The sequence below is a fragment of the Amblyomma maculatum genome, unplaced genomic scaffold, assembly GCF_055883805.1.
Source record: "Amblyomma maculatum isolate TAMU_Amacu unplaced genomic scaffold, ASM5588380v1 scaffold_13, whole genome shotgun sequence".
Classification (NCBI taxonomy): Eukaryota; Metazoa; Arthropoda; class Arachnida; order Ixodida; family Ixodidae; genus Amblyomma; species Amblyomma maculatum.
The window spans coordinates 8,806,394-8,878,482 of NW_028146738.1; the positions used below are offsets into that span (position 1 = coordinate 8,806,394).

Sequence of the window (72,089 nt, forward strand, 5' to 3'; positions counted from 1 at the left end):
TAGCGTTCATCTTTCCTAAAAGACTTCATGTACATCCTGTGCCGGCTACGGAGATGTGTGTTCTGAACAGTAATATTGTGGACAGTTGCAGGCTGTCCCGGGGCAACAGTTAGCAATCAGTTTGTTTTAGTATGTTTAGCGCAATTTTCATGAGCGCAAGAACTAAAGCCACGTAAATTTCTACCCGACTAAACATGGTAACAACTGTTATACAAATCATCTATAATAGTAATTTAGGGCAACATCTAATACAAATAGAGGTTGAACACAATGATTACGCAATTGCACGCACGCCTTCTAGCCCCATTACTTCCTATGTGGGACCTACAGTGGTTTTGTGTGAGCAGCTCCAATTGGGCTGGATGTTGGTTTTGAACCAAAAGCCAATTTGCTGTTGCACGTGCCTTCAAATTCTCCACAAGGAACCGATTTTTGTATCATGCGGGCCCTTCCGCCTTCCAGCCCCATTACGGCCCATGTGGGATATAAAGCAGTTTTATGTGGGCAGTCCCAATTCGGCTGGGTGTTGTTTTTGAAGGCCTAGAGCCCAACTGCTGTTGCACGTGCCTTCAAAGTCCCCACAAGGAACCGATTTTAGTACTATGCGGGCACGCCTGCCTTCCAGCCCCATTACCGCTTATGTGGGACCTAAAACGGTTTAGCTAAGGCTGCCTCATTTGTGCTTCACGAGGGCATGCCCAAATTGAGCTCTAATTCATATTTCACCTCCCCTCAAGTAACCTACAAGGGGCCGATTGGGGCAGCATGTGGGTATGTCCGTTTTCTTGCCCCACTACGACCCATGTTGGTCCCACAAACATTTAATGGGGGCGGCCTCATTTCGGATTTATGAGGGCTTTTCCATAAAAAGCCCACATTTAGGTTGGATTGCCCTCAAATATCCGACAAGGAATCTTTTGGTCTGGATACAGAAATGTGCTCTGCATTAGCCCGAGCAATGCCCCTATTGGACCCATGCAGGTGGAACAGGGGAAGGCCAAATGGGGCTTGCGCACTTTTCCCCCATCGGGGACAAATGCAGGTTTTATGATGGTTGCCTCAGCCCCACTTGCCTACATCGGACCTACTGGGGCCCCACATTCTGTATTATCTGGGCTAGCGTAGAACACAAGCATGAAAGCAAGTCAAGGGTGCACTTTACTGTAACCTCTGCAGAGGGCATCTGCTAAAGCAGATGTTTGCGGGTTTTGTGCGACACCACGGACACCGAGCACCCACGCCTAGCCGTGCGTGGCATCGCCGTGTCTAGGAAAAAGGGGATCCTGGTGGTGAGCCAATGACGAGTGTTTGGACCTTTTAGGCCCCTCGGCGGAGGCAACACACCACTTTGGCCATGCTTCCCTATAGACGGCACCTCCGGCCTGACCCGACCAGGGGAAATCGGCAGTCGCCTTTTCCTATCCTCCCCTCCATCTTTTGTTTTCTTGTCTTCTTTCTTACAACTGTCCTGTCTCCTCCTCTTTTCTTGGATTTTTCCTTTTCCAGGCGGCAAGGGTTAACCTTGTGTGGCTAACCACCCTGTGTTATGCAATATTTGGTTATAGTCAGGGTGTAAGGCTGGCGTGGGCTCGACTTTCTTGAAAGCTCCTGTCCCGTCCCCTTGTTGGGCTCGGTGGTGGGTGGCCGCCACCCTGGCCGAACAACAACACTATTTTTATGGCTTCTTTAGTCTCACATGATCTAACCCGAAAAATGGGTCGCACCGACGAAACTTTCAAATTCTGCCTGAAAAACCCAAACTGGTTCCCACGATTTCATGTAGTGCACAGTGACAACGCTCAGAAAACGGCTAGACAAATCTCACCTTTAATACTGACCAAGACACTTATAGAAGTAATAGGTCCGGGTTACAACGTGAAGAAACTTTCAAACGGAGACCTTCTATTGGTAATCTTCTATAATCATCACCACGAAAAAGTGTCCACATTGAAGTCTTTTGGAGAAATCCCAGTGGCCATAAGTCCATACCGTTCTCTGAACACTGTCCGCGGAGCTATCTTTGACGACGACCTAAGAAATATGACTGAAGAGGAACTGCTTGAGGACCTCAAAGAACAAAATGTAACAGATGTGTAGAGGATAAAAATGAGGCATGATGACAAAGAGAATTCAACCAAGCACCTAGTCCTGACATTTGCACAAAGCATCCTCCCCAAATCAGCCAAAATAGGCTATGTGAAACTTCAACTCAGGAAATATATGCCAAATCCTTGCCGCTGCTTCAAATGCTAACGCTGTGGTCACGGCGCTTAGACCTGCTGCGGCCAGCAGAGATTTGCAATATGTGCTTCCCGTGAACACAATTGCCAGAAATGTGCGGTTCAGCCGCATTTGTGTGCCAACTGTGAGGGTAATCATCCTGCCTATTCACGCACATGTCCAATGTGGAAACAAGAAAAGGAAATCATTGCCATCAAGGTTAAAGAGAACAGAACTTTTCGGAAAGCACGAAATTGTGTTCTGTAAAACAAACTTGCCTATTCTGTTGTGGCGCAACAGGGCAATGAGCCACAACAGATCCTGGCACCTGCCCAGGTTTCACACAGTAAACCCGGAGCAGGGCCGTCCATGCCCTTGGTGGCTGCGGCCAGCGCTGTGCCACCACCAGAAAAACAGGCTGCGCAGGTCCCCAGGTCAACCAGCCCCAAGGCCTCTCACCACGCGGTGAGGGGAAACACAAACGTACCTGTGCGGTCTGCACGGGCGTCCAGCATGTCAGAAGACGCGATGGACACAAACCAAGGCAGTCCTGTGCTGTCGAAGTCGGACGGCCGGCGTAGCTCCTTGGATCGACAAAATAGAGATCAGCCCCGAATCAGAGGGCCCGAAAACAAAACTTAGCCTTCTCTATTCATTTAAGACAAAATGGCTTTTATACGATGGAACAGCAGAGGACCTTTAACTAATATGAATGACATAAAATACTTGTTGGCCATCACTCACCACAAGCCTTGTGTTTGCAAGAACCAAATTTAGGTCCCAAACATAAGAACATACTCAAAAACTATACAATCTTCCGTCGCGACCGAGAGCAGGCTCTCAGGCTCTCAAGTGGCATTGCCATCACAGTAAACAATGGAATAGCAGTTCGAGAACAAGGACTTAAAACTAAGTTTGAAGCTATAGCGGTGACCTTACAGGCTTTTAAAACAATAACTGTGTGCTGCATATACTTAGAGCCAAACCTTAAATTTAGTATTCATGAATTAGAAGATCTTTTAAAGCAGCTTCCAGAGCCATTTTTTATAGTAGGAGATTTATTGCACGTTCCGTCCTTTGGGGCAGCAGAAAAACAGATACGAGAGGCGAAGTCATAGAGGATATTATACTGTGTAATAATATCTGTTTCCTGAACACCGGGAAACCAACCCGTTCAGGGAAAAGGAGCTGTATTGATTTATCTCTCAGCTCACCCTCTATTTTACAGATCTTAAATTGGACGTTTTAGATAATCCATACGGAAGTGATCACTTACCTGTACTAATCAGCTTAACATCTTCACCACAAATCATCCCATCCAAGCCGCGCCGCTGGAAGCTGCATTTAACCGATTGGGCACTGTTCCGAGAGAAGGCCAGAATAGAAAAAAATTACTTCAGATAAATATAACATAGACGAATTAAATTATGCTTACACAAATTGCCTCCTTACTGCAGCACACAATCAATTCCTCAGTCCTCTGGAGTGGTGAAACAAAATCACAAAGTCTGGTATTTAAAAGAATGTAAAGAAGCAAAAAAGGACCAAACCATGGCATGGGGAATTTTTCCCAGGTACCCAACGCAAGGCAATTTCTTAAAGTTTAAAAAAGGAAGAGCCAAAGCCCGATACATCCGCCGCCGCGCCAAAAAAACCTCCTGGCAGACTTATGTAACATCAATAAACAGCTCAAGAAAATCAAAACAAATGTGGGAACAGGTTCGAAAGCTAAATGGCAGCTACTGTCCATTCACCATTCCCCTTCTAACAGCTTCTGGAGTACAGACACTATACAAGAAGAGGCCGACATTTTAGGTGAATATTTTTCTCCAGTTTCCAGTTCATCACACCACACTCAAATATTCCTAAAATACAAAAACGGCAGAGAAACAAAAACTCCCAACAAGTGGTGGTACAAAAGAATCATATAATAGCTTAATTACACTACAAGAAATAAAAAATATCCTAGCGCCCGGTAAACAGACTGCACCTGCTCCTGACCACTATTCCAACGAAATACTCGCCCACCTACCACAACCTGCTATAGAGGCACTATTAAAATTTTTCAACAAAATCTGGGTCATAGGAAAATTGCCAGAGGCGGGAAAAAAGCTGTTGTCATACCATTTTTGAAACCTGGCAAGGGGCCGACATCTCCTGGTAGTTATAAGCCCATTGCGCTCACCAGCGTCTTAGCAAAATCATTTGAAAGTATTTTAAACATCAGACTGACTTTTGTTTTAGAATCTCACGAACTTTTAAATATTCCCCAGTGTGGTTTTAAAAAAGGATGTTCAGCAGCTGACCATCTCGTTCGTCTCGAAAACGCTATCAGAGAGGCTTTTATGTACCGACAGCATTGTCTTGCCATTTTCTTTGACCTTGAGAAGGCATATGACACAACTTGGAGGTTTGGGATATTGCGCGACCTGGCAGAGTTAGGCATACGTGGCAAAATGCTAAAGGTTTTAGGAGTCTTTCTGTCACATCGTTCCAAGTACACATTGGGACCACTTTGTCAACAACTTTTCTGCAGGAGAATGGTGTACATCAAGGGTGCATTTTAAGCACAACACTTTTCGTTGTAAAAATGAACACGATTAGCAAAGTAATGCCAACTTCCATAACGTATTCACTCTATGTGGACGACCCGCAAATAGCCTACACATCGTACAACATGTCCACATGTGACAGACAAGTCGAAATAACAATAAATAAGCTAACGAAATGGGCCAGTGATAATGCGTTTAAATTTTCTCCGCAGAAGACAGTGGCAGTTATGTTCTCGCTCAAACAAGGCAATCCAGCCCACCCCTACCTTACACCTAAACGAAATCGAATTACCCATAAACAATAACCACAAATTCTTAGGGCATTACTTTTACCAAAAAAAATCACTTTTCTCCACCCCATACAAGCACTAAAGTAGAAATCCCCCAAATTTCTAAACATCGTGAAGGCCCTTCCAAGTAAACATTGGGGATCTGATAGGGTATGCCTTTTGCATATATATCGCTCTGTTGTGCGCTCCTGCTTGGGCTATGGAAGCATATTTTATGGATCAGCTAGGGAATCATATTTAAAGAAATTAGACCCAGTGCTTGACTCGGGCCTTCGCCTTGCTTGTGGTGCGTACAGAACGTCTCCTGTGGATAGCCTCTGCGTGGAAACTAACCAGCCTTCACTAAAAGATAGACGAGCTTTACTGACATGCGCATATGTCCTCAAAATAAAGTCACAAAAAAAAAACACCTGTGCTATTCAATAGTCACAACTTTCTCCTACAGAGTCATTTTCACAAATAGACCTCCGTCAACGAGGCCGTTGATAATGCGGTTCGAAGTGATATGTTGCAAACTCATATTCTGGACACATTAACGGATATCGCTCAAAACAGCAGCCCTCTACCGCCATGGTACAATTTTCCCATAATATGTGACCTCACTCTCACACAGTTTCCAAGCACTAAAACCCCACAAGAGCACAATATTCAGCAATTCCTTAAACTTCAGGAAGAATACAGAAGCTTCCCAGAGCTGTATACCGATGGATTGAACACAGCTGTGGACACGGGAAGTGCAGTTGTGCGAGGAGACTCCGAGAAAATAATAAGACTTCCACACTTTGCATCTATATTCACCGCAGAATCCCATGTCATATTTGTTGCCGTAGAGAAAAGAATAAAGAAAATGTTACAAATAGCAATATTTACACAAACTCCCTAGCCGTCCTCACAGCTCTAAATCGAAGAAATACAGCCGCTCCTTTTCTCGGAGACATAATACACAGTATAACAACAGCTATTGCTCGAGGATATAACAAACTTCTGCTGGATCCCGAGCCACGTGGGCATTAGAGGCAACGAGAGAGCAGACACATGTGCTGCTAAAGCCCGTGAAAAGCCAAGCCAATCAAGCGTATTACCATACCCTACAAAGAATGTATGAAACTTGTTCATCGCTAACTAAAACAAAAATGGCAGACTTCTGGCAAAGTGGATAACAAACTACACTTAGTAAAGCCCATTTTGAAAGAATGAATGTCGTACCGGCATCAGGAACGTTTCATAGAAGTAATACTATGCCGCCTCCGCATTTGAAAAGCACACGACTCATAATTTTCTTCTTACAAAAAAATACAAACCTCAATGCGAAAAATGTTGAAAACAACTATTAACCACGTATTATTATCATGCGTAGGTCTCAAAACACCAAGAAAAAATATTTTAGCCCATTTTATAAAAAACACATTCATATAAACCCAAAACTGATTTTAGGCGAAGATGGACTTGTCGATTTGTCGTGTTTTCAGTTTTCTAAGGGAAGCAAATCTCTTACACAAACTGTAGAATAAATCAAGTATGCATCAGTAAACAAATTAAAACCTCATGTTTTCCGCATCATTGCGTTAACAGCTTAAAGCCCATAAAAGCCAACAAAACCCGTTTCCTAAAAGAAGACTTTCTAAACAAACTGTAGTTTAAACACACCCAGTTTCCCAAATTTCACAAAATAAATTAACCTTGCTCTTGGCGCATGATAGCCTTAGTTGCTATGCGCCACAAAAACCCCACTCAACACAACACACAACTCTTTACTGTAAACCTTAATCCAGCAGCCGTGTTTTCAGCTAAGATACCTCCTCCAGTTGGTATTGTATGTTCTTCTTATTCATTGAGAAATTCTAGGAACTGCTTCGAAAATTCTGCATTCGCATTACCAAGCTTTAGCCCTTGCTTAATTGTCCTAGAAGTCATTATGCGAATTAGGTTGTTGAATTTCCTAATGAAATTATGGGCTAAAAATTCTTGCATATAGCCACTTCTTGCTCCCTGTAAAGAAACAGCCCTTTTACTACGTCATCACCAAAAATCTGAAACTTGAGGTCCACTCAATTTTTTGAAGGAAATTGGTTTCTTGTGTGCACTCGTAACTTTATGCATTGCTTTAAGTGTGACATTCTCAAGGTCGATATCTCAAGCAGCTTCGACAACCCGAGAATGTACATGCCCAGAGGGAGTTAGGAAACCTTATGAGATAAATCCATTCCTCACATTTTCATCAAGTGGGGAAAATCACACACAAAAGACAGTTGCCTCCTGTTTCTTACATTACAGGAAGAACCTAACGAAAACAAGAAAGCATTGGAAGAATTAGATTCACATGTTTATTCAGAAATGATTACAAGTTCATGTTTGTTTCCTTCTCAGAAATACAATTCACTTAAAAGACAAAAAGCTTACCGTGTATTTCAAAATGTCGCCCCATGCTCCGGTTCCAACTTGCACCATCACAGTTATTATGTCCACAAATAAGCCGGCTTGTTCGGCAAGAACGACAGTCTCCACAACAATTTTGGACAATAAGGTATCTCCCTTGACATTGCCTTATAAAACAAATACTTCCATTTCCCAGAAAAAGGCAAGTATTGTGCAGCGAATATGTATAGTTTGAATATTAAACCTGCATATTGTCACATGGTCGTGACAAGGCCGATGGCAGAAATGAAAAGTCTTGGAGTGCAGGGAAGAAACTCTTTATCGGGCTGACTTGCACCCGCAAAACAACTAAGCAACTCGGCGGCGGCGATAGCAACAAACGTGCTTGTCGATCGTCAAAATAAGAATGTCCGTCGCACTCGTCAACGCTCAATATAAAGGCTGCTCAGAACAATCTAGATAACCTTGCAAGCTGCTTCTAGCACAACCTGGACCAATGTAGAAACATATGCGAGTGATCGGAATCTTCGAGACAGATCTCGGCGCATCGTTCGCGACATAGAAAATGATAACGCGTCGTATCGCGACAACGAGCATGAACAAACACGGAATACAAAATTGATAGGCACGCCAGAATCACAATAATAAGGCCGTATGCCAGCGGCTGTAGAACAAGAACAAATACAGATTTAAACAGTTCACGGTAATATATTGGCAGAGAGCAGCATACCGGTGCATTGTTGAAAGAGAATAACAATTCCATGGTCTGCTGCACGCCTTTCTGCTCATCAGATGTGTGACTACAGAGGTCGACAAAGACTTCAGTGCCTCTTGAAGGAAAAAACAATATGGCAGACACTTAAATCTTTACTAAAATTCTGACACTAGTCAAGGACTAACAAGTCTATATAAGGAATTATTACCACAGTATTTTCTAGTTTATTACTTGGAAGAATAATTTTAGCAGAAATGTTTTTGGAATCTACGAGACAGTGCCGTATAACAAATCGTAATTTCCCAGATACAGTACTGCAACTCACCCGCTGATTTTTCATTACGGTGTTACGACAATTTGATCTCATCTAGAAGCAGTCCTCCGTGGCAGGTGTATTTATCCATGGTTTTCGTCTTCTCTTGCAAAGTAGCGAATACCTTTGGATTCAGCCCAAAACTGCCTTTGAACATTTGCAGGCACTTCTACAAACAGATTCTTCCATGTAGAGCCATAATGTTTTGTCTCCTGAGATACTGATACAACTTCGGGCTTCGCTTGCGCATCAGAATTCATTTAGCAACCCATTCATCTTCATAAGTTATACCTTTCACTGAGTTTCTTCTGGCAGCAAGAAAACAGCTTCTTACTGTCAGTTGTTGTTTTTTGGGAAGAGACTTAATCGTTTCGTCTAAGGCTGCTCAGTGAGAGGACGATTAGCTTCTTTCATTTCAGCGACTTGCGCCTGTGTATTGGCAAACTTTGGTTTCTTTGGTTTCTTACTTGTTGTGGTCTTCTAGTCCCTAATTTTTTTTTTGTTTTGTGGCAGCCTCCTTGGCAGATGCACTTAACGCAGGACTGCTTTCCTATCTGTTACCAAAGAAGATTTTTCTGCGAAAAACATTTCTCTGTAAGACCTGTAGTTTCTTGCAGCGGGCTTCTTCCCTACAAGTTCTCAGTTTCAACAATCAACAGCTCTGCCTACCTTCGAGTTTTAAGTACTCGTTTGTATCTCTCGTTTCCCTGTGCATATACGGCCGCTACGACGGAGCCCCGCTCAGGAATGGTTTTCCAAACCTTGCCATTTTTTCAACGAAAAGTTCGGCAAAGTTATTTGCTTCCCTTCCAGAGAAACCGAAGGTCAGATCGTCAACTGATAACGCGGGCACTTTCATCCATATGTCGCCGGAATGATGATACCCTCAAATGGATGCCAATATTCGCAGTTAGAAGCAGCAGCGTCTGGAGGCTTGAAAAATGATGTGTGCTGATCCTCCAGTCCAGAACATGCTCTATCTGCAGTATGAATAGGAAATTGCGTATCCACCTGGTTTTCACATCCGCCGTCGTCGATCGCGCTCTCGATGCTCGCATACCAACTTTTTTCTCCTTTTCGTTGCTCTGGGAAGCACAAGGTTCTTCGAGCAGTCATCAAATATTTTAGGCACCGTGTCATGCTTCAGGCGAGGTCTCTCGCGGGGAATCTCGTTAAGGACGCCATTCATGGTTACATGGAATGTGCGCTCAATGCAGCTACTTTCGAAATCTTTTTCGTAGACTACCGCCTTCAATGACCGCTTTCTATCTGTTCTCTTGATGCTTGTGCAGGATTCGCCGGCGCCGAGAACAGAGACATGTTTTCGTTGCTTGAGCGATATCCACAGCCAGACATCGGCACAAAGCATGTTCGTTCTTTAGAAGGCCGCTCTACCGTGGAGATTCTTACTCTTCAACATTGCCATGAAGAACGACCATTTCGATATGCACGCATCAAAGAACACGCACCAAAAAGTTACTCACACCCAATCAGACGGTAACGGCGGCTGCGCTTAGCGCGGTCATCTGCAAAGTCAAATCGTCTGCTAGCGTGTGCTGGATGATGATGATGTGTGTGCTTACGCACACCTACTTTGCGAGCGCCCCTAAGTGGCGACTGGCGGCAGACATTGCAAACGGCGTTATCCTTTCCTAGGAAAACTGCCGGAGCACGGCACACGTTCCACGCACTGTACCACTACCTCGATCAGCTTCAACACATTCCCATCCTTGCACATTGCACATTGCAAGGCCCATTTAACGAACTACGAATCTATTTTTCAACCTTGGGACCGAAATTTATCAACCATATATGTATTGAAAACATGAATCGTTCAGGAAATTCAAAAATAAACAAATACAGCTTCAATTCAACCACCAAATAAATATGGCCATCAGTTTTGTTTCGGTTTCGGTGAAAACCCTATGCGACAGATTGCTTCTCCCATCTGATGCGCTGAATCCTTGAAGCCCACATTCCGCACAGAAACGGTGTTTGGCCGGCAGTATTTTTAATACCAAATTTTTTTTAAGTACTTGCCTGAATCGATCGGAAGAAGATAGATGTTTCTATCGTATGCGGCAGACGCGAAAAGACAAAAGGCTTGTGCCCGCTCGATGCACTGGTGGCGCCATCTTGTGCTGTTTGCAATGATCTTCCTCCAAAAAAAAGTTCGCATATCTTCTCCTGTGAAAGAGTGGTTGCAAACAGGACAAGATGACGCCACCAGTGCCACTGTTGTGTAGCGGCTCGTCTTGCTTCCCTGCCGCCGCATACGATAGAAACCAAACTCCGACCTCTTCTGATCGAATAACGCAAATATTCCAAACAAGTTAAGTATTAAAAATACTGCCAACCAAATACGATTTCTGTCAGAAATTACGGCACGCACGTAATTACACAACGTGGTGTATATAAAACGTTTCTTCGCCGAGGTTCATGCGTGTACTGCATTTGAAGTTGACATTGGCTCATGCGGATGAACAAAACGGTGAAGACAGCAAAACCCACCTTTTAAGACCACTTGGACTGTATTGTACCTTTGCAGTTCAGGGACTCTAATGCAATGCTCTAAATGAAGATGATCGGCTCTGAAGGTGAATCTGATTGCTATAATGTGAATGCAAGCTTCAGAATTTTGTAATTAATGTAAAATATCGGTGATTACTTTTTGACTGTGTCCTTTAGTGAAATAAGCACCTCTTATGCCTGCAAAAAGCTGTGTGCCATCTGATGCGTATTAGAACAGTACCAGATACTATGTTACTATGATACTATGTGCGTAAAATGCTTGTCATTGCTTTAGTGTACAGCATAGTGCACAGAGAATTTGCCCGGTTCACTAGCAGGTGAGGATCAATGCCATTCTGCACTCATTTTAAAATGTAGATTATGATCTAGACCTAGGTTCCACTTCCAATATTTTCAAAGCACTTACATCACCAGATTTTGCTCAGCTTCTGAAGAAAACTGTCTTACTTAAACAATTTTGTAATTTTGGGAATAATAAATACCCTTTATCCGACACGGCTCATTGGACCTAAGCAACTGCATATTTAAACGGTCTGCAAGATATGGGTATCGCTCTATTTTTCTTTAACAAGTTAACACTATCATTCTTCGGGCTAAAACAAAATACACACTGAAAAAGATGTTGAAATACGCGATTTTGTACAATTTATAAGTTTCCCACATGTCTTGGCGACTCATGTGTTTTACAGCGATGCGAATGCGAGCAAATGCAATTTAAGCACAAGTTGACGTGTGATAAGTTAAAGAAGTTTTGATATGTTGGAAGATACGTTTTATGTTCCATTTATATGCACGTAATATGACTGCACATAAACTAAATAAGACTTGAGAGAGCATTGTTTGACAGGCTTTTGCTTGGCGGTTTAGCATAGAGAATGCAGCAAAGCGATGTCACCACACGTAAACGTCCGTATAGGTGGGGAAAATTACTATTCTATAGCCCTCTACTACAGTACCTCTTTCACTCCGACCTTTGCAGTAGAGTAAAACATTTATTTGAGGAAAATGATCTAAGGGCTAGTGGTGGGGTTGGTCAGGTCCTCAGCCTAGGATTCTATTGGCTAAAGCACTGTTCAAGCTCTCACAACCAAGGTCCTTTGTGCCGTTAAGTCGTAAGTGGACAGGGCCACCTCCGATCTACCCACGTTTTGTTTCCTTGGCAAGCCCATTATATGAAAGGTCTGCACTGCAAAATGTGCATTGAGCGTAGAAGGGATTCGGGCTAATAGCGTGCAGTCTACCTTCTTCCTTTCCCATATGGCGTGGCTAGCGAAATTGTGAAAGATACAGTGGCTTTCCCTTCCTATAAACCTCCAATTTATACAGGGTCTGCAAGGTGCCCACGAACTGGGCAGTTTGTGCACATTGAAGAACCCCAGGTAATTAAAATTTCCGCAACCCTCCATGAAAACAATGCTGCTATGCAACGAGGCTTGAAAAACGCATGCAGTGTCACTGCCAAGTACTGCACACATCTTTGCTTATGAGTGGGATAGTACTACGCTGTGGCAGATGATGGTAAACTGTTTCGGCACTGCTTCCTTGCGCAGCTTGACGCAGCTGAGGCAGTGTGCGCTCGTGACGAACGTGCCGTTTTTGGGTGTGCTGATAACTTTCACAAACCACATAAATTAGTGCGGGGCCGTATAGCTGGCTCAGAAACAGGACAAAATCGTTTAATGCGCCCTCTGTGCATCTGACGACACTGCATGCGAGGAGCTTCTATTGGTATCATGCCACACTGCAAGAAAGGCCGCAGAGGCTCTTGCCATTCTGGAACACTCGTATGGAGATTCCCAACAGAAATATAAAATATTGCTAGCACACAGAGTTCAAGTAACAAGTATTAGACTATTTCTCTGCTTTTCTCTAAATAAATTGACAGAGAGGTTTTGCAGTGTAGTTTAGGGGTTATTCAATAATTCGAACATTTTTCTGGCCCCTTGAATTCCGAATATTAGCGCAATTCAGCCCTACAACTAAAGAGGTTCCTACGGACAACTGAAAGCTCTAACTTGACCCATGGTGGTGACAGTTCTATAGGTGAAAAACAAGAACAGCATGGTACTGAAATGGATTCTTTATTGGACTGACTTGCACCCACAAATTGAACTCTGCAATAACCGCAACAAGCTCACACTGTGGTTACCAAACAAAATGGGCGTCGTTCTTAGCTATGAGCAACTTAAAGCAAACAAACTTTTGAAATTGGTACTGCAATCATCCTACACACTCTCTAGCAAACGTTTTCACATACCCATAAATATTCCACATAAACTCATAGTATATCCCACTCAAAAATAAAGTAATACAAGCATGACGGTACTAACCAATGAATGAACTACACCTTTGCAACAATATCCTATTCCCACACAGGAAGAGCCACTTTAAAATAATCAGACAGCGCAATGAAGTACCAAACATCTATTTCCTTGAAGTACATATTAACGACAACATGCCGTAAATCACCCATGGCTTTCTTCCAATGAGTTGGCAGCTTGACATGCATGATCACATATATCACAGATTGCACCCTCCACAGAATGGGGCTAAAACAGCACTTTGCTAAGTAGCCCCCCATCTCCGAATGCGAGGACACAGATTGTTTCATGACTCAGTGCAGCCAAAAAACTGAAGTTTCTGTATAGACGTCTGGGATATTTGACCTTCGTGCTAGTGTTTGACTCATTAAAGAGTAAACTTTCACTGTAAAATAACTGCACACCACCACTTCACCATAATGCATAAACGCAACGAAGTACTGCCGACACAAATCCTGCCTGTCAGGACAATCCAACATAACATGAACTAGATCACTGTGCCAATGCACACACGTTAGTGACAATACTGCCGCACATCAAACTTGTTCTTTAGGACCATCAAAAGCGGCACATACACTACGTACACCTCCGAGCTCATTCTGGAGGCGTAAGATTCTTTATTAGCGACAAACTGCCATGTCAACAAATCATATAGCAGTGTACAATCGTACTTCTGGAATGCCCATGTATGTGTGGGCACTACGTCATGTTTCCAAATAAAAACTCGAAAACCTTCGAAAAGTCCTCAACCCTAGCTCTCACGACGAAGCGAGGCCAGTGAGTCGTGAACTTAGACAGCTGTTGACATACATTTCACTTTACCGAAGAGCCTGTGCATTCCGTATGGTAAGGCCCTTGCCTTACTGTACGTTTTAAAGGGCCGCTGTCCAGGGTATGAGATTTTATGCAAAGGAGCCCAATGCTTCGATCAGGTACCGGAGATAGTCTGTGCAAAATTCTACGGCGATACGCGCAACGCAAAGCAGCAAAAATGCAAATTAAAGCTCTCTCAGCCTCCCCTTCAGGATACTAGCTTCCCCATCTCTATGCTGGCCCGCCGAGCCGCAAGGCTGATGTCAGAGTAGAGACGTTCATTGGTCCGTCTCGCTGACTGACGGGTGAAGGATGGGCGTACACCAGTAATTGTGTCCACAACTCGCTGCTGCACGCTTTTCCCTCGCCACGGCCGGACTGAACGCAATAAATGCAGTGGCGCGCACTCCCTCGCCCGTTTCGTTTTTGCACAAGCAGAGTGCTACGCCCTACCTCCCACCAAACACGGAAGTGGAATGGGATTTTGGCTTGCAGAGGCTAGATAACCGGGCAGGAGAGTGAAAAACCTTTGTGAAGGAACCGAAGGAGGGGAACACTACAGAATCGGGTGATTGCAGTGGCTGTAACTGCCTTATTAGTTACTCTTTCCAAAAACATTTTTTTCGGCATTGCGTTCTGGGGGCGAAGCCTCAAAGTCATGGGGAAGAAAATATTTTCGACCAGAGGGTGGACTCAAGGGGGAGAAACCCACCCCTCTGGGCCGCGATGTTGTGAAAACGAGCCGCCTTCGGGCGCCTGAACCGGTTTCCAGGGCGCCCCTCGGGGGTTAGGGATTTTTGTCGGTTGGCTTAAAACCACCCCTTGGAGGAGGGGAGTCCGCTGCCTTTTCTTCGGTCTCCTGGCAACTTCGCAGGCTGCACTACGTGGGAATTGCGCGTTGTAGTAGCTGGTTGTGTTGCGGTGGGGTATTCTTTTGCTGTGACAGACCTTATTGTGACGTACCAAGAAACATTATTTTCCGTTTTCACAGGCTGAGGAGTACACATTATGTCGATCGGTTCCAACAGATGTCAGTTTTGGTTTCGCGACAGTTCGATTTTGCAGTCGACAGAGTTATTAAGCAACTTTTGGAGCAGCCATGGCGCAGAAGTAGGCAAAAACATCGAATTTGTAGGAGCATGTAGCAGGATTTGATCTGGCCCAGTTTGGCGCGATTGGCGCAGCAGTTTCACCACTGGCTGTACAGCAAACGCAGCTGCCCTTGCCCAACACTGTCAAGTTAAGACCGACGAAATTTTATGATGAAAAATTTTATGATGAAAAGAAAGAAAAAAACTTAAGCAAACGAGAAAACAAAAAACAATTAAGGCTAGAACAGTAGAAAACACAATGGAAAAAATGTGGCATGGTTGCGAGCAGCTCAGAGGCCCGTGAAGGAGTAGTGGCACAAAGAGGTGGTGGCTCTTCTGGGGCTGTAGTCTCCATTGCCGACGTCCTGCATTCAGCGCTTTTCTGTAGTTAAGGGGAGGAGGGAAGAGACCAAAAAGATTATTTGAGAGTTCACTTCCCATCTCAGTTAAACGCATTTCGTCTGGGCACTTTCACATTTTGCATTACCAAACTGGATGATACCACGTGTGCGATATTTCTGTGCGCTACCTTTGTGTGGCAAATGACCAGTCGCCCCTGTCAATGCCCTATGCAACATTTGAAATGAACTGCAGTGGTCTGCAAGCATCAAAATCATCAAAGTACTAGTAAGCAACTGTGCAGGCTTTCCGTGCAACGCCAGTGTGTCTTTTTTTGGACTTCCCGATTTGGGGGGGTCGACTAACATTCGAGTCAACTTACAACCTTGTAAATCTGTAGATAGGTTTAAAATCAATTTTGAGAATTATTCTTCAAAACAGCATCCAGGTCTGTCAACCAATGGCCGCTGGCGTCACGACGAGATATCATCCGCATGTCATCTGCTATTCACGGTGTAGGCTGCACTCTTGCATGCACGCGGTGTTTTTTTTTTTTTTCTTCAGCAAAATATTTTATTCCATATTCTCTTTTTTTCTTGCAGAAGCCTTCACCATAATAAGTGACCTTAGTGATCTTCGGACTTGTTTTGGGTTTCGTCTAGAGATCGTCGAGGAGGCCGAAATTGATGCGCTCAGACTGTATTATTTGAGCATACAATCAGGAGTATATTTTTATGTTATGAGAGTTACCTTGTTTAGCAGCAATCGGCCCCGCTTATAAAAAGGTACATGTCCAAAGTTTCCTTCCGCCTTGTGCGCAACGAAAGGGGGATGGGTTGGCATTGTGCTGCTGATTTCCGAGCTATTACCCGTCGATCGTTTTGTACAAAAACTAACAGGAAACCCTAAACAAGCATATGTTTACGCGAGAGCACACCTTGCGACATCAGAGGAGCAGACAAAACTTTTGTATGAAGCGGTACCTCTGGACTTGCTATTATATCCGCGTGTCAGTCAAACTTAAATATTTTCAGCTGGTAAAGCATTGGTAGAGAACGCGCCGCTTTAGTCCCGTCATCGCAATACCCAACAGGATTTGAATGCGATTTACTGCCCGCAGCGGTGGCGTAGCGGTAGAACATCCGCCTCGCATGCAAGAGGACCGGGGTTGAAATCCCGGTGCCGCGCAATTCTCCACCGGATGAAAGAAAAAAAAAATCCGCGTGTCGATGGAATTGCATAAACAGGTTTGCGGTGCGACCTGATGCCGGTGAACACCTCCGGCAACGCACTCCCTCACCAGAACAGGTGTTGGCCACCCTGGTGCAGTAATTGGCCGCAACCTCCTATGATAAGCTCCATAAAACCCCGGCCCTCAGTCACCAGCGGCTGCGGAGCAACTGACCACGGCGGCGGTCAGACCTGTGACGCAGCAGGGGGTGCTAAGAAAGCCTGGCTCCGCTCGACAGGCCGCCATTGGAAACTGACCCTGGCAACGTTTAATGCTAGAACCCTAGCTAGTGAAGCTAGCTTAGCAGTGCTGTTAGAGGAACTAGAGGGCATGAAATGGGATGTCATAGGGCTTAGTGAGGTTAGGAGGCCGAATAAGGCACATACTGTACTGAAAGATGGGCATGTACTGTGTTATCGAGGCTTACCAGAGAGGCGACAACTAGGAGTAGGTTTCCTTGTCAATAAGTATAAAGCGGGTAATATAGATGAATTCTATAGTATTAATGAGAGGGTTGCAGGCATCGTAATTAGGCTTAATAAGCGGTATAAACTGAAGGTTGTACAGGCCTATGCACCTACATGTAGTTATGATGGCCAGGCAGTTGAAAGCTTCTATGAAGATGTAGAATCGGCAATGCGAAAAGTAAAGACGCAGTATACTGTACTAATGGGCGATTTCAATGCCAAGGTAGGGAAAAAACAGGCAGGAGACAAGGCAGTAGGTGACTATGGCGTTGGTTCTAGGAATAGCAGGGGGGAGTTACTAGTTGAATTCGCAGAGCGCAATAACTTACGAATCATGAATACCTTCTTCAGCAAACGGAAGAACCGGAAATGGACATGGAAAAGTCCTAACGGAGAGACTAAAAATGAAATCGACTTCATAATGTGTTCAACCCCCGCCATTATGCAAGATGTAGAGGTAATCGGGAAAGTGCGATGCAGTGACCACAGGATGGTGAGTTCCCGAATTAGCCTAAATCTGAAGAAGGAACGTAACAGATTAGTAAGAAAGAAACCCATCAACGAATTAGCGGTGAGGGGGAGGGCAGAACAGTTCAGGATCTCGCTACAGAATAGGTTTTCAGGTCTAACTGAGGATGGCGACATTACCCTAGAGGCAAGGAACAATAATTTCAGTGATATCATTACTGAGTGCGCGGTAGAAGTAGGCGGTAGGATAGTTAGAGAGGATACCGGTAAGCTGTCTAAGGAGACGAAAGATTTGATTAAGAAACGCCAGAGTATGAAAGCTTCCAATCCAACGGACCAGATCGAATTGGCCGAGATATCAAAGCTAAACAATAAGCGCAAGGTGGCCGATATTAGGAAGTATAACATGGAGAAAATTGAGCAGGCTGTAAAGAACGGGGGAAGCCTTAAAGCGGTAAAGAAGAAATTGGGCATAGGCAAAAACCAGATGTATGCGATAAGGGACAAGGCGGGCAACGTCATCACTAATATGGAAAAGATGGTCAAAGTAGCCGAGGAGTTCTATACAGATCTCTACAGTAGCCAAAGTAGTCAGGACCGTAATGAGATTGGCGGTAGGGAAAAACAGTCAGACGTTCCACCAGTGACGAAGGACGAGGTCAAGAAAGCACTAGAAACTATGAAAAGGCGGAAATCAGCTGGAGAGGATCAGATAACTACAGATTTGCTGAAGGACGGGGGGGATATCGTGCTAAAAACCTGGCCACCCTGTATACGCAGTGCCTGGTGTCATCGACGGTACCGGAACCATGGAAGAATGCAAACATTATCCTCATTCACAAGAAAGGGGACTCTAAGGACCTTAAAAATTACAGACCAATCAGCTTACTGTCTGTTACGTATAAGGTATTTACTAAGGTAATCGCTAATAGAATCAGGACAACCTTAGACTGCAATCAAGCAAAGGATCAAGCAGGGTTTCGGAAACGGTACTCTACTATCGATCATATCCATACCATCAATCAGATGATAGAAAAATGCTCGGAATATAACCAGCCCTTATACATAGCATTCATTGATTACGAAAAAGCATTTGACTCAGTTCAAACCTCGGCGGTGATGCAGGCATTGCGAAATCAGGGGATAGACGAGCCATACGTGAAAGTGCTGGAAGATATATATAGTGGCTGCACAGCAACCATAGTTCTGCATAAAGAAAGTAACAAAATTCCCATAAAGAAAGGTGTTAGGCAAGGAGACACAATCTCCCCAGTACTATTTACAGCTTGTTTAGAGGAAGTATTCAGAGACTTGGAATGGGAGCAGTTAGGGATAAGGGTAGATGGAGAATACCTCAGTAATCTGCGATTTGCTGATGACATTGCCTTGCTAAGCAACTCGGGGGATGAACTGCAAATAATGTTTGATGACCTAGACAGGAAAGGTAGAAAGGTAGGCTTGAAAATCAATATGCAGAAGACTAAGGTAATGTTCAACAGCCTCGGAAAGGAACAGCAGTTTACATTAGGTAGCGAAATACTGGAAGTAGTAGGCGAATATGTCTACTTAGGACAGGTAGTAACCGCAGATCCGGACCACGAAAAGGAAATAACAAGAAGAATACGATTGGGATGGAGCGCATTTGGCAAGCACTCGCAGATTATGACTAGCAGCTTACCGGTATCGCTCAAGAGGAAAGTATACAACAGTTGCATCGTGCCTGTACTCACCTATGGGGCTGAAACGTGGAGGCTAACCAAGAGAGTTCTACTTAAGTTGAGGACAACCCAGAGGGCTATGGAACGAAAAATGGTAGGGGTAACATTAAGAGATAGAAAGCGTGCAGAGTGGGTCAGAGAAATAACTGAAGTTACCGACATTCTAATAGAAATTAAGAAGAAGAAATTGACATGGGCAGGACATGTAGTGCGAAGAGAGGATAACCGATGGTCGCTGAGGGTAACAAACTGGATTCCAAGGGAAGGAAAGCGTAGCAGGGGGCGGCAGAAAGTTAGGTGGGTGGATGAGATTAAGAAGTTCGCAGGGGTCAAGTGGATGCAGCTAGCACAGAACCGGGTTGAGTGGAGAAATATGGGAGAGGCCTTCGCCCTGCAGTGGGTATAATCAGGCTGATGATGATGATGATGATACTGTCCGCACCGAAAAAGGGCCTTCCATCCGCCGTCGTCTCCATCTCGCCTGCCCCGCAGCCGCGCGCGACTGCGACAGACTTCCGTGCGTAACGTTGCGTTTTTCTGGTGCTTGTCCAGCACGTTAATTGTGACTGCTTCAACGTATATATCCACCATTTGGCATTTAAAGTGGGAACCCGAAACTCCCGTAGATATTTGCCGATTCGCGAATTACGTCTGCACCCACAGTGTGTTTGTTTACATAGCTTTTGTTATGACTGGATATATGCTGCTCATTTGCACGGCATAAAATGTGGGCTGAGCTAGCACAACCAAATCTAACCACTTCTTTTTGCACCGGTTGCACCCTTGTTTGATCACAAATTACAACTGCGCTGAAAGAAGCCCCATGGATGCTGCATACTCTACCTGCGCTGGGTACTCAAAGGTGGCGCCGACAGCTGCCGGCTTGCGCTTGTCAGACAGTCACATAAACTCTTCCTGCTTAATGTGCACGCGCTTTGTGATGTTAGCTGTCGCCAATTTGGGTTTGCTACTGCCAGACCTGCACTCGACGCTTACAACCGTTAAAGTTGTGAATGTGTGCTCCGTAATCGCCAAAACACTAGACCCGAACACCGCTACTCCCGGTATTCCTAGTCTCACACGCTGACAGTTCGGCGCCGACTCAAAAATCTGGCTAAGGTCGTGGCTGATAAACACTGTTAAGCTACAGACAAGCGCAGCTGTTCAGGCCGTTAACTAATCCGGTGAAGTTCTAACTCTGCCTCCGATTCAACCAAAACAGATCGGGCGACCATCCGCTGTTCAGTTCTATCGGCGTCGTGGGGCCAAAAACATCACACTATGGTGATAGGCGACCATTGGTTGTGTTGGTGTCGTCGCAGGAGTAATGCATCAATAAGGTAAAGAACATAACAACCTAACCATGCAGCCCACTGACTGTGACAGTGCCTTATGCTGAAGAAAATATTCCTTACTCCATATCGCCTTTGTGCGGTAACATCTCCATCAAGCACTTCTGCATGAGGGATGACCACTGTCAATTGTCCACAACAGAAAACGAGCCATGTCCTGTGATATCGCAGCCTGAATTGCAGACAACGCTCCCCCGCGTATTTTCTTTCGACGCCACATGAGCATTTCAAAATGTCGGTCTCTCTTGGAGGGAGGAGTTTCCAGATTCCGATTTCTATCGCATTATTGTAATATGCGCCACATGCTAGGCACTAAATATTTGCGATTAGAATCACAGACCTGCATATACTTCACAGAAGTATAAAACTGCAATACCTCGAACGACCCTGTCATCATCCTTTTAAGTCAATAAAATATCAATGGACTCTAAAAGAAGGCAAACTGGAGCAGACAAGTCGGGTGGATAGATAAGAACAGATAAAGATAGATGGGAACAGATAAAGGCAGACAGACAGACATTACTACTGTCTCCAACTACAGTCTGGTTCTCGGGTAAAATTAAGAGGTCGGTTTCAGCGGGACATTCGCATAATGAAATAGATAAGATGAATAAATAGAGAGCACATCTGCAAACCTGCCGTCCATCAACTGGACGGATGTTTACTGCGGAAGTGTAGGGACGGTGGGCTGTGGCCACTTACTGCGCGTGGTGGTGGACTCCATGTGGCTGAGCACCAGGGCCGCAATCTCGTTAAAAGTCAATTGCGAGAACCCACCCCGTAGGCGGCGCACAACGTCCACTTGCCTGCGGATCTCATGCCTGCACGCGCACAGAAACACAGCACTGGCATTCAGCAGCAGCTGGGAGCAGACAGTGCGCGCTACTTTACACTGCGGTAATTTCCATGCTTGAAAACATCACACAACACCAGTAAACACGGCACCGAATATATGCAGTCTCTTGGCAAAATATGATGTCTAAAAGTGTATTTGGACTTCCTCTACTGCTCCAAGCCTTTAGACAGAGGCAAACTAAAAACAAAACCACATAAGCATGCAAAGCCCACAGGCAAGTTCAAAACGAAAGCCTACTTCACAAATTCGACATGAAACCATAAGACACATCATCTGTTATCGACCGAATTCTCCCACGTGTGGAGACATTTTCGAGAACAGCTGTGGTGGCGATACCTGTATTTCAGTACTCTTTTTACCTTGCAAAACCATTATCTTGTCTTAAAAGTGGTCTCAATGAAGGAGGTAATCTATTTACACAAGCCAACTTATTTTTTTTCTGTGTTCACATAATAAAAACTTCAGAGATTGTTAAACAAGCACAGAAGCCGATTTAGCCGTTGATGAATCAGTGAGCCGAACATTGATACTTTAGCACCTTGCAGGAACTATGAAGGCAAAAAACCTCACCATCTCTCTGCGCAATTTTCAATGCTTGTTCACATCTTCTGGATATATTTCCTAATCATGAATGCAATGTGGCTACGGATATAATTGAGTGATTTCATGTGAATACCAGAGCCTTGGAGGAACATGGGGCCGTTCTGCTCTTCCTGTGATCGAAGAGGCAGGAGATCAACAGATGAGAATTGAGCGAGACAGTCAAGAGGGCCAAAACACATGCCGCATCTCCACTTTTTGCCATTTCTGCCTCCTACTTCGTACTGCAAAGGGCTGAGGTTGTTTGTCCGTTTCTTCCCATCCCTTCTTTTCACCGCAATTTTACTCTCGTTTACTTTCTCCACGAACCACGCAGCCTTCTTTCCACGTCCGTAGCCAGCTTTAGTTTTTTACCCTATGCGCCGCATGATTTTCATTACGTTGCTAAGGCATAGGTAACGTTGGCTCCTCCTCAGAGCTGGCAAACCTGGTGGTAAGCCAAAACATATACACGCAGTGCGATTGTTTTATTTAAAAAAATATGCCTCTAGATTCTAGGTAGCGGGCATGCGATGATGTCCTTTAGTAGGAAGTACATTGCCGCGACCAGACACACTTTACTATAAAGGAGTGACAAACACACTGCAGTCTATGGAAGACGAATTGGGACTTCAGTTACACTTTCCTACTATATTTGAGATTTTACTATATCCGTGTTCACTGTAGTGGGATTCTACTGTAATATGCTATGGCAATGACTAATCTGGCTTGATTCAAGTCATTTCAGCCGATAAACCACACCGCCAAGAAGAGCTACACAACAGAAGAAACCAAAAAAAACTCACAGTGTATAGTTAGGCTGCTGTTCCTTCACCATGTGTACTATTTTCTCTATCTGCCTCTCCGCCTGTAAAAAGAAATGAAACGTGGCAGAAATATTTCAATACAACACACAAGCTTGCTCAAATTGCACAAATGAATGCAATTAGCCCACGCTCGCTTTAACTACCCCGAATGAAAATTTGGATCAACAGCTGCGTGTTTTGAGTGGTCATTTTGTTTGACCGATAGCGCTACCGAAAGAGCACAGCTGTTTAAGTACAGAGTGGTGATTAAATGCCCTAATTTTTAGCCTACGCCTGCTGTACAGTCCACTAGCACGGCCGCTCAATGGAGGCGCACTTGGTGCGGGCCGTCGCGTCGCACCTCAATGGCTGCGGAAGTGAGTATTGGGAGAATTTACAGTTTCCGCCGTCATTCTCCGCGAGGGCGCCACCAGTCATGACGAGGCTCCGCCGGCACGAACGAGCAGACGACGCGGAAGGAGTGCGCTGGATGTGTTGGCGCTTGTTTTCGTTTTGACTACTCAGCATAACCGCCTGCTTCTGATAGTTCTGCATGCGTGCCATCGGTGCCTGTGTCAACAGCGTCCTAAGCGCATGTAGCACCATGCCAGGCAACTGCTGTGTGCCGCTGTGCACCACGAATGCAAGAAAATATCTGAAGATCGGTTACCATGAGTTCCCATGCGATTCACAACGTCGAGCAGCATGGCTGAAAAACATATCTCGGGTGGGCTAGGACGGAAAAGCAAGCCGGTGGGAGCAGAGTGAAAAAGTCACTGGTATACTCACTGTACTTCACAGATGACTACAGGAAGAACATAAAACTGAAGATCCCGCTTCCTTCAGCCGTCCCCTCCGTGTTCCCGAACTACCCACATTACAAGTTAAGTTACTCACGTGGGCTTATATTGAGCCAAACACCCTTGAAAAAATGGAAGCGCGCAGGCCATTAGATATATTTTCGCCACTTGTTATAGCTACACTTCAATTCCTCCTGGACAACTCCCAGTGTCATCCTAAATCATGTGAGTTTCAAGATAGCTCCGCTACGATCACTTTTATGACAGTGATATCAAAATGGTATGCCTTTCACAACAGCACATCAGTGAAGCCGTGGAAACACCCAGAAGAGTCGCTTTATTTGTCAGATGACGAGCGACTCTCTTGGTTAGGGTTGGACTTTGCCATATCGAAGACATTCAGGTCCAAGGTGGCACGTCTATGCAAAGGCTAACCAAGCAAACGTACGAAGCAACAATCATGACAACCAGATCAACAGTGGCGCTAATTCCCTACCTTTTTGATCTCATCAAGTATCTTACAACAATGTCTTCTGTGTGTAGTGCATTGCATTTAACCGAATCTTATTCTCAGCTTCCGATACGCCCTAAAGCATGCCCTCAACAGCGGGTTAGTAGTATCGCTTTTTAGCAGCCTAATGCAATTGAATGGCGGGAACAACAGAGTTGACGCAAATGCTACGGCTTTCACCTCTGAAAAAATACTGAAGGTACCACCTAGCGAAAAAAGAATATCGACTGAGATTATACACATTTTGCCATGCTTGGGCAGGTTGGCATCTTGCAAGCATCAAAATCTGTAGATGCACCTATCAACATTTAGGCAACTATAAAACTTGGCATTCGTGATTATAAAAGTCGTACCTTGCCCACTGCCATCACGTCTGCTGCGAGACAGTTTCCGAGTCAGCTTACATTCATTCATTCATGTGTGGTGTGAACCAGCAGCTGACATAGGGTTAGCACCGATTGCTTTCTTGGCTGGTTACCTTGCACGTCCATGTGAAGAGAAGGTATACATATTTTTACAAAATCTCATGAAACATTTTTATTTATTCTGTTTTCAGTGCCTGCCCTTGTCTTCATTGTTTATATATTACCAAAGTTTAAATATCTTCGAGTGCTTATTTTAGAGTGTCAATAATTTTATTTTAATAGTCCCCATCCTTTTATTAATTTTGTGCCTTGATTCCTGCAAACCCCTGGACTTATCAAAGTTCTTCATGGACGCCTAAGGTATCAGAAAATCACCATGCATTTTTGTTAGCAAGGTAATGAAGTGCCTGGAGGTCAGTAGAAGTAGCAAGCTGTGCAACATGTTGGTTTCATCCCTTCTTCCCTATTTCGTGCCATTTCCGGAGTTGATTTGCGAGAGAGAAGACCGCAGTCACACTAAGGACCTAACCAAACCAATGCGACCACTGCTCACCAACAGGACAGGCAACATAATTCTGACAGTGAAAACAATCACGCTTGCACATAAACTTTCGAAGAAAGTTCTTCGCTTGTCAAATAAGCCTGCGTGTCTTCTGTGCATCACGCGGCATCATAATCAAACGAAAAAAAAACTGCCTTAGCCTGCGGGCGTGTCGTTGTTTCTGTCTTTTGTTGTTTCTTTTGCAACAGTTTGTGTTAGCTATCGTGTTTAGGTGGTGGTACCCACTTGAATATTATTTCCAGTGAAAACGGAGGAACAGGCTGAACAATAATATTGAACGCTACATCCTGAATTGTAAGTTTCCACAAAAGTGCACGCTGAATAAATGGCCCCAAACCTTGTCCCAATTACAAGATTGTAATATGTAATACGTTATTACAGTGGCTGAAACGCAACTAAATGGGTGCCCACTCAGCGAAGCGCACGACTGCCTCGATTCTCGTTGTAAACGGAAGTCCACGAATTACTTGGAAAATCCCAGTGATGATGACATGCTGCTATCCCCCTTATAAATAGCAAACTTGCACGTAGCATCACATAATGTGTGAAATGCCGCTCATAAATCCTAATCTGAGCAAGCGCCGACCGCGCGGACGCTGAAATGAAAGTACAGCCACGGCCGCTGCGCGCCGCTCTCCGCCCGGACGACCCGGACTCGTCACGAAGCGGTGGCGCCGCCGCGGTGGCGATGAGAACTAGGCGCAATACGGCTCTTCCGGGCGACGCGACGGGCCGCACCCAAGTGCACCTCCATTGAGCGGCCGTGCCACTAGGGCTCGCTTTTCGCAACATTACTAAAGCACTAGCTCTAGGATTCATCACCGCTAAAAAGACTGACTGTATGACTGCCTCCCTGAAGTTGAAAGGAAATAATCATGGCTATGACAGATCTGATCACGCAGCAGCACTAATAGACCGGTTTCACTGGCCCCTGCACGCACCATAAGAGCATAATGCTACTGCTGCAAGTAATAAATCATAGCCTGGTCTTTATTTGCCACTCTAGCGTGCTGTGCGCTGGAGCCAATGGGCAGAGCGTATATTTTAGAGCGAGCTTACAGAACTTATTTCTAAAAACGTAACTGATGTATAGACAAAACAAGCACTACCAAAAAAGACAGTTGATCCACACAAGCCAAACAAAACAGGCTAAATGCTCACCCTGCTCTTAGTCGGAGAGGATGGACAGCTGGAATACAAGGCTTCCTTCTCCAACGTCCAGTGTAGGTCCCAGAAATCAGAAACCCGCCGCCCCTCTGTTGCAATACAAAGCACGCGTAACGGGCAGCTTAGGAGACCCGAAGCATACATTCCAAACATGGCATCTGCAGCATTGTTACAGGTAATACCAGCCATAGAATCACACATGCGAGACCACACATGCGAGACCACACATGCAAGAGGTCTCCTCCTTAAACGCAAAATCAAAAACCTACAGCGAGAGAGACCCAAGAAACAAGTTTTTGTTTGTGGCACAAAGGATAAACAATTGGCATCTAGTACCGCGTGGGATAGCTTGGTGTCTGCCTGCAGTACCTTGTGGTTGCTGAAGTTCTATGCGACGGCATGATATCAAGCAAGCTTATATCCCTGTCACAACTACTAAATTTAACGTCGCTCGAACTGAATGCACATTCTGATACCCCACATGCTACAGAAACAAGCATTGCAGAGCCATCAAAGTTGAAAAGTCCATTTAGTTTTGCTACAAAAACGAGAATTTTTGTGTGGGACTATTTGCAATGCAAGCTGTCATGGAAAGCTATTACAGTGCAGTCCACGTTAAAGATACAAGATATAACGATACATCGCTTATAATGAATAAATTCTCCGGATTTACCAGTTTTCTCATTGGCCTAATGTAAAGTGATCCAGATATAACGATTATCACCGGTACATTGGATACAATAGCTTTATCGCCACCCGGTAGATGTTCATCACTAAAATTTCTCTATGTTTAATGAAAGATAAAATGCTAAAACGGCGATGTGAAAACTTGACATACGCAGCAAAAACAAACTGTCGTAGAGAAATCCGCGAGCGGCATTGCATGCGGTTAGGAAGTGAGTACTACCATCATCATTACTGAGTGCGCGGTAGAAGTAGGCGGTAGGATAGTTAGAGAGGATACCGGTAAGCTGTCTAAGGAGACGAAAGATTTGATTAAGAAACGCCAGAGTATGAAAGCGTCCAATCCAACAGACCAGATCAAATTGGCCGAGATATCAAAGCTAATCAATAAGCGCAAGGTGGCCGATATAAGGAAGTATAACTTCAGAATAACTGCCTGGGGGGCGAGTTGGTGCATGATGGAATTGAACGGCGGCGCAACACGGAAACGGACACAGACAAGAAGGGGACACCACATGCGCACACTACCAACTATTTATTAAACGGAAAGGTGGCATATTTATACGTCCATCTCAAGCATCACACTCATCGCCACAGTCCGCTCCAAACCCAACACGTGAGCTCCGAGCAGCACCAACAGCAAATCAGACAAGATATTTCTAACCTCAGTAGATAAACTATCAAAAAAACGGAAAAAAAAACAACAACCGGAGGAAAAAAAAACACATTTTTCCCCCTTTTTTTCCTTTTTTCCTTTTTTTTCCTTTTCTTCTTTTTCCTTTTTTTTTCTTTTTTCCCCTTCCCCTTTTTTTCCCTTTTCCCTCTTTTCAAAAAAGGAAGGCAGGCCATATCTCATAGCAAATGCAGTCTGGACCGAAAACAGCAGAGTAAGACATTAGAAGCGACCAGCCCGAACCCTAACAAATAAAAAATAAAACGATAAAACAATCGTAGCAAAAGCAGAGTCAAAACAGTTAAGCAAAAGCAGTCAGAACCCTAAGCCAACAACAAAAGATGATCGTAGCAAAAGCAGAGTCAAAACAAATGAAGAACAGCAGTAAAAGAAACTAGGCCAACAACAACAAAAGACGATCATAGCAAAGGCCGAGTCAAACAAAGGAAGCAAAAGCAGTCAAAAACCTAAACCAACACCAACATTTGTAGCTCAAGGAGAGTCAAAGAAATGAAGCAAAAGCAGTCAAACACAATCGTATACCAAAGGCATAGTCAAAAAAGAGGGAGCAAAAACAGTCAGGAACCTAAAAGCAACTAAAAACGATCGTAGCAAAAGCAGAGTCAAAACAAAAGAAAACAACAGCGGTCAAACCTAAAACAACAGCAACAAAAAGCACTGGTAGCAAATGCAGAATCAAACGGGCGACGAAATTAACAACCCGCCTAACTAAACATCACAAGGCCGTTAAAAATTCCGGGCTTAATGTCGCACAGTGCATGCCGTCACAAAAACTTATCAAGGAATGAAACTTCATTTCTACGGAGGGATACAGACGAGTCGCTAACACAAATGCTACCCTTCTTTTTGATCATGAAGGCTTCAAGAATTTCCCGTGCCACCTGATCGCGACTCCTGCCCAGAATCCTTATACCGTTAAGCATTGGCTCACAGTTGCAATCTTTGCAATGGGTAGACAAATTTAACCCGCCTCCGTTTTCTAACGATTTATCATGCTCCCGTGCTCTGTCGTTAAATACAGCGACCCGTCTGGCCTATATAGACCCCTCCACACGTCAGTGGGATTTCGTAGACCACTCCGACGGCACAGGAACAGTAATGCTTGCCGTGCCTCTTTTCGCACAGGGGTTTCTTCTTCTGCCCGATTTTCGAGCACAAACCGCTCAGCTTTTTGGGCGCGGAGAAAACGACAGGTACGTCGTACCGGCCGGACACTTTCTTCAAGTTATGTGCCACTCGGTGAATATAGGGGACCACTTGTGGTCGCCTTGATCCCGGCTTAGCATGGGATTTCTTCTTCCCTTTAATTTTTTGTAGGAGGGTCTCCGCTACGCTGCAAACAACAGAACACGGGAAACCAGCCATTCGAAGTCTTTCGATCTGATTGTTGAAACTAGCCTCAGCCATGTGAGCACAAGACTTAAGTAGTGCGGACTCCAGGCAAAGCGAAGCGATCGCCCTTTTCACAGTCTTAGAGTGTGCTGATTCGTACGGAAGCAGTTCCTTTTTGGCACGGGGAGAATACATCCAACACACCCGCCCTTGAAGAACTTTGACATTGATATCTAAAAATTGCAAGCTGTCCTTAACTGGTAGTTCATGAGTAAATGCCAGCCCTTTTCCTTGTTGTCTGAAAACAGATAAGATACTTTCCACTTTGCTGGGGAGCGTCAATGCAGTGTTAGTTCTTTTAAGAATTACCAGGTAGTCATCAACGTATCTAAAAATTCGCAGGACTAGGTCATTGTCAAGGGAAGAAGCTAAAGCACGCAAGGCGCAATCCACAGAGTTTTTGTGGCAACGTTACCTTAATGTTCTGCCGCGGAAGCCTGAAGACAAGACGGTAAAGCCTAGGAGCCTGGTCGTCCTTGGGAATGCCTCCGTTCCAGATGAAGTTGCTGCTACCCTAACGAAAGGGCCGAAGTACAGTGTTCCTCCGAGAATTCCTGCCTTCGAGCTCCTATCCCTGAACAGGAAGTTGGCAGATAAAGCCGGTGAGGACAGGGAAAGGTGTCTTTTGGATGGCGTCGACGGGTTACTGAGGACATCTCGAAAGCTTGACCTTTACCCAAAGGAGCGCACGCAACACGTTGTGTCGTTTTTCAAGGACAACGACCTAGACTCCTTCAAGCTGATTAAGAAGGTAGTTTTGCGGTTGTTCCAGTGGGCCTTTTCAAACAAAAGGCGACGCAGGCCATTTTGAAGAACTTTGTTCAGGTGAAGAAGAGTGCTTGCAGAGTTAAAACGAAAGCCATCTCGTTATGTAATGAGCTCCAACTCTCGAGGCAGGCCAAAGGAATCAGCGAATGTAAGAAAGGGTCTCTTGATGCATGCCTTTTAGATCCATTGTTAGTGAGCGGGATTCGTGGCAGCAAAAGTTGAGTAAATTTCTCCTGAAGCATTTGAAAGGACTGGAAGTGGACGATCCCTTTGCCACCAGGAATTCAGCAGACGTAACAGCTTTTTTAAAAGACCAGTCTTCCATTGGATACTTATTTTCTGTAGACGTTGAAGATTTATTCTATTCAGTTCCACACAGCGACCTTTTCAAATCCGTACGGGAGTGTATTGAATCTAATGGCGTTATAACATTTCAAAACTCAGCTGGACTAAGTGTGGACAATTTTTTATCACTCCTTGAATTTTACCTCAGGTCTACGTTTGTGTCCTTTGACACAGAAATGTACTTGCAGAAAAAAAGGCATTTGCATAGGTTTCTGTGTTGCCCCTGCCCTGTGTAATATATTTTTATCATCTATTGACCGTGCTTTAGCTTCTTCCCTTGACAATGACTTAGTCCTGCGAATTTTGAGATACGTTGATGACTACCTGGTAATTCTTAAAAGAACTAACACTGCATTGACGCTCCCCAGCAAAGTGGAAAGTATCTTATCTGTTTTCAGACAACAAGGAAAAGGGCTGGCATTTACTCATGAACTACCAGTTAAGGACAGCTTGCAATTTTTAGATATCAATGTCAAAGTTCTTCAAGGGCGGGTGTGTTGGATGTATTCTCCCCGTGCCAAAAAGGAACTGCTTCCGTACGAATCAGCACACTCTAAGACTGTGAAAAGGGCGATCGCTTCGCTTTGCCTAGAGTCCGCACAACTTAAGTCTTGTGCTCACATGGCTGAGGCTAGTTTCAACAATCAGATCGAAAGACTTCGAATGGCTGGTTTCCCGTGTTCTGTTGTTTGCAGCGTAGCGGAGACCCTCCTACAAAAAATTAAAGGGAAGAAGAAGAAATCCCATGCTAAGCCGGGATCAAGGCGACCACAAGTGGTCCCCTATATTCACCGAGTGGCACATAACTTGAAGAAAGTGGCCGGCCGGTACGACGTACCTGTCGTTTTCTCCGCGCCCAAAAAAGCTGAGCGGTTTGTGCTCGAAAATCGGGCAGAAGAAGAAACCCCTGTGCGAAAAGAGGCACGGCAAGCATTACTGTTCCTGTGCCGTCGGAGTGGTCTACGAAATCCCACTGACGTGTGGAGGGGTCTATATAGGCCAGACGGGTCGCTGTATTAACGACAGAGCACGGGAGCATGAGAAATCGTTAGAAAACGGAGGCGGGTTAAATTTGTCTACCCATTGCAAAGATTGCAACTGTGAGCCAATGCTTAACGGTATAAGGATTCTGGGCAGGAGTCGCGATCAGGTGGCACGGGAAATTCTTGAAGCCTTCATGATCAAAAAGAAGGGTAGCATTTGTGTTAGCGACTCGTCTGTATCCCTCCGTAGAAATGAAGTTTCATTCCTTGATAATTTTTTGTGACGGCATGCACTGTGCGACTTCAAGCCCGGAATTTTTAACGGCCTTGTGATGTTTAGTTAGGCGGGTTGTTAATTTCGTCGCCCGTTTGATTCTGCATTTGCTACCAGTGCTTTTTGTTGCTGTTGTTTTAGGTTTGACCGCTGTTGTTTTCTTTTGTTTTGGCTCTGCTTTTGCTACGATCGTTTTTAGTTGCTTTTAGGTTCCTGACTGTTTTTGCTCCCCCTTTTTTGACTATGCCTTTGGTATACGATTGTGTTTGACTGCTTTTGCTTCATTTCTTTGACTCTCCTTGAGCTACAAATGTTGGTGTTGGTTTAGGTTTTTGACTGCTTTTGCTTCCTTTGTTTGACTCGGCCTTTGCTATGATCGTCTTTTGTTGTTGTTGGCCTAGTTTCTTTTACTGCTGTTGCTTCATTTCTTTTGACTCTGCTTTTGCTACGATCATCTTTTGTTGTTGGCTTAGGGATCTGACTGCTTTTGCTTAACTGTTTTGACTATGCTTTTGCTACGATTGTTTTATCGTTTTATTTTTTATTTGTTAGGGTTCGGGCTGGTCGCTTCTAATGTCTTACTCTGCTGTTTTCGGTCCAGACTGCATTTGCTATGAGATATGGCCTGCCTTCCTTTTTAAAAAGAGGGAAAAGGAAAAAAAGGGGAAGGGGAAAAAGAAAAAAGGGAAAAAAAAGGAAAAAAGGGGAAAAAATGTGTTGTTTTTTTCCCTCCGGTTGTTGTTTTTTTTTTTCGTTTTTTTGATAGTTTATCTACTGAGGTTAAAAATATCTTGTCTGATTTCCTGTTGGTGCTGCTCGGAGTTCACGTGTTGGGTTTGGAGCGGACTGTGGCGATGAGTGTGATGCTTGAGATGGACGTATAAATATGCCACCTTTCCGTTTAATAAATAGTTGGTAGTGTGCGCATGTGGTGTCCCCTTCTTGTCTGTGTCCGTTCCCGTGTTGCGCCGCCGTTCAATTCCAAGGAATTATAACATGGAGAAAATTGAGCATGCTGTAAAGAACGGGGGAAGCCTTAAAGCGGTAAAGAAGAAATTGGGCATAGGCAAAAACCAGATGTATGCGATAAGGGACAACGCGGGCAACGTCGTCACTAATATGGAAAAGATAGTCAAAGTAGCCAAGGAGTTCTGTACAGATCTCTACAGTAGCCAAAGTAGTCGGGACCGTAATGAGATTGGCGGTAGGGAAAAACAGTCAGACGTTCCACCACTGACGAAGGACAAGGTCAAGAAAGCACTAGAAACTATGAAAAGGGGGAAATCAGCTGGAGAGGATCAGATAACTACAGATTTGCTGAGGGACGGGGGGGGGGGGGGATATCGTGCTAGAAAAACTGGCCACCCTGTATACGCAGTGCCTTGTGCAATCGACGGTACCGGAACCATGGAAGAATGCAAACATTATCCTCATTCACAAGAAAGGGGACTCTAAGGACCTTAAAAATTACAGACCAATCAGCTTACTGTCTGTTACGTATGAGATATTTACTAAGGTAATTGCTAATAGAATCAGGACAACGTTAGACAGCAATCAAGCAAAGGATCGAGCAGGGTTTCGGAAACGGTACTCTACTATCGATCATATCCATATCATCAATCAGGTGATAGAAAAATGCTCGGAATATAACCAGCCCTTATACATAGCATTCATTGATTACGAAAAAGCATTTGACTCAGTTGAAACCTCGGCGGTGATGCAGGCATTGCGAAATCAGGGGATAGACGAGCCGAACGTGAAAGTGCTGAAAGATATAGTGGCTGCATAGCAACCATAGTTCTGTATAAAGAAAGTGAAAGGGGGTTTTTACTGTGCTTTAACAGGGATAATAGCCCTGTCGAAGTTTCACGGCGAACCACACAAGAACACAGCCAGTCTCAGTCTCCACAAGCGAGCACGAGCAGCGCAGCGGCACTTCGTCGTCCTTATCCTGGTCTTCGTGATATTTTCGCCTACTTAATCCTCGTCTTCGTATATCCTCGTGTAGTTCACTACAATTTCCCCCGGAGCGAGGAGGAGCCATCCTGGCGGCCTATGGTGAGGGCAAGAGGAGCGGATCGTTGTACGTTTTGAGGCGGCTCACGTGCGCAGTTTCGCGGCCGCGATGACGCATGTCCGAAGAGGTAGTGAGTGGCTCCACGATGTAATTCACAGGGGAGGTTTGACGGACAATGCGGTAGGGGCCGTGATACTCGGTTCGAAATTTTGATGACAATCCCGGTGGGGTGCCGGGAACCCAAAGCCAAACAAGGGATCCTGCAGGAAAAACGTGTGGCGTCTGATCTTTGTCGCGGTGATGCTTTTGGCGGCCTTGAGATTCCGATGTAAAACACCGGGCCAACTGGCGACATTCCTCCGCATGTTTGGCAACGTCTGAAAGGAGAGTACACTCGGAGGAGTCGGGACGATATGGTAAAATAGTGTCCATCGTGGACGACGCCTCACGCCCATAAAGGAGGAAGAAAGGGCTAAATCCAGTAATTGACTGCGTGGCGGTGTTATAAGCGTAGGTCACCATTAAGAGAAGAAGGGTGTGGGAATTCAACACTCCTCTCGCCTGCACCAGAGCAGGGAACACCCTCTCTATCTTCCACAGGGACCCCTCATCTTTTTCCTTCTGGCCTCCTTCCCCCAGGGCTGTGGTGGACAGGGCGGGAATGAAAAAACTGGCGTAGCATGCCAGGCGGCCCCTTCTTCCCCTTCCCCTCTCATCGCGGCAGACAGCGTCTACGCCAGAGAGACAACGCCGCATCGCCGGAGCGCACGGATGCTGCTGTGACCGACGATGGAAACTGGGCACTCCCAATAAACGGCTTGGCCCACTGGCTGTGCCTCGGTGTGTCGTTCTTCACGACCACGACTGTGGTCTGAGCTACCGGCGTGGCTCTCGGCCCACAGAGGAGTGTCCGAGCCATGTCAGAACCCTCACACTATATGACCTCAGATAGCAAGCTACATTTTAAACGTAAGCACCAGAGCCAGCAAATGACCTAGTTAAAGGACGCCTGGCAGAACAGATGACACACACATTGCCTACTCTCAAGATGACAAAAAGATTAGAATGAAAGAGAGAAGAAACAAGACTGACCTCATTCTGTAGTGATGGTGACTGTGTTGCTAGTGGCTTGTTTTTTAGCTCTTTAAGCTCGAGATGAAGCTTCTTCAACTCGCGGCTGCAAAGGAAAAAACAATATCCATCAATGACGCCCTGCAAAACCAAGTCAAACTCCTTGCCGTGTCCCACATGTGGTTAAGGAACATTTTCGAACAACCGGAAGCTGCTTATGTTGCCGCAGTGACAGATATCACTTTCATGCTAAATAAATACTGGCAAAGTACTAAACGAAACATTTTAGCATATGTTTACTAACCAAACTGTTCAGCGCATATTTACATTTCTTTAACAGTTCACTTTTCAAACCCACTTATGTACCCACTCCTCGATCCATCCTTCGATTACTTATCCAGGCTATCAACATACTTGGCCAATAATTAATAATTTATGGCCAAATAAATGTATTCTAATGTTACTACTACTATTCCTACTACAGCTTGATGGTTCAGTTTGATTTATGGTGCTTAATGCCCCAAAGCCACTCAGGCTATGAGAGATGCCACAGTGCAGGCCTCCAGAAATTTCGACCATCCGGGGTTCCTAAATATGCACCCACATCGCACAGCAGTTGCCACGGTCGAGATTCAATACCGCATCCTTGGACACTGCAGTCCTTAACCACTGCGGCACCACGGCGGGTACTATAGCTGGAAGAATTTGTGGAAATTCGTACGAAGACCACAGTGGCATCCGTTTAGGTGGCATTTCATACCACTTTCAATAGGTTATGAAAGCTACTACACTATACTACTGCAGGTATCGTACTGAAGGGTTTTGGTAGTGAAAACAACAACACCATGCTATTCAAGCAGAGGTGAGAAAATTGCTCTGCAATGGAACTATTCAGCACGCTCAATGGACACTCACGCATGATCTTCCTGCAGAACCGCCAGCCTGTCTTGGAGCTCAGAGATTTCATCGTTTTGGACCTTCAGTATCAGTTCCAGCTGCACGAGAAGAAAAGTTTGCAGAACATCCCAGTTAATCGCCAAAAATGTTATTTAGAATACCAGAGGAGGATTTTCCCCAATTGAACAGCTTTGGATCATGATATAGTACTAAAAGACATTTCACCGGGAGCTGCGCTATGCCACAGCCAGTGAAATGCATTCTGGTAATCCTGGCAATGTCGGCGCAGTGTAGAGTCCGGCGTTGCCACGTGATGCTTCTTTCCACAAATGATGAATTTGTAGTACAAGTTGCGTCACGTGTTTCGACACTTGCATGTCAGGACCCTGAACATTTTGTTTTCGCACGAAAAACAAAGGCCCCCAAAAAAAGAACTTAGAAGTTGGTCCGGAAGGCTGATAAGAAAATTAACACATTTAGCTGTTTTGTCCCCAGAGAGTATGATAAACATGCAAGGTCGTAAGGCCCGACACGTCCTTTCTGCACCATTAACCTTAGAGGGAAGTGCTTAAACCGCTACCAAAGAGACAGTGTAACTCAACTTTGCGCCGCTTTTTTAGGCTGCATTTTTGGTGATTTCTGGTCGTGTAAGGTGTTGGGTAAATGCTGTCATGTTTAAGAGCCCACATCGGTACGTGTGCTTGGCATACCTATTCGCTCCTCATACATCTAGCATGGTAGAATCAGTAGCCGTAGTATTTCAGAGAGAAAATGTGGCTGTATATAACCCTGGATATGTGCAAGCAGAACCTCAATAATTCGAAATTCCGAACAATTCGAAGAACGTCTGCAGTCTCGTAGGTAAATTTGACCAAGACTCTAGAGCGGTAGCCTGGACCAGCCCTGTTAATACGACAATTTGGGGTGTAGGTAACAATGACTGATCTCCGTTTTGCCACAAACCAATGAAGATATGACCCATTGAAGCCTCAAAAAGTTATGCTCATCCCCGGCTTGATATGCCGCAGCGCCCCAAGCCCAAACTTGCAGCACGAAGAGACTTGTGAACCGCCGAAGCGTGCCCCTGCAGAGAGCGGCTTCAGTGCAATGCAGGCATGGATGCCATTCTCTCGGCGCTTAGACAAGGCAGAGCCAGACCAGAGACACCAGTTCGCGCACTTTTCACACCTATCCAGCCCATCCGTGGTCAAGAAGTGTGTGGCGGAGGCACCGACATAGAAGCGCCTCCAACCCAAAGCAGCGGCAGCGCTAGTCCTGCGGCACGACAATTTTTCGACGTACAAAAGCAATCCCACACCATCTCGCAAGCTATTGTGGGCTCATAAGGTGATCAAATTTATCCCGCGAATTCTCTTAGCTTGTAAATGTAATTCTGGTCCTCCCGTTCGCATAGTACACTCAGCTGATCCACCTTTTTTTCAGATTGAACTAACGTGACCACATGACCACCTTTAAATACAAAAAGCGTGGATCGATACCTCCCCACCAAAATTAAACCAGTTTTTTGTTAAAGGTTCATTACTTTGCGTTGGTTGCAAGTTTCATGCTTGAAGAAATTCGGCCACTGAAAATTAGCCTTAGGTCAAGATTTAATGCTTCTAAATGTCTGAAACATAAGCCAGGATACGGATCAATATTCTATGCCAACTGGAATAAGTTAAAGCTCATCGCACTTGTCCGGTACAAAGCTAGTCTAGGCTGCAGAAAATCCTCGCTGTACAATATTAATATGAGCATACTTTTTCTTCGCTAATCCAGTTACCTGGGCAGGGTCCACATTGTGGGTCTGCGTCGCGGCGTCGCATTTCAGCTGCACAGCTTGCATGGCTCGCGACAGGCAGCGAGGTTTGGATGACGTCTGGCTAAAGCCATCGTTGAGACTGACATCCTTTTCCTCGATGCCATCCTCCACAGCATACTCGTACGAGGTGCGGCTGCACGGGCTGGCACGCGCACCTTGATGTCTGCCATCACCTGCCACCACGGGCTGCTCCAGGTCCTGGTCAATATTTCCGGCACACCAGTGCACTACAGTCAGACTGCACCCGAACTACGAAGCCCCGAACCACTACCATAATGGTTTGGTTTGGTTTAGGGGTGTCAACATTCCAATATGACTCGAGCTATGAGAGACTCGCCGTAGTGGAGGGCACCAGAAATTTCGATAATCTGGCGTTCTTTAATGTACACTGACATCGCAAAGAAACGGGCGCCTCGCCTCCATCGAAAAGCGGCCACCATGTCCAGGATTCGATCCTGCATCTTAGGGCACAGCAGTTGATCGCCCTAACCATTGCGGCGAGGTTCATCACAATACGCAGCAGACATTATGCGCACATGAAACAGCTTTTTTGTGTGAGTGTATGTGTGACACCAATGTTTTCTAAATTTGGAGTGTGGCCCTTACGTAAGGACGACATTTGTTTTCCATAACTTGTCACGTCTCATAGCCAGGTGTACGTATTTGTCACAGTTATCTCCTGCGGATCAATTCCTCCCTGCCAAAATTAACCCAGTTTTCGTTACAGGTCCATTATTTTGCTTTGGTTACATAAACCTTCCTGAGAAATTTAGTGTTAATCCAGTAAATGTGGCCTATTTATTGAATTTATACGGCAAAGTTGACAGCAATTTCCCAGTGGTGTGGATGGAAGGATGGATAAAAGTTGAAAATACTGTTCTCAAATGCATGTCATTCTGTTCAGGTAAAAGATTACCGACAAGAAAATGACATCGAAATGACACTGCCAAAAGCTTAGCTCCACTCTAGCCACTACCTCGTGGTGATTAGTGTGTAGTCACTACTGAGTTGTCTGCGTCCAACCACTCACAGTGTGTCCCACACTGAACAGAAACTGAACATATTCTGGCATGCTAAGTCGGCTGCAGGTTCTGCCCAGATCTTCTTTGCAAAATTCGTTTCCATGTAGACAGAAAGAATTTTCGAACCAAGGTCCTCATGTGCCTATCCCTTAGCACTAATTTATGACATCCCGACAACTCCATCACCAAGACCCAGCAAGAACACATGCACACATACCTTGCGCGCATACAATTGCAGCCCGTTGTGGGCGCCCCCTGGAGCAACAGTGGGGAGGGTGCACTCATCGTTGTCGTCCTCATGGTCTTGGTAGTAGAGGAAGGAGAGGGGTTCCTCGTGCACCTGTCGGAATCCCGGATATCGGACCACAAAGTTGGCCAGCGTGCTGTACTCTGACAGCACCTGCCGCGCCTCTTGGGGGCTCAGGACCTTCAGCAAGTCATCCTCCTGGGACGGCCCGGTTTCCTGCAGGAAGTCCCGTAGCCGCCTGCAGCAGCAATGTGAAGCCGCATACGGTCAGGTTGCATACTTGTAATGCGCTCGTATACTACACAGCAAGCCCTTGCCAACTCGTATTTGAGTGACATAGCTGCCGTGTGCTCACACCTAAAGACTATAAATGAACGATCGGCAGTTTTCAATGTCCGTTGGTCAAAACAACATACAATGAGTAAATCTAGATGAACACGCTGCAATACATGACCCCCGTTACAGCTCCAATTCATGCAACTCTATATGCTACCACTGTTGCCAGTCACGAAACTTGCAAACTCCCCAGTAAAGACATGGCAGAATTCATGCAGTTGCAGAAGGGACTTGTGAAACGCATAGTGAATGTCTTTGGCCAAAGCACCCTCCATGGTCGTTTATTTATTTTGGTTGTTTCTTTGTTCCTTCCCAGAACGCATTAACAGGTAAAAGAGCATGACCACGTTTTAAATTGCTATCAAGAGACAGAACCTGATTAATCTTGCCAAGGTTCCTGCGATGAAAGCACAAGCCGATTGAGCGGAAGATCCAGTCTTACCTGACAATACCATCCACATCCGCATCGGTTAGAGCCTGGAACTTTGCCTCCTCATCTACTCCTGGTACATCTTCCACACTGTAAGAAAGACTGTGCCTTTTACACAACTCCAGGCACTTCAGGAACGGAGCATCAAGAACAAGAACTCATTTTTATAACCTGCATTCTGGCCTGCTTTGGAAAAACCATGCTTGACGCCCCACTTTGCTGTTTTACGACAATACGTGCGAGCTGTTCGTGAATATTCAAGTACCATCCTGAACAGCACAATTTTCAATGTTCGCAAGGCGCACACCGAGAACAAGGGACAATGTTACCTCAGCGTGTACAGATATTCCACGCTATGCAATTCCACATCAGTAATGAGCCACTAAATAAAAAATCAGCCTATTCAATAAACGGCCACAATCTATTCTTGGAGCTTGAGCCTTACTATTAGGGGTGCGAATATTGAATATTTCAAATACCAATCAAATATGTTTGTTGCTCGATTCATACTTGTAGTCAAAAACTGATACTCGTGATCTTCGAGTTACCACAGTGTATCACTCACAGTACGAAGCCTTACTGCAATACCTGACCGCGTTGACTGTGCAGCTAAGCATCCTCAAAATGCGGCAATGCAGATTTGTGAAGAGGGACCTTACGAAGGCCTCCCAAAAAATGCATGCAAAACAAAGCTCTCCATGACAGCAGGAAAAAGCATTGTTCTCCCTGATATTTCACCTCAAGCGCAAAACCTATTGATCACACAAAGCTACTGTTATGCAAACGGCTTTCAGCTGTTCTTTTTAGGCCCATTTGATAATTCGAATTTTCGGTTAATTAGGGCATTATTTCTGGTCCCGTGGTAGCAGTAATGAGAGTTCACTGTATCCAGCAGCAATATGAAAGCTCCACCCGGTTTCATGCTGGTTCATTCTATACTAAAAGAAACTGAATAAGAAATCCTCTAAAACGCGTATGCAAGATTTTTCAGTGCGCCATATGCTTCTGTAGAAATCTAGTTCAATTTTATTTTTGAATACAAATGTGAACTATGATATAAAGAAGACTAGCAATGTTTGCTATTTTGATTTTTTTTTTCATTTATCAGATATTCGACTCGATAATCGAAGGAATTTTTTCGCCCCATATCTGTACTCAATTCGTATCTGAAACTTTCAATATTCGCACGCCCCAACTTTCTGCCTACACAAAAACTTCGTAAATGTCTTGGTGTTCAGGACTACGAGCAACAGTATAAAGCCTGAAATCCAGCATGTCATCCTTTTTTCATGAACACACTGCTCATACACTGTATTGAATTGCAGTTTGTCCAACAAATGCCAACAAACCTATGCATGCCTACACACTTCACCGAATCTAACCATATTTACAAATAAGCTGGGAATAGAAAGCAGCAAAAAATGATAGTTTCATGGACTAGAATATGAGAGGTGCCATTGTGGAGGGCTCGAGATTGACCTATGTGATAATGCAGCACGACGGCTAAAACGCTGCGTCGCTGCGTCCGATTATTGTGACTTCACACATGAGTATATGAATGCCAGCACTGCATAAAGCAGTTCATTGCCTGGCATGACTCGCTGTTAACGTTATAACAACTGGCGGCGAGGATGGGACAAGCAGACGGCGGATGGAGCGAGCAAGCGAGTAACCGAGCGGTGCCTTCTTTCAGTGTTTCAGGAGGAGAGCATCGCCTTGACTTTCGTTCAGTGTTACAGGAAAAAGAAAGGAACGAAGTAGTACGTGCTCTCGGGGTACGACTACTGCCTTGTGGAAAACCAGTTGTCTCCCCCTCCGCCGTGGCCAATCACCACCACCAGAACGAGCGTCGTGGCAGCGCCGGCTGGAAGAGGAGGTAAATACCTCCCCTTGGGGGAAGGAGACCATAGTTGGGTGCGCCACCAAGACGTCAACGCGAGTTCCCGCGAGAAGACCACAGAGAGCTTCTGGATCTAGCCGGCAACGCGAGCGGTCGTCTCTAGCCGGGAGAGGATAGCCGGCACGGAGTATGCAGCGCACACGGGATGACCCGTCGTGCACGACCGCCCGTCCTCTGGTTTTCAACGGCGAAGCGACGAGTAAATACAGCACGCTCTCGCCGCCTCCCGCGGCAGACGCCGTGGTATGGCTTTGTCCGAAGAACACGGCGCGGATGGGAGATCCCGGCCGCCATATTCACGGCGCATGCAAATTTCTGCTGCCAAAGTCGCACCCCCATTACCCAGCCGGTGATTGAGAAGTCCTACTTTCTTACGTAGCTTGCCCTTCCAAGAAAAACCTTGTTGATATATAGCTAGCCGTCATGCTCTGTATGTTTTGCATGTGCAATAAATGAGATTGGAGTTAACGCTGTGCCGTACCCTTCCTTTTCCTTTTGTTCCCTCCGCGGTTAGCTAGCAAGGACGCTGCTCCCGCGCAGTGGTGGCGGGGTGGAAGCCCATCTCCCTCTTATTACCCCACAGCCTGCAGACGCTCACGGATGCAAGCATCGTCTTGACCTTCGTTCAGCGTTCCAGAGGACAGCATCGCCCAAGGCATCCCAACAGCAGTCTCCGGAGAAAACGGATAAGTACCCAACTTTTGTGCTTCTTTAACGATGCCGTCATTGGGGAAGATGTCAGAATACGACCCCAAAACGCAAAAATTGGAGTCGTACTTAAAGCGCTCAAAGCATTTTTTAACGCCAAATGAGATAACCTACGAGAAGTGCCTCTCCGTCTTCTTGACAGTAGTCGAACGCTTAGCCAGGAAGTGCGACTACGGCGACTTCTTACAAGATGCCCTCCAAGACAGGCTGGTTGCCGGCATACGGGATGAAGAGACTCGGCGTCCTCTGTACTCTGAGCGAGACATGACATTTCAAAGCGCATGCCCAATCGCCCTTGACAGAGAACTAGCTGTGCGAGACAGTGCGCAAATGCGGTCAAGAGAACACGAGGCATTAGTGCTCGTAGTGAAAGTTCCATAGCATCCCAAGCCGAGGCAACCTAAGCCCAAGAGAAGGCAAGGCCGCAAGAGCGAGAGGTGTGATAGGTGCGGCAGGGCACACTCATCGGAAGTTTTCTGTTACAAAAACTCGGTTGTCATGAGTGTTCAAAAGTAGGCCACTTGAAGAAAAAGGTGCCGCATAGTTAGGGCAAAATCTAAAAGCACCCACCTCCTCGAATATTTCGACGAAGACTCTGAACATGAACTGTATCATTTGGGTAACTCAACCCGATCATGTTATGAAGTGGGCATTAAGATTGAGGGGCATGCCCTTAATATGCAGGTTGACACAGAAGCAGCCATCACAATCGTCCCAGAGCTAGTGTACCAGTCCCACTTTTCGCGCGTAAGAGGCGAACCATGCAAAATGTCGCTTCGCACGTATACAGGGGAACAGATACAACTTAAAGGGCAGTGTGACGCGACTGTTCAGTACAAGGATAATAGCATGGCGCTACCTGTCGTTGTTGTTAAGGGCAACAGAAAGAGGTTACCAGCGCTACTTGATTGAAATTGCCTGGAACATCTCAAACTTGACTGGCTGGAAATTGGACAGGTGGCACTCGAAGACAGAGTGTTGGTTCTCAAACAAAAGTACCCTTCGGTGTTCTCTGAGAAATTAGGAACTATATAAGAGTTGCAAGCAAAAATTGTTCTGAAACGTAGTACAGTTCCTGTATTTTGCCACGCAAGACCTGTACCCTTTGCATTGCAGAAAAGGTTTAGAAAAATTGTTGGAGCAAGTCGAAACAGGCATGCTGCAGCCTGTAATGCAACGGGACTGGGCTACACCGTTAGTCTTAAAAGAAGATAACAGTACCAGGTTATACGGAAACTATAAGATAACCGTAAACTCTTCATTGAAAACAGATCATTACCCACTACCCAGGCCCGAGGATATGTACACTGCTTTGAAAGGAGGAAAGGTATTTTGTGTACTAGACATTTCTTCGGCGTACCGGCAATTGCCGCTTACTCCCGAGTCCAGACCATTTTTGACATAAACACTAGTCAGCGGTTGTTTGAATTTCAGCGCCTACCTTACGGTGTGGCTAGAGCCCTGGTAGTATTCCAGTCCATGATGGACAAAGTGCTTCACGGCATCCCGCCTGTCAGATGTTACATCGATGTCATGTTCGTGACTGGGCAAGATATAGTAGGCTGCCAAAAGACACTGGAGCGTGTCTAATACCCGTGTCACACGAGCAAGCAAAAACTGTTACCTAAGCGCTATTTTAGCGAGTTGAGACTTTTATTCAAAAGTAGTTGCATAGCAGACACACGGCGCTGGCGATCTCTTTTTTACGTTTCCTTCGGAGGACGCTATGAATAGCGCGGCGCTACATCTTGAAACAAAACCACACAGAATAAAACCCATTAAGCCGACGTATCGCTATATATAAATCAAATAAGTCTGTTATTTCACGCTGTTTATATTAAATTTAGCTACAGATATGCTCACAAACGGTAAATTTTAAAAAAGAAGTTGCGCATCCGCATCGGCGGTTAGCGTCATCACGTGATATCTTTAAACTGCACACGAGAATGCTGTAGAAAAAAAATTATTACACCTAGTTAATCTTCTATGAAGATAAATATATTTTTTGTACCGCACAAACTTGGCACAACATTAAACCGCTGCTTTCTTTACTAGATGATAATCACTGGTGACCACTACGAAGTCCGTCCGTGTGCTGTGCGAAGTCAGCGCACGTTAAAGATCCCCAGGTGGTCGAAATTACTCCGTAGCCCTCGACTACGGCTCCCCTTTCTCTCTTTCTACATTCACTCCCACCTTCCTCCTTTTCCTTACGGCGCGGTTCAGGTGTCCACACAGCAAGTGTGACAGATACTGCGCCTTTCCCCTCCTGTGAACGAATTCATATTTATTATTATTATTATTATTATTATTATTATTATTATTATTATTATTATTATTATTATTATTATTATTATTATTATTATTATTATTATTATTATTATTATTATTATTATTATTATTATTATTATTATTATTATTATTATACCAATCAAATATTGCCAAGGAGGATAAGGCGCATTCTTGCAATTTAAATCCTGTAAAGAACAATTCATGAAAATTAGTTACTCAGAACCATTCATACAAGCAGAAGTAAGCATGCAGCACAAACGCTCCTCTTCCATATCTAATGATATCAGAGATCAGAAACAACCACTACATACAGCTAGACTATCTCTTTTACTCTGAAGCTTCGCTGAAACATCCGCCTTCTCGAACGATCCAGCAGTTTTCACTGTTCTCAAAGGTGGAGAGACAGCAATAACAGCATCGCTCTATTCAAATGACAGAATATGCAGCATTTAGATCTAATGTGTGGATGTCAATGCCAGTTAATCGCTTTCTACTTATACAACCGTTATTCATGGTTTCTTTAGCTTTATTACGGAATTTTCGTTACGATTGGCTCAGGCATCAAGATGGCCCCTATAGTTTTAATGAACAAACTTCAGCTATATTGACACATGCCATTCAAAGACAACGGAGAATTGTACGCACGATTGGGAAACGACGACAAAGTGACACTGCCCTGTCCCGTGCTGACCTATCTGCTTGTCGGTGTTCCTGTTCCTCGGTGCCTTCTGTGTAATGTTTTGTTACAAGTCAGGTGGAGGCTTTGCCGGCTATCGATCCAGTCCTGCATAACCAACCTATCACTACGTAGCTTACCCCGGTATATCAGCGCATCGGCCGCCACCTACGTGGAGAGCTTCCTGAATTCGGGACCTTTCCGGCCACTACCAGGACGACGCAGCCTCAGACGGCTGTAGAACCTGCTGCAATGACATCTGAGAGCAGGCTTCCCACGCACATCCTATGGCATCAGCCGTGAACACCTCCGTCTTTCCATGCCGATGTGTTCGAGCACGCCGAGGACTGGCTTGAGACCTACGAGCCAGTCGCTCGTTACAACGGGTCGACCGATAAGCTCTTGAAGAGTCTGCGCGGACATGGTTTGAAAACCATGAGGCTTCTTTTCCATCTTGGAAGCCTTCTGTCGTGACTTGAAGGCCACGTTTTCTAGTGCCGACCGCCGGCAGCGAGCAGAAGCTGCGTTACACTCGCGCAGTCAGCGCCAGAACGAGAGCGTGCGTATGTTCTTTGAGGACATGACACGCCTCTTCAAGCGCGCAGACCCACGAAAGCCGGAAGAGAAGAAGCTGCGCCACCTGATACGGGACGTTAAGGAGGCCTTTTCGCGGGACTGGTGCGCAGCCCATCGCGCACTGTGCGGAGTTTCTCAGCGAGGCTACCACCATGAAGACAACGCTGCCACACCGAGTCCGTCAATACAACCGCGACGTCAAAAGCATTGGGTCCGACGCACTCCCTATGCATTTTGGCAGAGACATGGGCTCATTACGCAACCTCATCCGTTCTGTCGTGCGATAGGAACTGCAAGCCCTCCGGATACCTGCCAACACATCTTTTCCTTCACTGGCGGAAGTCAACCGAGACGAGGTGCGCATGGCAACTGAGCAAGTGCCTGACGTTCCCCATCAGTTCGACGCGAGACCTACATACGCGTCCGTCCTACATTAGCCTCCTCCCCCGCCGGACCATGGTGTCAATGCCGCAACTCCAGCAATAGAGTCGCAGGGTCCTCGCATGGGAGACCTCCCATGAAGCCGAATGGAGCCTCGCTACTCCTTTCTGCCAACCTACCAGTGACCGCGTAAAAATCGAGCATGGCGGACCCGGAACCATCGGCTTCTCTGCTATCATTGTGACGAAGCAGGTCACCTAGCTCCACCGGACGTGCCCGTACCGTGCCCGTACCGCCTGGAAAAACCGAGCGCCAGGCCGAGGGACGCTTGTACCCATTTTTACCGGTTGGTGTCCGGCGGTGGGTTTCGAACTAACCACCTCCCGAGTGGTTAGTTCGTGGCCGAGTGGTTTGGACGCCCGTCTCGACTGCGGGAAGTGGCCAGTTCGAAACCCACCGCCGGACACCCACCGGTAAAATGGGTACAAGCGTCCCCCGGCCCGGCGCCCGGCTCTCTCAGGGGTGTGCCTTTGGAAGAGGCTCTGCTAACCCTGCTGTGCTCCTTAGAGGGCTTAAAGTTTCGAACAACTAATGACCTGCAAAGGTCGGGTTCTCACAGGTCGGGTAGGACTAAAAGAAAACAAACTGGGTGTGGGCAGCAATCACAGCAATCACAGCAATCGAATCACCCAACTATTCCAGATGTCACTCTCCAAGCCCGCGCAGGGAAAACTAATACCAGCAGCCTTCGGAGGCAGAGTCTCTGATTTCGGGAAATGTGAAGATCCTTCGTCATTGTCAGACCGATCGGACGAGATTTTTCTGGTGGCAGATAGCGACAGCATCCGATGTGCTACCTTCGATCGGTACAAAAACATTTCGCTTGGCACAGGTAGCGACAGCATCCGACATTCTACCTCTGATTTGTGCGTAACAAAGGAGTGGATGACACCGCGTTACTCGACACTAGTGCCAGTTATTCAGTAATGAGTCATGGTCTCGCTCGACAATTAAGGAACGTTTTGACGCATTGGTCCACCCGAAACTTCGCACAGCGGGAAGTCACTTGATTGCCCCTGCAGGCAAGTGCACATCGCGGGTCAGCATCCGTGGTTTTTTTGTATGTCGAAGAATTCGTCGTACTTCCTGAGTTTTCGAAAGACTTGATTCTTGGCCTAGACTTTCTGCAGACCAACGGCACTGTCATTGACCTGAAAGAAGCGTCTGTGATTTTTTTCGACGAAATGGGCTGTGGCGCGGATTGAACACGAGGATCCGGGTGTGAACGTTTTGGTTTTAGTTGACGATGACGTGAGGGTACCGGCACGGTCTAGTTTCCTGGCTTTTATGAGGCATGACTTATTTCACGATTACGAGGGCATCGCGGATGGGCACCTCCCGCTACTACTCGAGAAGGAATTAGCCATTGCTCGAGGACTCGAGCAACTGCAGAGCGGCTGTGCTACTGTCCTCTTGACTAAATTCGCTAAGGAGATGCGGCACCTCGCCAAAGACACGGCTTTTCCCCTCCTTCATGGCGTTACTGCCTTGCCTCATTTATGCACCACCGGGGCCAACCCTCAAGAAGAGGCCGCATCTTGTCAGGCTCTTCAAACCGTTAAAATTAGCCCGGACTTGACGCCTGATCAGAGGAATCTTCCCTCGGCTCTTCAGACCGATTTCGCAGACTGCTTCGCCCCAGGCTCCAAGGTCGGCCGTACTCCTGTCGCCAAGCAGCGCATCATCACCGATGAGTCCACATTACCGGTATGCCAGCGCCCGTGCCGGGTAGGAACGTGAAGCCGATAAAAAGGCAAGTGGATGAAACGCTTTCGGATGGTGTGATCCAGCCTTCGACGAGCCCATGGGCGCCGCCAGTGGTCCTTGTCGAAAGGAAAGATCGCACGTTGAGACTCTGCGTCGATTACCGAAAGCTAAATAACCTGACCAAATAGGACGTCTATCCGCTTTCCAGGATCGATGAAGCCCTAAACCGACTACGCGACGCCAGGTATTTCTCCTCATTAGACCTCAAAAGCGGATACTGGCAGATCGAGGTGGATCACAGAGACAGAGAGAAGACTGCATTTGTGACGCCCGATGGCCTATATGAGTTTAAGGTGCTTCTGTTTGGTCTTTGCACTGCGCCGGCCACGTTCGAACGTGTGATGGACACGGTTTTATCAGGTCTGAAGTGGCAGTCGTGTTTGGTGTACTAATATGATGTTATTTTCTCGCCTACTTTCGAGCAACACCTGAACCGGTTGCACTCAAAGCGCTCAAAGGCGCGCAACTAGCGATCAAGCCTGAGAAATTCCACTTTGCTTTCAAGGAACTACGCTTTCTCGGCCATGTTGTTACTGCACAGAGCGTCCTCTCTGATCCCGACAAGACTACCACCGTGTCAAGTTTTCCACGTCCCATCCACAAAAAGGTACTTTAGCGATTTCTGGGTCTTTGTTCTTACTACCGACGCTTCGTTCGCAATTTTTCCAACATTGCTGAACCGCTGACAGCGCTAACCAGAGAAGACAAAACCTTCCTGTGAGGAGGCGATGAAGAGCAAGCCTTCTAGGAGCTCCGAAGTCGCCCACACAGACCCCCAATACTGGCCCATTTCGATGAAGACGCCGCAACCGACGTACATACTGATGTAAGCAACGTGGCCTCTGGGCGGTACTCATCCAGTGGCAAGGAGGAGAACAAGTTAGCGCGTATGCGATCCGAACAGTCTGACGATCGGAGGCGAGGTATTCGACCACAGAAGTATTCGTTTCGCGGTAATCTGGGCCATCAGCAGGGTTTGCCCGTACAGCTTGAAGCAAAATTTAATATATTTCTACGATCGATACCCAGCATGCAAACGTAATAGCTTATTGTACATCAACCACAACAACCTCAATGCTGAGGAACCAACACTGAGGTGAATGACAGTGCATTATTTCTCTTTACCACTGCTTGCTCAGACATGCAGTTCCAAAGCAACATACCATGCAAGCCACTCAAACTGTTCAGCCTATCGCTCAAACAGCTGTTCACAATAAGTTAATGTTTGAGCCTTAGCATTTGTAATTGAATTAAAGTCTGTTTATACGGCATTCAAGGCCGGAATAAAAGTTCAAATAGTTCAGACCATCTGAGTCACGGTGCACAGTGGGCTTATGTTCCTGCACAGTCCACTATATATACAGTTATCAACTCCTTTGGATGTTTAAGTCAACGTGGTATCGACAATCTTCAAGATACAAAGTCCATAAGTGGCCGCGCTTAATTAAGGCAATGGCAATGAGAGCTGTACAACCGTCATAAGGTGTGCGCTAGCTAGCAAATGACTCCTGTCTTTTACTGAAATTACACGAACAATGCAGCCTGCAGTAAGGTTTTCACATGCAAATGCAGTAACGACACTGGTGGCGGAGTCGACGAACCTAGGGGCGGCAGCTTGCGCGTTAATATCAAACGAGTTTTTACGACAGCGACAAGCTGCATGCTGAAATCGAGCCCAATTATATGAGGTATGCACGTGACGTCATCCGCCAGGGGCGCTAGTGGCCGGCGCAGCATTCGCCATATGCGGTCGTGTGTGCGGACGCCGCACCCATCCGCAGTATTCAACTCGTGATCCGTGGGGTAGGAATTTCGCGTCTTGACGGAATTTCTGCTTGCACCAGCGAAAGCCACGTGAACGAGTGGATACACCCGAGGACTTCGTGGAACAAGAAAAACGACAGTCTCGACGAAATGTCTGACATTTTGAAAACAACGGCTCATACGACCGCGGTAACTTCGTCGAGGTGCGCCGCGTACTACAAGACCACTCATTCGCGTTGCATTCTCCGACATCGGTGCCTGCCTTCTGAAATGCGGTCTTAAGTTCTGCAACAGGTGAAGAAATTAAAACATACTAAGCCATGAAAGTTTTAATTGTTGGCAAGCGAGCGAGGCCTGGAGCCACACGTGCATGAGGATGTCGATGCCTGGCGTGCTATTTTTAGAGGTAAGCAAATTGCGATGTGTCTGTTCGCTTAGCTAACGCTGTTACCTCCTCCGACTTGTGACATGTTACAACTGTATCAAGCGTTGTCGCTGCACATAGCGTGGTTGTAAACCTAGGTTCCGTGGGTTATGTGCATTTCAAGCAGAGCAACGCTGCCGATACAGAATTTGTTAAACATGCTGTCTGGGTGTGCCGTTTCTGCTGCGAGCGCGTGACAATTTTTTTTGCTCGACCTTCTGTAATCTAAATTAAGCAATTGAATTGATTCGCTTTACTATTGGAACAATGGCTGTGCAAGCTTCCATCAGCAGTTTTCAAACCTCCGCCACTAGAAATGTGCGTTTCGTGGCAATGCCAGTATTGGAATTGGGACATTTAATGTGCTCGCTGTCTATTCAAGATTTGTTCTGCCTTAGTAGCAGCTAACAACGGGTTTAATGAGCTGCAAGTCAATTTGCGTGCAATGGGTAGCCGGCCACTTTTCCTGTCAAGCTGTTGCACGGGTGAATGCCTAGTTGCAACACCGAAAATGTAGTGCTATGTCCCGGAGCAATAAAATACCTCAGCAGACTTCATCCGCATAAAGAACTCCACAACGATAAGTGGATGTGGACGTATTTAACAGCATGATAAAACTTTACGGATCACTTCCAATATATGCGGGGCACCTGACAGCGAACCTGATACTGCGCGAGACGATGCGTGTCGATGCCACCGGCGACCTTCGATATGGAGGACGAGGCGGGACGAAGCTCACGCAATCAGGTAGTACGGCCTCGGTGAATATCTCCTATAAGCGGATTTGTCACCTCTTTCCCCAGCTTTTCAAACGACGGCAGCAAGTCTTTTGGAGAACAGGGTGAACGAAAAATTGGCAAGAAGTATAAAATCCACACGCTATCTCGCATGCTCTCTGTAAACAAATGACAGCATGCGAAGTAACGGAATGTCCTAACTGGAGTGTAGTGACAAACGTAAGAGGTAACTGCCAGAACGCTCGGCCGGCCATACTCACGAGGGCAGGTTACTGGGGGCACCGCTGGATGAGCCGAACGACAATCTCGGCTTCATCTTCTTTCTTTTTCCCCGCTTCGCCGCAGCGGTAGACATGGCGTGCTGCATTCGCCACTGCAACATCAGCTCAGAGCAAAGCGAAACAATGAGTTCAATGCTTTTTCTACGATTCGACCGCGGCAGCAAGGACAAAAATAAGAGCTTGAGGCGCTCATGCACGGCTCTCGTCCAATGAAGTATGTGTCAGACGACAAAAGCAGCCACGGCCGAGAACAGCAAGGAAGCAGGCCCCTAAGCGCCAAAGCAGTTTACTTTTCGAATGCGCCGCTCAGCGTCACCACGTTTTATAACACTCCGGAGGGGAAGCACAAGCGCGGGGGAAAAATGGGAAATAACTCACCCGGTCCTAGCAGGGCTTCGACCGCAGAAATCGGGCTTTCTCGAGCTAGACGAACGCTGACTAGATTCTGAAAGCCTACGTGGAACAAGGTCTCGAGAGGCGCGGTCACGCGGTCAACAATGCGGGTTCAATCCGCGTTGCACGCGTCTCATCAAGCGCTGCTAAGCAGCAGCCGAACAATCATATGACGCGTTGACGCGGAGAAAGCCGTTGGCTCTTCTTCTTCTGCCTTGATATTTGGCACATACCCACGAAGGTGGATTGGCCAGGGTTCAGTGTGGACTGCCAAATGTCCTACACAAACTGAATTAGTGCATTAAAGTAATTGACAACTAAACAAAAACAAGATTTAGATCTCAAAAGTTACTGAAAGACAAAATATGAAGCAAAAATTTGGAATTTTGTAACTTTGGAGTACAATTAGCAAGGGAATCTGTCCGTAGCTGTGATGTAGTTATGTAAGTACTGACAAATTTGAGGCAACGTAAATCCTTTCGCACTCGCACCGAAGGAGAGTAGAAGCGGGACCGACAACGTAAGTCCCAAGCGTGCAATTGGAGTTTCTAAATACACCCTCCTCTGATGTGAAAACCTTCGGCAAGCAAGAAGGAAGTGATCAATGGCTTCCATCTCACCGCAAGTCTCACAAAGGTTTGTGGGGCTGATCCCACATCTACATAAATAAATATTTAGGCGAGGAATCCTGCATCTCAGGAGCGTCATCGTTACCTCACACTGCCGTGATTTACATAACGAACTTTCCATGAGTATATGAGATGTTGGTATTCGGCTGTAGGTAGCAAAGGATCATTGCATGAAGCGGCTAGGTATTGATATCGCTGGAAACGGGACATTCCAGAAATGGTGATATTAGGGATGGTACATGAAACAGATGCATCAAGAGCTGATTTATCCAGGAAATCTGCCGCTTCGTTCTGGAAAATACCGCTGTGACCGAGGACCTAGATGAAGCGTATTTCTTTCACCCACCCCGGTATGAAATACTTTAGTGAGCGGCTCAACAGAGCATCCCGTGCTAACTCCAGTGACAACAAACCAGAAAGAGAGTCTGATAGAAAAATTATTTTTGATTGACTGCAGGGAACTTTTAGTAGTGCTAGCCCAATTGCCATAAACTCTGCTAGAAAGTTCGGTGTGTAATCCGCGACACGCACCGAAAAACTCTTGGAAAGAGACTCTGAAAAAATTCCAATCGATGCTTTGTGCACAATCACAGACGCATTAGTGGCAATTTCAGTGTGATCAGGGAACTTTTCAAGGTGTTCACATAGGAGACTGGATATTAGACTTGAGGGTGAGTGCTTCACATTAGATGGAAATATAGAACCATAATTTATATCCACAAAAGACCTTGAGCAACCAATAGGACATATACAAGCAAGGTCCACATCAATGTTCGCTAAAATGCTCTGCGTGAAAACAACCTGGGGCATGCAGACCCTTGGCCACTGGTGAGTGAGGCTCGCGTCGCGCCCTCCCTTACGCCTTTGTCTTCCTTTTTTCGCCGCCGTTCGCTATCCAACGTGGATGGTAGCATATCTTGAGCTCATTTAGGAGGTTTAAAAATAAAACAGCGCAAAACACACAGACGAAAGAATAGAAACAGACACCACAAGCGCTGTTGGTGTCTGTTTCTATTCTTTCGTCTGTGTGTTTTGCGCTGTTTTATTTTTAAACCATGTATCACCAACTCGCCCGCTTTGCCATTCTGTTGAATTTCATTTAGAAGCTTATAAGCTTTTGCGCTTCCCTGCCTCACAAAAATGCATTCACAAAGCCGCTCGACATATACCTCAATCCAGGCAGGAGCTTAACCTACCAGCCACTGCAAGTCTGGAAGGCCTAACTTTTAGAAGTTGATCTTGATCCTTTTCTGAGCTTTTAATGTGCTTATATTTTAACAACGAGAAACAGCTTGAAGAACCGTGAAGAAGTGACAAGCTACACTCCCACCCCTCCTAATTCCCAATTACCCAAACAGCGGCCGAGAGTCATCCCTTCAATCAAATAAAGGCTTTATTCATTCATTATCATTTTTTTTTTGTCATATCCGCTGCCGCAGCTCGCTGCACTTTGCACACCGCATGCTTATATTTATTTTCAAGAAATTTTAATTTTTGTCATCATCTGACTCTTCGTATTTCTCTGCAGTTCTTACGTCTATTCTATTCGCATTAGCCCTGAGTTGAAAGCGTCGTGCGCAATTTCGCTTCATTGACATGCTTGGCCAAGTCGGCTAACAATAGACACTGCTCAACACCAAGAGATGCCTTAAATTGGCTGTCAAATTTTTTGCCAAACTAAATTTCCTTAACAGTTACGGGGCCGATTTTTCGCCGACTTGGCCGAGTATCGTTCAGTCTTCGTCGTCTGTGACCTTGTCTTTCGTTTTTACGAGAAGAAAAGAAAATCGAAATACGCGCCAAGCATGCGTCAAAATGACGTCATGATTTTTGTTTGATTTTTTATTTATATATAGAACCATTCGCAGAGGACGTGGCGGTGAAAAAAAAACTCCTGTCTCCCTCAATTTGTCCCCATGGGGTCTATGCAAGTTTCGCAACCATGGGATCTACCTTGGTAAGAGTGTAGTCAGCAGTAATACCAACTCTAGATATTTATCCTTAGATCTAGGGTTTTTTGTTTTGTTTTTTCAGGGATTAGAATCTTTTTTGTGAAACCCAGCAAATTTCATATGCCGTGGAATCGCCAAGGCCCATCGCATGGTTGCGCAACTTGAACAAAACGGGAACAGAAACCTATTGCCAGCAACACCAATCGCTTTGAAGGACTTCAAATGAGGTTGTAAACATTGGAACTACTGAGTAACAAACCGTCGTCTTCTTGCCATTTGGAAGCAGCACACAACATGAACGTAATTTCGAATGTGTCAGACGTAGGCGCGCGACATTGTGTTTGTAAAACTTATATCATGCAAAGCTTCTCGGACGGTGTTGCGTCAGCGTTTCTCAGGAGAGACGTTCCGTCGCTACAAGTGGCAGCATGCTCTGCTCGAACGGCCTGGCTGCGATGGGGGCGGAGTGGAAGGAGGTGAAAGAGGGCTGATCCTGACCCTGATGAAGCAGGGACAGGTAGGTCACCGCCTCCTGCGGCGGGGGCTAGCCTGCCTCCGAATTTGATCTGTTGTAGGCCGTCATTGCACCCGCCACTGTATGAATAGAACTTTAAATAAAGTTCATGAGTTCTAAGTAAATTGTCAACATCGAATGGTAATAGAAGTGTTCATTAGTGTTTTTTTTAATGTTCACTTTCCTTTTATTACGCTTATTCATGAGCTTACAAGGTTGATTATTACCGGCCTGAAAAATGTGTACTATGCATGCGATATACGGGCAGCGGCAAGGTTCGGTGAATGTATTAATGCAAAACGAGCTTGCAAGAACAAACACGGAGAAGAAAACAGTACAACGCAAGCGTTTGTGTTGTGCTGTCTTCTCTTCCGTGTCTATTCTTTCGCATTCGTTCAGCATGAACACCTACCAACTCACCCAACTTCTCACGTTATCGGTCATAGTGTCTACTCGGTTTTCACCTCAGATGTTATGCAGTCTGGCACGCATTTCTTTCACTTGCAACTAATGCATATTGCAGCTTCCTGTACTGGCCCCCGTTCTGCCACGAGGAACATCTCCAGCCTCGAAAGAAGTACCAGCTGCTTCAAGAGCGCCTCCAGAAACTTCAGCATTGCGCACAACGTCGTCGCCAGAGCATCATGGCCGAGATAGTAAATGATATAAGCACGTATATATCGTCGTGTAGTTGCTGCATTGGTTGAAGCTCAGCAGCGTTAAACGCTGTGGTTGCCTATGCAGCAGCTGCAACAAAGCTTTTACCCTGGAACTTCACTTTCATCCCAAAAGGGCAATAAATAATTTGTTTTCATTAGAACATAAGTCAGGAGACTGCAACTCTGGTTGAAGGTGTGTTCTCTTGAAAATAGGTTTTTCCTTAATTATTTGAACTATTAATAAGCAAAGGGCTGCGTTTTCGGCAGCCAGGCGTGCATGCACTATAATGTTTGACGAGATGTACACTCAGAAAAAGTCCGGCAACAAAACTTTCGGTACGTTTGAAGGCCTGGTGGAATACTCTACCATGCAATGGTGGAATCTTTGCGATAAGGCACCGGTGTTCATGGCTAGAGGCATTGGAACGTAATGGGAACATGTTTTTGCTTATTTTTTCGTGTGAATGCCTTTTTACGGCTTTTAGTCAGAGACGTGTCTAGAGACAATATCGGTCAAGCCCTTTCTTTCTTTGATTCATCTTTAATAAAAAAGTAGAAGATATTTGGCATTGTGCTGCGGTGCTGTATATGATGAAACGTTTTCCTTCCTTCTCCATATGAGTTCGGCTTCATTGGTTTGCCAGGTAGAGGAAGGCTAAGCTTTGTTAAGTGGCTGCTCATGTGAAGGCAGCACACAGGCACAGAGGCTAAGTATATATGTCTATACTCATATGTCCGACATTTTATGGCGGTTGTTAGCGAAGGGTTGTTTTGTGGCATGCATATGTTTCAGTTGCGTAATATTTGGTTTGATGCGAACCTTACTACCTTGGCATGATGTATGCAAGCTGACCGCTATTTGTAAACAGATCATTCCACCAAATACAATACGCTTTCATGTAATAGTGTATTTCTACAGAGTGCTGCCATTAATTGTTGTGGAGGCTACCGCCTGTTTGTTTCCATGCGGGCTCTCCTTCACTTGTATCCTCTGATTCTCTGGGCACATAGTTGTGCACAATTTAACTTGTAAATAACTATACACACGTAAAAAAGATGCTAGCAGTACACGCTTTGTTATAGTTTCGCTACCATAAGATCTACCTTGGAATCGCTACTTTAATCGGCTTCATGGTAGGCTTATCTGATAATATTGCATTTCGAACACTTGAAAAGCTATACTGCCCCTTTCTTTTTGGTGCCCTACAGGGCTGAGAGACAGGGTTTTGAAAAAAAAAGAAGGAACATGCACACAATTGAGCGCATTTTCTTGTTGTCCACGCATATATGCTAGACGGCTTTCAGCGTGCTATCCAACCAAAAAATTACGGCCGATTTGCATAATTCTTCAAATGCGAAGTAGGTGCGTGTAGCACTGCCTAGCCGTTGTACTTCAGCATGTCAAGAACGGCGAACCCGCGCCGCAGTGCCTGATGGCCCTGCATTATTCATTGTGACGCGAGGCAAACGCGCGGCACAGCCGCGTCCTCAGCTTTTCTTAAACCATCTGCAGAAATGAACGATAACAGGCACAATGAACCTCTTTATAATGCATTTCTCTGCGGCCGGAAGGTCTGGGGTGGGACTATAGGGGGAGAGAAAGAGAGAGCTAAACGTGCTTGAAGGCGACCGCCAGTTAAGACGCGGAGGTGAGCACAAGCTCCTTCACGATGTGGCGAACAGCTCGGAGCCGAGATCCAGGAAGCACCGCGCTTGAACGTCTGCTGTCCGTGAAGGCTGGCTGAGAAGAGTGACTGATGCGAGGGGAGAGATGCCGAAGTTGAGGACGCGCGAGCGACACGCGACTGCTCACCTCGGAGTAACACACGTTTATGCAACGCTGCCCATTGGCAGCTGCTATGCCCGCAACAGACACGCCTCTCCCTCACTGGCTTACTCTCTCACTGCGAGCATCTATGCGGCTTCGCCGCCCTGGGTGTCGCCACTTTCCTTTCCTCCTCTTCAAGTTTACGTAGGGACAAGATGGACAGAGAGAAGAGAGGCTTCTGCTGCAGCTATGCGGCCGCTCCACCTCCTCAACGCTGAGCCGCGCGACACGCGCGTCGCCACCTTCTCTTTTTCCACTTCAAGTTCAGGAAGAGAAAGAGGGAGTGAGCGGCTTCGGACAAACATCATGAAATCTGTGATTGCGGCTAGCAGTGCTACGCACTAAAACATGTTCTCAGTTGTATGGTATCATTTTCTTATTTTGTAATTACCAACCCTAAGCCTGTATCATTGCTGTGCAACTTCAAATATTACATTTTTGTAGACGTCAGTTCTCGTCATATGTCATCTTTTAGTCGCTCCAACTACTCCTTGACGATGTTTCATTACGACTATGATTAAGAATGGACTTTGTGGTGAGTTAGGTTCTTTCACCATTTCTGAGTGCTTTGTATGAGGCGAGAAGGGTCTTGCACGAAGTCAGGTGTTTTCGTCTTTCTGTCTGCTTCTGTAAACAACCCTGGGCCCGTATTCTGAGTTTGAGTCGTTATCGAAGTGTCACTATCTCACGTGACCTCGAGTCAACTGATTGGTGGAAACGCCGGAACCGAAAGTGGCCGTTTGGTTGCAGTGAAAAGTGCCCAAGAAAATTAGGTGATTGACGTCACACAAAATCACGTGATAGCGGAGCCTTCACCGCATGGGAGCGCTCGAACATTTTTGTTTTTTGTGACCACCCCGACTCGAAACGAACGGGACAGCCGCATCACCGTCGCATTATGTTAAAGCTATGTGGCCCATCGTTTATAGATCCTTTGGATCTATAAACGCTGGTGTGGCCGGTGTTGTCTGTGAAGGTTGAGATGTCAATCGTTTGCTCGTGTGGTAACAATATGAATGTTTGCGCACTGTTAGACAGCTCAAACGTACCGCTCATTGTGTGGACGCTTAGTCAACAGCGACAGCAACACGAGTGAAGGTATGTGGGCGCTTTTGAACTGCCAGACGCATATTTTAGGCGCCATTTTCACCTTTCGAAGGACACTGTGCGGTGACTGTGCGACGAGCTAGGCGACTACCTGAGGCGGCAGCGAATGAGCGTGGGAACACAGGTCCTGTGCGCGCTGCGCTTCTTCAGAACGGGCAGCTTTAAGATATTCGTGGGGAGTGACGCAGCTGTGTCAGTGTTCCAGCCGTCGGTTAGTCGCTGCATCCGCCGCGTCGCCGAGGCCTACGGACCACAGATCTACGGACCATGCCGGACACACATTCCGGACCGAGCTGCATCGAGCTGTGTGAGCACCATGTGCAAGCATCCGTGAGCTTCTTCGCATGTGACCTGCGCAAATATTCGAGACGCCCGCCATGGCTCAGGTAGGCCCGTCACACCTCAGTGGCTATGCACAAGGTCTGAACGCAGCAGCAAGGACGAGGTACGAAGCTAAGATAGCCATGTGCGGCGGCGTTGACCCATTTCTTCTGACGAACGGTGAACTGTCTTTCGACATGCATCTGGTACCAAAGGTGGAAATGACGAATATTAAGGACTATCTGGTGCACGCTACTAGTTATGTGACACGTGAACAGCTGAAAGCAAAGAAGTCGCTGGAGGCGTACAACTGCCTCACCAGTGAATTTGTACAGCAGCCGCAACTTGAAAAGATCTGCAAAAGCGTAATTGTGAGTTGAAAGGTGGGCTTTTTTCTGTTCACTTAAATAAACGCGAAGCTAATGTCATTATTCGGCACGCGTCGTTGTCGCGTCATATGAGCCGATTGATTCGGAGAGCTTTAGCATTGAATTCGCGACAGCCCAAGACGCGCCAGACCCCGCTTTCGTTTTTAGCTGAGGCCGGCGTAAGTACTACTAACACCTAAGAGCGGTGCAAAACTCTTGCGCAGTTTGTGCGCCCAGAGGCATGAACGAGGCTGGGATTTTTTGAAGCCACCTTTGTGTTTTAAGAGCGCATCTCACGTTTTGCTGGCAGTTTTGTCTGAAGTCGAACGCATAAACAGGGACGCCTACAGCGGCATTTGTAAAGATGACCTGATGCCATCTCCATTTCTTAATTTTATCGCATGTAGCCCGCATGATAGCAAATAGTACTGGGCCTGAGCGTGTACTGCCGGAATTCACAGAGAGAGAGGAAGAAACGCTTTAATAAAAAATTTAGCCGGCATTTTGTTTGCATGCTGCTGTACGTGGGAATCCGCGTCGCATTCGTACTAATGCGGAGCCTTGTACCTGTTGAATGCAGTGACACCGAAAATAGACCGACTGCAATCTACCATTAGTGCAAACTTGAGTCATGTGCACACGGTGCCAGTTGTGCTCACAGCTGTCATTAAGCTCGTGCATGGTGTTTGTACAGCAGTGAAACTTTCATGTTAACCTTACCATTGGCTGAGGTGTAGTAGAATGCCTTGCTGTCGCTGCATGCTTTGTTCAGTCATTTTTACAGCTGTTGAGCATGCAGCTTGCTTCTATACCCTTAATGTTCAAGCAATGCAAGTGAATCACTCACAAGCAACTTCACTGCAACCACTCGAGCCGTGGCTACTTATTGAAGACGACGGCATGGTTAAAGCAGCACACTGTACGTGTATGGCCGCCTTTGGCGAGGCCTGCTCACACACTGGTGCACTTCTTTTTTGCCTTGAAGCAGTTGCAACTTACCGCGACAGCGAGGCCTGCACTGATAAAGAGAATAGTTGGCGTCCACCCTACATCAAGAACGTGCCTAGTGCACCATTAGCAGATATAGACTTCTCATCAATGACGGCCAAAAAGCAAAGGTTAGACAAGGGAAAGAAAGAATCAAAGAAAAAAACTACCCTGGTAATTGAAGAGCCAACAAAAGATGGATGGGCTACTAATGAAGGCTACGCGTGGGATAGTGAAGGCTACTGCTATGATTTTGTGCCAATTCAAGTAAAACATTCAACGGCACTTCTCAGCCACCTAGGAAGGAACAAGCCTGCCAAGTGGGAAGAAATACTTGAAGAGTGTGCAGTGTTTGCACAGGCATTTAATGTGTAGCCAGAGGTAAGTGGTACATCCTTTGGTAGCAGCAGCACTGAATGATGGGGGGGAGTCTAAAGAGGCTGCAGCTCAGGGCCCCGTCTCCGAGGAAAAGAGGAGGGGACCCATTTATTCTAACGTTCTTCATATACGCAACCACAGATAACAGAACTTTGGGCAACAGTTATGAAGAGAAAAAACCAGAACAAAGACGGAGCCTCGCCTAATCTGCTTTCGTTTAGCTTTTGGGAAAACTTTGTCGAGCTGCAAAAGCAGGAATTGTCCACTCTGGGAAGTCCTTTGTGAGGTGATCTGCACTTGCATAGTGATTGGAGAAAAGTTTTAAGTTTGCTGTGAACTTTTCTCCGTCCTAGGGCGGCGGGCAACATTAAAAAGTGTAATAGGAACAATAGATGCGATAAGGAGGAAAATATTTTCCCCCAATGCATTACATCTTTAAAATAGTTCTGTTACTCCTCCTTTTCTCCCGCTTTAGGAAAGAAAAATAGGCTGTGGCAGAGTGTCCTGGTCTAGTGCTTTCATTTTTATTACCTTGTTGTCTTAGCATTAAAGGTTACGGTTGCGTTCTGTATGCTGACAAACTAATGCATCACTCCTGCACCAATCACAATGATCACGACTTATTCTTTTTTAGTTCGGTGTAGTTGAAATGAATGGGGCATAGTGAAGTACAATAAGTGAGGTAAACCCTGATACGAATACTGCCCACTGTACTCGTGCCTTTGTTGTCTCTTTTTGTTACCCAGCGGGCCATTAGTAAGTTGCATCCACATGAAACAACTGCTTGAAATGTGCCGTCTCAATGCACTTTTTAAAATTGCAGGTTTGCCAAGCTGTGCAGCAAGCCACCATCAGGCAGTCCTTTTCATCAGCATGGTTTGCTTTTCGGACAGGCAGAGTCACTGCCTCTATAGCCCATGCAGCCGCTCGGACATCTTTCACAAAGCCATATCTCAGCTTGGTAAAAATAATATGCTATCCTGAGAAAAACAAGTTCACTTCTGCTGCCACCAACTGGGGACTTTCTAAAGAGAAAACGGCGGGACAAGACTATATTGCTGCAGTGTCACACAAACAGGATAATTTCATTTGCCACAATACTGGCTTACAAATTTCAGCAAATCATCCAGTCCTGGCAGCAAGCCCCGATGATCTGATTGCATGTACTTGTTGCGGAGAAGGCCTTCTTGAAATTAAGTGCCCTTATTCGGCAAAATGCGTTCTAGAGGTGACCAACCAGAGCAGTGGTTGCTTGCAATTGTTACCAGATGGCACACCAGCACTGCACATAGGCACGCATACTACTGCCAAATTCAGGTGCAGATTACTGCAACTTTGTCCTGTGGACTCCTTCAGAATCGCATATCGAGCGCATCCACATCGACACTGTTTTGTGCTAATGTTGTGCAAAGATGCAAGGCTTTTTTTGAGCAAGTCCTTCTTACAGAGTTGCACTTTCAGCACTGGACTGCTTTGCCTCTTCAGGAGGGTAGTATTGCTGAAGATGAAGAGCCAGAACAATTTTGCTACGGTGACCAAGGCCAATATGGAAAGATAGTAGAATGCAGTGGAAAGAACTGTCGTGGTATATGGTTTCATTTCAAATGTGCAGGTTTGAAGCGGGCACCAAAATCTAAAGCATGGTTTTGGCACAGTTGCAAGACTGAAAAAAAAAAAAGTGATATTCTTCGGAGCATTCTTCCAGATAATATTTCGGCAGCTCGGTGCCAAAAATAAAACGTGGTTGTGAGCTTGGAGGATTCCTTTCATGCAGGTCACCAGCACAAGTGCTGCTATCCACAATGGTTAAAACACTTGTCTTTGAAAACATATTTATTTCTTTAGTGCATGTTTCTATTCACTTCGAAAACCTTCCATTTTCATCTCCACATGCACTTGATCCAAGTCAGCTTAGCTGCATCGCTCTGATATAACTTGATGGCAGCTGTTGTCTGAATGGGAAATGAAAAAGCCATTTGGGGTTTAAAACAAATGTGCTTCCAGGTTGCAAAAGCGTCTAAGCGTTTCTGCTGCTAAAGATACAAGCTTGCAAAAGGAGGCAAAAGAATGAGGATGAAAACGCTCAACTAAACAGTCCAAATTTCTTCCGCTGATTTGTTTGCGCTTTCATCATTAGTTGACAATGCCGCGCCACTGAGAAATCTGCTACGAGGCTGCTAGTCCCTCCAGTCTGCTAGTCCCTCCAGCTGGAGCTATTCAAAGGGGACTACCGACTTGCTCAAATTTGTAAGCGCTGCACACACAGCAATCTTGTCAAATGGTGCAACTCTCTCTCTACTTCGAACCATAACAGCTCGATAGACACAATGCCTGACAATATCCTGCACTTTCGTCGCAGCATGCCAATCACTCTTTCAACTTTAATGCGGACATTGGCCAGCACCCTAGTTCTCTCAACTTCCCATGCTGACAACTGTGGCTTCCCGCTGGTATACGCAGGCACCTCAAGGCGTCCAAACTGAATGCTTACAGCATCACTAATAGTGAAGCCTCGATCTGCTAACACAGTATCGCCTGGCAAGAGGTTACCTAACATGCCACATGATTCAGTCAAATGCTTGTCACTTGTGCGGCCTCCCCATCCTGTCGAAATATATGTGACTTCTCCTTGAGGTGCGATTCCAATCAGGTACTTAACAGTGTTGTGATGCTTGCACCTGGACTAGGTTTGCAACCTGGGCAAAACAGAGGGCCGCTCCATAGAGACCTCAAAGCAGTCTATTACGACAGCAACCTTAGTACCAAACCCTTTCCTAAATGCCATTGGCATGCTCCATGGAAGTATTTCACGTTCTGACCATTGCACTAGATGATGCCGGCGAATATACATGACATTTACCCACTTTTCAACAATCCGGGTGGCTGTGGCTTGGCTCACCTGGAAGAACAGAAAAAGTGATGTTGAAACAGAAGACAGTGCTTACAATTGCCATAGATAAATTACTCATTCAAGCTTTTCAAGAACATGCAGTTGGTGGTTTGGTGTTGTATGGGTTTAACTCCAAAGCGACTTAGGCTATATAGGACTCCGCAGTGGATGTCTCTGGAAATTTGGACCACCTGGAATCATTTAGCGTGCACAGACATCACACGGGCACCTTGCTTTTTGCCTCCGTTGAAAAGCATCCGCCGCAGCTAGTATTTGATCCCGCATCCTTTGACACAGTAGCCGAACGCCCTAACCACTGCACCATCATGGCAGAGTGTTACCATCAAACTGCCAAGTAGTTGCGTTTCCGTGAACAAGTAATTGCATTCCACTTACATTAAATCTGTAGGCCAGGTCCTGCAGAGGTACTCCGAGGCGTAGTCTCATCAAAGTCAGAGCCAGTTCCTGGAATTTTGTCAGCACATTTCGTCGGCCATGCGAGAGGCTTTTTTCAACGATGCTGAAGATAGAAATCAGAATGAGTGAGTGAGTGAACTTTATTAGCGGCTCGGAGATCTTTTTCTTCGCCTCTTCAGCCAAGGCTGACGAGCGGTTGGAGCCCCCAGTCCAGGGCACCACTGGCTTTCGCCGGTTTGCGAGCTCTTGTGACCACGTAGAGCTGATCCTCCAGGTCAGAGCTGGCCAGCAAAGCCTCCCACTCTCTCTTTCGGGTTTTCAATTTTTTTTAGTTGATGTGAGCTGCATTCCCATGTTATGTGGTACAGGGTAGGGGTCTTCTCGCACCACGGGCACTCGTCTCTGAATGTCGTGGGATGCATCATGTGTAATATGTGTAAATTATGAAGGTGCCCGTCTGGAGCAGCCTCAGATCTATGGCCTCCTCGTTCCTGAGCTTTTTATGCGGCTCCGGATATTGGCCTCGAGATCGAGCAGAGTCGCCACCTTGCGGCTCAGCGGCGAAACCTGCTCAGTGTGGATGCGTTTTCGCGTCGCGTGCCAGCCCGCAGTGATTTACGCGCGCGCATGCGGCGTGTACAGGTGTGTTTTGTTTGTTTCGTGGTTCCTGTGAACTTTTGCTTACCTATATGCCTCTTGCAAAATAAATATGACAGTCTATAACCCCACGCTTCATTAAAAAAGAAAATACTTGCCCGTATCGTGTATGTCATGCTTGGATAAGGACATCATCCATCGCGGTCTTCGGCGCTTGAGATCCTTTGACACGCAATGTCTCAAACGAAGTGGTACTGTCGTTAGCGCCGTGTCAAAGCAAAACAGGTCGCTGCCGTCAATAAAGGTTAATGCAAACGCTCAGAAAACGCATATTCCCGTTTCTGTTTGGAATACCGCAGCTACTAAAACATATGCCACCGCCGACTGCTTCATATAGCAGAATGTAGTTTGAACAAACTATTCTATGCCTGCTATGCCTTCTGTATGCACGATAAAGTTGTGTGAGTACTTTTTTTTCTTTTAAACCTCTGTCGCGGTGTCTCAATGGTAAGGGCGCTCGACTGCTGATTTCGAGAACGGGGGATTCAGTCACGGCCGTTTCGAAATGCACTCCTCTGCTGTGGGATTTGACTGCCCAATAAACAATCCCACGTGGTAAGTGTGGTTTTAATAATGAAAAGAAAATAAAGACACCAAGACTAGCCTCTGCCATCATCCGTCATAGGCGATGCCGCTTTCATGCGTTAAACCCGGGTCAATATGCATTTCTTTTCTTTTTTCTTTTTTTTCTTTTTTTTTTGCTGTTGAAGGCTTCTGTGCATCCGTAAAAGTAGTAGTGAGCACATTTTGCTTTAGAGAAATGCTCGAATGTTTGGGAAACATCTTCCTTGCCCTAATTGTTACACTAAATATTACATAATACACCTAGAATAATGTACTTCACTGGTAGCCTATTATAATCATTATAATCCCTTTTCGTCCAAGTGCTGTCTTCCGAGCAAACTCGTCGTTTCAGACAAGGGGAGTAAAACAGCTTCATGCTGGCTTAAATATCAGTGTTTAGTTCGGAAATAAATACATTTTTATAGTCACATGATAAGATGACCTCCATTTCTTTCGAAATAGTTTTATATCCGGCACCTGTTTTGGAAGCAACCCTAATAATTTACTTCGCATAAGATTTAGTCACTGCTAAATAATTAGTGATAAAGAAATTTTCAGCCTGTAAAATTGCTTCCCAGAACATGACAGTGCCCATGCGCAGTTTATAACGATGTCTTCGCAGCGAGTAATTCGTAGCTCGCACTTTAACGTTACTGAAAATTAATCGCTGATTATTGCAAATTCTGTGCAGTGTGTAAAAGTTCTCTCACACGGTGAAATTTATTGGCACTGCAAAATAAAATAATTACACTACCAATTTACCATTATACATTAACATCACAGTCGGAAAACCCTTATACTTTCCTTGGTTTCAGGAAATCATTTACAGTTAGTGGCGCATGCAGTAATACACTATCACATTCTATGACAATGGCCGCAAAAAGCATCTCAGCAAAATCAATCCACTCAGCACTGTACACGTGAACAATCAGCTTTCCTGTGCGGCGAGGTTTCCTGTATAGTGTCGGCGTGATCTCATTTTTGGGGAATACTTGTGCGTGGTTGTCTGGGCCAGAGTTGATGTGCACTCAGTCTAAAGCAACTCGCCATGCAGTGCGCTGCCAATGCTACATTTAACCCGCTTAATCCTCGAGTTAAGTACGATATAATGAACCAGGCTTTCTCGATTCAATATAAATTACTGCAGGTCAGAGCACGAACCTTATATCTGCGTGGGCTTGACACTAAATTCGCCGGTCTCACTCGCATGAGACACGCGCAAACTGTTTAAAAGTCGATAAGAAAAACAAAGCTGTCATTGGCAGGCCCAAGTATTAGGCGCGTGAGCGCGGTACAGCGCAAGAAACGTGCAAAGTAAATCTAAAAGACTGGTGGTTGCGTGCTTTGTTTTCCTAAAATCCGCGCTTCTTCTGCTGCATTGGCGAAATCCTTGATTTTATTCTGCAGTATCGCAGAAATACTGTGAGAAAACACGTTTTCATCGCCAACAAACCCGCCGTAAACTCTGAAGCAGACCTACGCAGCGTGCGTTTCTGCGAGCGTCGCCGGCTGCCGATCCACACTACCGGAACTACGGTGGCGGCACCTCGAGGTCGATCTCGCGGCGAATACTTTCAGCAAGCCTCTGTAATGTTATAGTATTGTGGTGTAGTCAGGGTCAAGCGGAATCAGGTCCTTTGCCGCGAGACTGCTGGGCGCACGGTAGGTTGCATGTCCTCGGGCTACCCTGTCTGCGTACAAATTCCCCGTGATCCCTGCTGTTCCTCGGAATCCACACTAGTGTTTGAGTGCATTGTTTTGTTGGCTCGCTTGCGAAAGTAAGGATTTGGTGCGCTACCTTAGATAATTTACTCGGTTGAACATTTCTGCACGCGGATTTAGAGTCCGACAGTATCGTCAGACTCTCTCCCGTTTCTCTTCCTTGCCTAATGGCCAGTGCGATAGCCACTTCCTCTGCCTCCGTGACCGTACAGTTTTGAATCGAGGCGCTAACTACCTCCCGGCCTTCGCAGTCTGTGACCGTGGCTATTGCCCTATTTGCGTTGGTTTCGTATAAGGCTGCGTCGGTGAACCTTGGTGTCTTGTTGGCCGATTGGTTTTTCATAATACTCTGCCCTTAACTGCCTCCTTCCCGGGTGTAGGCGGGGGTCCATGTTTCTTGGTATGGGCTGAACTAGGTACCAATTTCTAACTTCCCGCGATACCTCTGTTGTCTTGTTATAAGCCTCTAGGTGTGTGCTATATCCCAGTCTTTCCAACACCCGTCTTCCCGTCCTCGTTTGTAGAAGTCTGTTTAGCTGTGACTTGATTTCGTCTTCTGCTAAATCTTGTATTGTATTATGTAGGCCCAGAGCTGCCAGCTTGTGGTTTGGTGTGTTCTTGGGGAGCTTGAGTGCGGTCTTGATCGCCATTTTGATGATGGCGTCCGCTCTGTCTTCCTCTCCTTTGGTCATATTGAAGTAGGGTAGAGCATACGCTACTCTGCTAATGACGAGGCTCCGGACAAGTTTGAGTGTGTCGGGCTCCTTCATCCCCATCTTTTTGCTGGTCACCCGTGAAATCAGAAGGGCAAAGTTCAGAAGACCAGTGTAAAATTTAACTCTGCCTTCATCTTGTTCTACTGCATCTTGACTCATCTGAAAGACACTGAGCTGCTTTTGCGCCTTCAGCAGTTGAGAGCGTAAAGATCTGTTGTCTTCTTCCAAGCAGTTGAAGTAGTTACCTGTTGCTTTAATCTGGGCTTCAGCATCTTGCACATCTGGAGAATTAAGAGCAATGTGATAATGAGGCTCAAGAGTATGTGAAACAGGCCTAGAGTAGTGTGATGCATGTGCTACGTAAACTTATACAGTTTACAGTGCATACCACGCATGCATATGCATCAAAGATGCTTTCATTATTTTTTTTAGCAATTGACTGGCCTTTTGCCTGACAACGATGCTTTCATTATTTTTTTAGCAATTGACTGGCCTTTTGCCTGACAACAATGCTTTCATTATTTTTTTAGCAATTGATTGGCCTTTTGCCTCACAACGATGCTTTCAATAATTTGTTTTAGCAACTGACTGGCCTTTGTCTATGATATGAATTTGTGCCGAGACGTGCATGTACTTTATATTTTTTCTAGCAACAGTTTGTAATGCGAATCCAAGAACATTGTGCTAGAATACGAGCATGTTTAGAGATCTCTGCAACAGTTCAGCGATTATGTGTGTGGAAGTTGTGCTACATGCCGATTTATGTGAAACGAGTGGCACCCTATACGTGCGTGATCTCCTCTATAACTTTAACCACCCAAGCAATTCATTGCACTATGACAATAATCATCACCCAACTTTCACACCCTAGCTGTCCTTTTACTTTTATTTTACCTTCTATAGTGGGGAGTAGCAGGCCAGGGTCACCTTACTGCTGGCCGAACTCTCCACTTCTGTCATTAAATTCTGTTATTAGAATATGGGAGAGGCCTTCGCCCTGCAGTGGGTATAGTCAGGCTTATGATGATGATGACTTACTGGAAACTGTTCACGGCACCATCAACATTAGATGTAGATTTCCCAGCATCCTGAGCTTTGTTGCCTGTTCAACCTGTGGTAAAATAGAATGAGGTAATGTATAACCTTGGCCCTATTACCTTGGCACTGGCAGGTAAAGGTAAAGGCACTGTATGCAATACTTAGATGAAACAGTGGTCACTTCCGCATCAACAAGTGGACTTGAAGCAGGAATTGTAGTTTCATTGCCAGTCGAGCCTGGAATGAAATGTGGCAATTTGATGTACATTCAACTTGAGATCCTCATGTTCCATAGGCATTTCTGATGTGTTCTGTTTCTGATAACTTTTGCAGGGCTGCAGTATGCAACTCATGAATGCCATTATACATGCCTGGAGTGCTAGTAGGAGGACCGGTAACTAGATTGCGTATGAGGCCTCTAAAATCACATGTCTGACCAACATGGCTTCCTGCAGGTGCTGATAATGAGGGCTCTTCATCTGTGGTTAAAAGTATTTTAATTAGTGTGTCAATAATCAAGCACAAATATGAAGGGCTTAGTATTGTTATACGTACAGAGGCGGTGTATTGCATTTAAAGTGACAATATTCACGGCAGATACACATTAAACACTTCCCTAAATGACTGGACAGTGTGGCGTCGGCCACGCGTGGCTCAGTAGACTGCGTGTTGAGGTCAGGCTTGCCAGTGCCATTTGTAGGTTAGAGGAGAGGAAAAGGTTACTGTTGCTGTTCAAGACCAACTCCTGGGATGCAATAAAAAAATTTTACTTCTCACTCTGGTGCCTCGAGCCTGTTTTTCAGCATGGTTCTCCTCTTGCTCGAAGTTGAGAGGAGTTAGCACTGCTTGTGTGGCAGCTGAGCACTGCTTTGTGGCAGGGCTCTGTTTACTCTGTGTCTGTGCCTAAAAAAAGTCAGGCCTTTGTGATAGAATGACCAATTTTACACTGCTTAAAGCAGTGTTTATGGAGTTGACTACTATAATAGACAAATACCGAAAGATTAGGCAAAAACCACTCTTTGCTAATCCAAACAACGCAACTAGCTCTTGAAGAAAGTCTGCTGCGTCATATTTCACAGCTGCTGAAAAACAAGACAGTAACTAATCCATGGCACATCTGAGGTCATGCGACAACTAAACAATAATAAACAAAAGTTTAGTCCAAGGTCACTATGCACACGACAGACCAAGTTTTGTTGGATTCTTTCCATGCAGCTTTCAGACATGATGCATTGTGTAGGAGCATACCTCTTATCCCCGAGAGCCATCGGCTTTGTGTAATATCCAAGGAGAAGGCTCGGTACCCAGTCTGGATTTGCTTCATCCATTAAGTATTAACTGGAAATTGGTAGGATCACAATTCCAACCCTGAACTGCATATATGCTGTGAAACAACCTGAGGTAATTATTAATCGGTATTTTTCAACAATGTATCGCCATCGATTTTAGTTGTGAAAAGAAGCCCCCTTTCGCACAACTAGGGCCATGCATGCTAATTTTAGCGATCATAAAACGGCTACATTTAGAGAGCCGACTCAAGGCAGTAAAGAGAGGTATCCAAAGCCGTACGCCACAGCCCTGTATCGGAAAAAGCCGAGAGTCGTAAACTATAGACATCCCTGTAAAGCCATACACACTAATTTTAACCAGCACAAAGACTGCTTTCGAAGCGCCAACTGAAAGACGGCAGTACGCAGAGGAGCGCGCAACCATCCGCCGTCGCAATAAGCGCTGACAGTGGAAAAATGTGCCAGAATTTTTCCTTAAAACAGCCCAAACGTTAACGGCACAAAACGTTAGTTTCCTGCTCATAGTTCACATTCATAGTGGAGTTAGCGATACTTACCGGACAAAAAATGCTCGCTGCACACCTTGTAGCGCATCGCTTTTACGTTGATATCGCTTCGGCGGAGGCGTCTAAACCATTCCGCTCGACGCTTCTCTGACAGCTCGAGCGTCCTGCTGTATTGCCCGCGAGCGAGGTTGGGCACAAAGAAAAAGCTCACTTTTTTCAAATTTTCTTCACCGGCATCAAACTTTAGGTCCGACCTGTTGCAATCGCACACAGCACAAATTACCATAATCACGACGAAAAACCGCCGCCGTCATGCAGAGAACAGGCCACTGTCGAAACTGCAGATGTCCAACGCAGCCGCCGAGCTGTTGTTTGGCGGCATTTGGGTCTAAGCAATGGCGGAATGGAAGGCTTCCCATGAGGCATTGCGACGCTTCCGTGGACCACAGTGTTTACCACTAGTGAATATTACCTATATGTCAGTGTTCAGGAATATATGGGCAGCGTGTTTGGAACTGCATGTCTGTTAATGATGTGCGTTGCTGTAATTGTTCAGGCATAACCTTCAAGCTTCAAGGTCAGTAAGTTTGTTTTAACGCTAGCAGCGAATGAATTAAGGGTCTCATCGTGAGCTACGGTGGATGGTGATATATCTAGCGACCATTTTACCAGGTGCATTTAATATAGCATCCCCTCCCCTGTGAGTAATTACTTGTGAACAAAAGTTTATTAACTATGAACTCTTCAACTCTTCAAAAACTTGTGAATTCCTCTTTCTCCTCCATACCATCATTTGAGCATTCTGAACGTGCCTAACAAGCACTCTCTTCTCTGTTAGACGCCACTGAGTGTTCAGTGGTCCCTGTGAAATCGTTTGTCTCTAACAAAATGTCATGCCGATAGAGGAACGAAGAATGTAAAAAACATAGAGTCGTATAAAAGCTGCGTAGAAGAGCCTTTGCCACAACCACTATCCTCAAAATTGGATAAATTATAAATTTTATGCGGCGTCATTAAAAAAAACTATCCGTAAAGCTAAGGACAAATATAATTCTAATATGAATATTTGTCTTTAATCCAAATAATTGGAAGGCATTGTAATAATTCACGGAACGCAACTAAAGTTCATCTCCACCACATGCAACCGAATCACGGGTGCTACCACCCCATGAAGCAAAAGATAAACTTTAACAGATAGTGAAAGGTCTTGCTCTTCGCTTTCAAGCGCAAACGATGTGTCCGTTACTTCGACCTACGGTATGTGCTGATTTCATTGCAGTTGAGCCATCGGAGTTGCGTTGTATAGTGGCTGCTTTGAAACCTGCACTTCCAGGATGCGACGGTATTACAGTGGATATGCTGAGAGCTTTAGGACCTGACAACAACTCTGAAGGGTTGAATGTTGTAAATTTTTTTCTCAAAACTGCATGGTTGCCTGAAGACTGGAAAGTTGCTAAAATTATGCTAATCCTCAAGAATCCAGAAAAAGGTTTGATTAGGATAATATTCGGCCAATTTCTCTAACTTCAAACTTAGTGGAACTTATTGAACGCATAGTTCACCTGCGCGTCACAAACCACGTTATAGTGATGCACAGATTGGGTTTCGTCAAGGGTGCTCGTTTTGGACAGCTCATATAGACTTGGAGAGTAGAATTAGGATTGCAATGAAAGGGAACGAAGTTTTGGCATTGATAACTTTGGATATCGCCAAAGCGTATGACAGTGTAGAAGACTCTATACTGTTGAATAAGCTAAACGAAATTAGGCCACCTTTTTACATTTTTGCATCACTAAAAGAATTCTTAAGGAATAAGCAATTTTTCGGCACTACACTCCGTTTCATACATCAGGTGCAACGCAGCGAAAGCTACGCTGTAGTCCGGAAGAGAAAAAAAGGAGGCGTGTCACTACGCGCTCGTTTCGAGGCCGAGTGGTTTCTGCGGAAAAGGGGTCTATTCCCAGCATACACGTTTGCAATAACTTGCTTCGCGTGCCTGGACATCTTCGCAGTGCGGATCTTATGGAAAAAAATACGCTCTGAAGAGGCAGTAGAGGTCAGCGCGTTGTGCAGCGCGAAGGGCACCTCTGGCAGAGTTGCGGGGCAGCAAAAACGCGACACGAACGAAAACCACAAACAAACATACAAATTCACAGAATCCG

General features: G+C 45.7%; 1 protein-coding gene across 1 annotated transcript; it reads right to left on the bottom strand.

The window, feature by feature from the left end:
- Positions 1-15,463: 15,463 nt before the first annotated feature.
- Positions 15,464-41,985, bottom strand: LOC146172172 (uncharacterized). Its single transcript, XM_084585990.1, has 12 exons — positions 41,903-41,985; positions 39,439-39,516; positions 38,631-38,898; positions 37,353-37,589; positions 36,415-36,423; positions 35,588-35,667; positions 34,694-34,778; positions 34,337-34,535; positions 26,439-26,602; positions 23,040-23,101; positions 21,501-21,619; positions 15,464-15,605 (listed from the first exon to the last, which is right to left on the bottom strand). Exons 1-12 carry the CDS (start codon positions 41,983-41,985, stop codon positions 15,595-15,597), a joined length of 1,395 nt encoding a protein of 464 aa, XP_084442116.1. The 3' UTR covers positions 15,464-15,594.
- Between the last annotated feature and the right edge of the window lie 30,104 nt (positions 41,986-72,089).

Bases quoted from the DNA above. Each gene is read 5' to 3' on its own strand.
- LOC146172172 (XM_084585990.1), bottom strand. From the start codon at position 41,985: ATGCCTTGGGCGATGCTGTCCTCTGGAACGCTGAACGAAGGTCAAGAC. The intron at 38,899-39,438 runs GTAAGACTGGAT...TTGCTGCTGCAG, and splicing joins GATGTGGATGGTATTGTCAG to GCGGCTACGGGACTTCCTGC. The intron at 21,620-23,039 runs GTGAGTTTTTTT...GTGCGCGTGCAG, and splicing joins CAGCAGCCTAACTATACACT to GCATGAGATCCGCAGGCAAG.